General features: G+C 42.1%; 1 protein-coding gene and 1 long non-coding RNA gene across 2 annotated transcripts in view; both read right to left on the bottom strand.

Annotated features, from left to right (window-relative positions):
• The window catches only part of CENPW (centromere protein W), a 12,649-nt gene extending 4,433 nt beyond the window's left edge, over positions 1-8,216 (bottom strand). Inside the window, exon 1 of the mRNA XM_038395836.2 lies at positions 7,878-8,216. Coding sequence (XP_038251764.1) covers positions 7,878-7,967 — 90 coding nt within the window. The 5' untranslated portion in view covers positions 7,968-8,216. The remainder of the gene's footprint in view (positions 1-7,877) is intronic.
• Positions 8,217-31,669: 23,453 nt separating this feature from the next.
• Positions 31,670-52,548, bottom strand: LOC122459348. Its single transcript, XR_006279965.1, has 3 exons — positions 52,538-52,548; positions 49,679-49,681; positions 31,670-31,833 (listed from the first exon to the last, which is right to left on the bottom strand). It is a non-coding gene; the product is annotated as an uncharacterized LOC122459348 (long non-coding RNA).
• Positions 52,549-72,089: the final 19,541 nt, after the last annotated feature.

The raw sequence follows: 72,089 nt of genomic DNA, 5'->3' as shown, positions 1-72,089 counted from the left end.
GGTTTTATTCTAAGTGACTAGTTTAAAACTGATATAGGATGATAGATGGTCAATAGTATTTTAAAAGTTAAAAGTTTGCCAGAAGCTGGGAATGGGCGACGGGGGATGATGGATTACTTGGTTACCTGTTCTGTTCATTCCATCTGGGGCACCTGGCATTGGCCACTGTTGGAAAACAGGATACTGGGCTAGATGGACCTTTGTTCTGACCAAGTATGGCCATTTCTTATGTTCTAATGGTTGAATTTTAAAATAAGCATTTTACCCTAACAGGTTTCATTTACAAGTGAAAAGATTAGAGAAAAATCTTTTATTTATGTGATTTATATAAAAATCTACAAGATAAAAATTTTATTCTCAATCAGAAAGTTTAGAAAAGACCACTGGAATATGCTATTAAGTTATATTTCATTCATATCGTGTCATCATAAAACATGTAAAAACAATTTCTTGCTTATTTCTCTCAATATCTGTTCTGCAAAGCTAGAAAATTATATAACAAGAAAAAATACAATTCAGAGTTTATTTACTGGAAATACTTTGGTAATAGATGTACAATACACACAGAAGATCTACTGTTGAGAACAAGCATATTTTTAATGGTAGCATACCACATGGATGAAATTTTTTAATCTGCTGAACTACAGAAGTATTAATATGCAACAGATATGTCCAAATCATGCCAATTTTTACATAAATATATGTACTATATAAAAAGCAGACATTCTTGCAGGTTTGCCTGGCAAACTATCAAAGCCATTTTTAATCTGATTAAAAATTTTAAACTACTCATGCAGAGACTATTTGAAACATTCAAACTATAGTGGCACTAAAATAATGTTCAGCATAAGAACCTGGATTATTGAACATATCAACATGTGGATTAGAGTTTTGGAAAATGGTAATTACACAAATTTTCCACATTTTAAATTCTTAAAGTAATTGAAAAATGAATTCGTTCTGCTGACATTTATACTCTACTATTGCATCAAAAGGTAAAAATCTTCATTTGAAAGTCAGCTTTAAAGAGTGTTTTTCTCTCTGACCAGCTGTGTTCTTATTATTCTATTTTTAATAGCACTGTTTTCCAAGGTTTGAGAAGTTTTCCCCTGCAATCATGAATTTAAAAGATACATACCAGTGTAAGTAAAATCAGAGTGCTCCTCAAGAAAACAGATAATAAATATTTCAAAAATAATTTAAAGGGACAAGACCAAGGCAGGTGGAATGGAAAAAAGAAAAAAAAGTGATCCCCCCAATAAAACTGATGGAAATGTCCAAGCAGGTGAGTGAGTTATTGCTAAGTACCTAAGCGTAAACATTTCATCCAGTCACTGAATGATTGTATATTATACTAGTACATCTCAAGCGGAAAAAGTACTATACAAGACAAAATTCTACACTACTCATTGCAACAATGACCCTGCATTATAATGCTGAACTCCCATTAATCAGAAAAATATCTGTAGGCATGAAACTGCTAAAATAGCAGCATTAAAGAGTAAACTCCTCCATTTTACCCCAAGGAAAAAGTATAGAAAGAATCAGTACAAACTTCTTCACATTGTTCTGCTGGTGTGCCTTAAGCTGGCTGAGGATACATCTGAAATGAAAGATCTCTTTCTTAAGATTCAGCACCAATACTGCAAACAAAGAGGGCAGGATGATATCTGAGGTGGTTTTTATAATTTAGATACATGTCTGTGGTTCTAAAATAAAACAGTCAAATAGGGTGCTGTTCTTCTCCCATTACCTCAAACTGGAGGAAAGCCTGTAGTTCCACAACTTGAGACCTTACAAAAGATCCAAGCCCTCTCGGACAGCTGAAAAACTGACTGCCATATGCTTTTACTATACTTCTGGCATGTGGTGAGTGTAGAAGGTAGATGATGCAGGAGAGAAGAGTCCGCTCCTCACCTAAACTAGCCAACAGAAGATGCCAAACCCAGGGGTGTATTAAGCTCTGCCTCTCTCTCAGATAGGCATCCAACGCTAGGCACCTACCTCTGGTTGGCAATCTGACTTACATGACTATGCCATTTTTGCAAGAAGCTGGGGGAGTGAGAGAACAAGAGAGGCTCTCCTTCATAACTTTTAGCACAGAGATACTCAGCTGGGATGCGGGAGACACCCTCTCCTCCCGAGGAGGAGAAGGGATTTGAGCAGGGATCTGCCACCTCTCAGGCGAGTGCCTGTAACCACTGGACTATAGAATATGCTCATGTGGCGCTCCCTCACTCTCTCCTACTGAAGCTGTTCTACTGCGTATAAATAATTTTTAAAAAAAGTCATTGGAGCAGGGTGACTGGATCCTGGGTCCTCCCACCTCCAAAATGAGTGCTCTAACCATTATGTTACACAGTCACTCTTGAGCTCTTTCTCTTTCCAAATCTTTCATTATTTAGTCACAGAGTAACAGCAGTGGCTGGCTAGGCTATAGGGGATGCAGCCATCCCCCCACTTCTCTTTGTTTTATCATTTTCTGCGCCACCCTGTCACCCATATGTACAGCCAGGTTCAGCAGATGAAGCCTGCATCCAGCAGCACCAAAGCCAGGAAGAGGGCGGGCATGTGTGTCCTGGGGGAGGGCCCCACCTGCATGCTGGACTCTCAGAAGGTGGAGCTAGATTCCTCAGTTGTGGCAGGGGGCACTAGATCTTGAGCAGCGCTTCCTGAGAAGGCCGACATTTGAAAATCGCCAGTTGCAGGAGACTTCATCAAGTGAGGAGGCTTGGGAGCCATGTCTAAAGCTAGGGGGCAGAAGAGCTCTGGCTTCCAGAGAGCCTCAGCAAGGAAATGGGACATACCTATCCTAGTAGAGATTCTGGGGATTTCCCAAGAAGAGGAGACGGGGCTGGCATGGAGAGCGAAGTCCCCATGCTGGGGATCAGGATGAAGTTCACTGGGATGGGATGAGATGAGATGAGAGTCCCAGGAGAGATCCTGAGGGAACTGGGTTGGGAGAGTCTCAGGGGAAGTCAGGGATCCTGAGGTAATGGGGTCAAGGTGGGGAGAGGAGGGAATAATAAAGAGAGTCCCAGGAGAGAGAGGAGAAATCCTGAGTCCCTGCATCCAGCTGCACCCAGAAGGGTCTGAGTGTCACAGGTAGGGTTGCCAATTTTCTAATGACACAAGACCGAACACCCTAGCCCCACCCCTTCCCCAAAACCATGCACCCTGCCCCACCCCTTCTCCAAGGTCCTGCACCTGCTCACTGCATTCCCCCTCCCTCAGTGGCTCGCTCTCCCCCACCCTCACTCACTTTCACTGGGCTGGGGCAGGGGGTTGGAGTGTGGAAGGGGATGAGGGCTCTGGGATGGAACTGCGGGTTGAGGCAAGGGGTTGGGGTACGGGGGGGGGTGAGGGCTCTGGCTGGGGGCAGAGGGGTTTTGGGTGTGGGAGGGGGCTGTGGAATCCATCTGGGGGTGCAGGCTCTGGGGTGGGGCTGGGTATGAGAGGTTTGTGGTGCAGGATGGGGCTCCAGGGTTGGGGAAGGTTCAGGGCTAGGGCAGGGGGTTGGGTCACAGGCTTACCTCCAGCAGCTCCCAGTCAGTGGTGCAGTGGGGGGCCTAAGGCAGGCTTCCTGCCTGTCCTGGCACCGCAGACCGCGCTGCACCCTGGAAGCAGCCATCAGGTCCAGCTGCTAGGCAGAGGTGTGGCAGGTGGCTCTGTGCACACTGCTCTTGTCCGCAGGCACCGCCCCCGCAGCTCCCATTGCCTACATTTTCCGGCCAATGGGAGTGCGGAGCCAGTGCTTGGGGCAGGGCAGCACACAGAGCCTTGTGTGCTCCCCCCCCACCTAGGGGCCAGACCCAATGGCCACTTCCAGGGCACAGCGTGGAGCCAAGACAGGTAGGGACTAGTCTGCCTGAGCGCCACAGCACCGCCGACCAGACTTTTAACAGCCCGGTCAGCGATGCTGATCGGAGATGCCAGGGTCCCTTTACAACCAGGTATTCCAGTTGAACACCAGACACCTGGTCACCCTAGTCATGGGGGGTGAGGCCCCATCTGTGTGCATAAACACATGCCAGATGATGCTGTGGCAGGCTCTTCCCAATCTACAAGCTGGAAGAGCCAATGGGCTGGAGCAGGCAGCCAAGCCCAGCCCCACAGGGCAGGAGCCGCTGCTGAAGGGTGATTGCAGAGTGGGCTCAGCCGCTGCAACCCCACCCCAAGAATGTATTCGCCAGACACCTGTGGCAAAAGCATCAACAGGAGAGAGAGAGGGAGCTCCCTCTCAGAATATCCCATAGCTCAATGGTTAGGACCCTCCCCTGAGAATGACAGACCCCTGTTCAAATCCCTTCTTCCCACCAGGTGGACTTGACCTGGGAATCCCCCATATCCCAGATGAGTACCCTAATCACCACGCTAAAAGTTATGATGCAAGTCTTCCTCCTCTTCCTCTCATGCCCAGACATTTTGTGCAAGCTCACCTACAGGGGGTCTGATCCAGTAGCCAAGTTCTCAGCAGACTTACCAGATCAGGCCCCACAGGCAAGTTACACAGAGAAACAACTATCTTTCTTCAGTTCCTGCATCACTATGGGGCTTAGGTGTCTGGAAGCCTGGCATGGGGCTGCAGTGTGTGGGAAGGCAGGCAGAAACACAGGCACCATGGGAACTTTTACTGTAAAAATTTAGAGACTAACAAATTTATTAGAGCATAAGCTTTCGTGAGCTACAGCTCACTTCGTAGTGAGCTGTAGCTCACGAAAGCTTATGCTCTAATAAATTTGTTAGTCTCTAAGGTGCCACAAGTACTCCTTTTCTTTTTGCGAATACAGACTAACACGGCTGCTACTCTGAAACCTGTAAAAATTTAGGCATCTATGGGTGAGGTGGCAGCTGTGCAGGGTGTTGTGAATTCCAGTAGGGCCTGATACTGAGATTTAGACACCTGAAGTGGGAGTTAGGTACTTAAGTTCTTTTGTCTTTAGTCTAGTTTAGAAACTACCTAACAGTTCTTTTCATATCTGGAATGTGCAACCTACCCTCCCTAAATTATGCTGTCATTTTGGGAAAAGACAAGCCACAAATACTGACTGAGATAGAAAAGGCAGAACACAATTTTCAAATCTTGTTAGGAAAAAGTCAGTTATACCATGTGCTCTTTGTACCAGAGTCCAATTTACATCCAGGCATATCAACTGTTTGTGTTTTTACTTGTCAATTCATAGAAGTTGCTATTGCTAGAAAGTATTAGCAGTAGCCAAAAGTTGTCAAGAGTATCACATACGGATGATCATCATCCTGAGACATTCCTTCTAAAACATAGGAGAAACAGATTGCTCCTCCTTACAACAGCAAATATGTTCACTGACTACAAGTATTTTTAACAACATTTTTGCAGGAATGATTAGTTTAATATCACATTCTGAGCACTGAGTCTGCCCTATATTGTTTTAAGCAAGTGACTTGAAGGCAGGTTCCTTAAAATATAAGGTTACGGGCTATAGCTATTTCTACATGATTATTTCCGTTTTTATTTGGTACTGTATATCTAAATCTAGCTTCAGATACACCAAATCCCACCCTCAGAAATGCTGCCAAATGCCATGTTTAACATATAAAACAGATTTTGAACTTAAGTGAAACATTTTGTGCATGTATATAATTTTCACTACTGCATTCAGACACTTTGTTCTCCTTCAATTATATATGTGGAAGTAAACAAAAATCTTCATTCTACACCTCTAAAATAAGTAATTCATTTACGAACAAAAAGGTGAAAAGCACTTCCAAATCTGGATCAAAGTACTCAACTCTCATCCCAAACACTAGACCCAGATACTTCTGTGCATGAGGGCAGCTTTGTGCTACTGGCCCGAGCTCCCACGAAGTCTGATTAACCAGCCAAGGTAGGAGGATCCTTAGGTGGCAAACACTTCCTATGCTACCATCCCATCTCTACAGCCAGAACAAGTAGCGTGGCCAAAATATCCATACATCCCAGCCTCAGCATAACTCTATTAACCCCCGTTTTCTGAAAATTCAGCTGTAGATGTCTGACTTCTATCCAGTTGTTTGACTCCACCTAGTATTTCCAAAATGTACTTGTTCTACATAGAGAACAAAAGAACCCAGGAAATCCTGGTGCCTAGTACGCTTCAAATTACTAGATGGAATGCATTCCATCCCTCAGTTTGAGGCCTAAGTTATTCAGGTCTCTTTACAGGAAAATGCACAATTTAAGATACATACATGCAGTGCATCTCTGTTATTAACCAACATTCAGTTAACTGACAGTCAACCACAAGTCCACCACAGCATTACACTCATTTATCCCAAGTCCCCATTTCCAAAATATAGCATCTATACACAAACAACTCTCCAAACACCAGTTATACATGTTATTTATTCAAAAGTTGGCCAAATAGCCATCAGTTAGTAACCATATGGTTAACTCACCTTTGCTGTAATACATATGGAAAAGTGCAATATAAGAACTAGGCAGGTGGGAAACTGCAATTACTGCTTCTGATTGGCTAAAAATTGCCTATATCCTCTTAGTGTCACCCTATTTCCCTCAAAGACCAGCCTGCTTAGCCTTTCATTAATCTGTTATTTCTTTTAGATTGTACACTCTTTGGAGGCAGGGTCTGTCATTTACTATATATACACAGTACCTGTAACAAAGGTGGCTGGATCTGATCAGCCTGTAGAAGCAACTACAAAATAAAACAGGCTTGGCAGAATATGATTTTTATTTATAATTTTGATGGATAATATCAATATTTATTTTGACAGGTTTCAGAGTAGCAGCCGTGTTAGTCTGCATCTGCAAAAAGAAAAGGAGTACTTGTGGCATCTTAGAGACTAACAAATTTATTTGAGCATAAGTTTTTGTGAGCTACAGCTCACTTCATTGGATGCACTTTTGAAGTATTTTTTCAATTTATATGTTCATAGTTGCAGGAAATTATTAGGATCTCAGACAGTTTAACGACAGTAGACACTAAGGCCAGGTCACCCTACAGACTTATATCAGTATAACTGTTACTCAGGGGTGTGAAAAATCCCTAGCCCTGAGCAACATAGTTATACCAATCTAACCTTATGCATAGATGATAGTATTATGTCAGCAGGAGAGCTTCTCTCACAACATTGCTCGTGTGGAGACTGATTAACTAGGCCGACAGGAGAAGCTCTCCCATCAGCATAGGAGCATCTTTACTTAAGCACTACAGCGGCACAACTGTAGCCAATGCAGCATTTTAAGTATAGACCTGCCCTGAGTTTAAAAAAATTAAAGTATTATCGCCATTAAAACACAAGTTCTCACATGTTAAACGATGCAAAGTATATCTCCTTAAATCAAATAAAATTGTCAAGTAGCACTTTTCCTACTTTGCCCATTTGCAAATATCGATTATTAGTCACAGAAATATTTTTTCATTGGGTTCTGTGTGCTACAGTGAAATCAACCATTTACCAATAAAATCGAATCTTTTCAAGCCTAAATATTAACAATATGATGGTCAATCTGGTGTCCCTGATGCGTGTAGTACCTTGTAATGCACTTCTACTGACCTCACCTCCCAGTGCCCAGAAGCTACCTAGACCCACACACACAAGCGGGGCGGGGGCAGCTCAACTCTCTAGTGAGCCAAAACTGCACAGCAACTAGGGACCAGTCACATCCCCGGGGCCCCAAGGCGGCGCAGCCCCACATCCCCTCGCACCAGGGTGACCTACCCACCGCGTGTCTCCCCCCGCCTCCCCCCCGGGCAGCTGGTTCCGTACCCCCGTCGCAGCCTGATATTTGGAAGCTGCAGAGCCGCTGTCGCAGGAGGAGGGGAGCTTGTCTGCCAGGGGCTGGAGTTCGCGCCTGCGCAGATCCCTCGGCCCCCCCCCCGCCCCGTTCCCCTCACCAGCAGGTCGGCGTTGGCCGCCAGACGAAGTCGGGGCTTGTGTCTCTTTATCAGCTTCCGCAGGGTGCTGCGGGGCGCCGCTCGCTTCATCCTCCCCGCCAGCGCCGTGCAGGCTACAGCCCCCCGGGGAGCCGAGAGCGCAGCGCAGCGCGCGGCGGGGCCGGTCGTTCACGCGCGGGTCCAACCGCCCTTTCCGGTCCCCGCCAGCCTCGGGACCGTTCGAATCCGCCGCTCAACCGCCGCGCAGCCGCACCAAGACTCCCGCTGACGCGCCCGCCTGCAACAGGGAAGACGAAGGCTCCTCCCCTTTGCCTGTGAGCGTTAAGGCGAAGCGCGCGCCGCTGGGCTGCGGGAAGTAACGCGTGCGCTGTCCCCTCCCCCCCCCATCCTCCTCTTCTTCCTTCCCGCAGCCATAGCCAAGGCGCGCTGTGGCGGGGAGAGCGGGAGATTGCACCTGCTCTGTCATTGGGGCAGTAGAGTTCTTCTCCCAGGCTTCAGAGTAGCAGCCGTGTTAGTCTGTGTTCGCAAAAAGAAAAGGAGGACTTGTGGCACCTTAGAGACTAACCAATTTATTAGAGCATAAGCTTTCGTGAGCTATATCAATCTCCCCCCCCTGTTTTTTCCACCAGATGCATCCGATGAAGTGAGCTGTAGCTCACGAAAGCTTATGCTCTAATAAATTGGTTAGTCTCTAAGGTGCCACAAGTCCTCCTTTTCTCCCAGGCTGCACATCATTCAATCGCAGCCATTAAAATAAAGCCAAATCTGACAACTTCGGCCAGGAGTTGCAACAGAGAGCACCCAACAGGGCCAGGGCCTGCACTGCCCAATTTCTGCCCCCAGCTTTGCCAGTCAGTTACTAGTGATTTGTTGCAGCCTGGAGCTCACCTACCCAGTGGCTCTCAACCTTTCCCTGACTACTGTACTGCTTTCAGGAATCTGATTTGTTCTATCTACCCCAAGTTACACCTCACTTAAGGACTACTTGCTTACAAAATCAGACATAAAAATACAAACGTGTCACAGCACAGCATTGCTGAAAAAAATGCTTACTTTCTCATTTGTATCATATAAACCAAATGGAATATAAATATTATACTTACATTTCAGTGCATAGTATATAGAGCCGTATAAAAAAAAGTCATTGTATGAAAGTTTAGTTTGTACTAACTTCACTAGTGCATTTTATGTAGCCTGTTGTAAAACTAGGCAAATATCTAGATGAGTTAAATTACCCCTTGTTACCCCAAAATTTGGACCGCAGGTACTCCAAGAGCGATTTGCTTATGCTTATGCAATTTATTCTGTCCAAATGTGTAATAAGGTTGTGACTTGCGCTAAAGGAATTGCCAGGGTGTTACCAGGGGGCTTGCTAACCCCGAAAGGACACGGATACAGCCTTCCGCTCAAGGATTGATACACACAAGCAGAACTTGTTCAAAAACAAAAGAATATTTATTTAAAAGAAATTAGTTACAAAATATCTCATAAAGTAAGAAAGAAATACATAGAGCATAGTAAAACACAATAGAATTACATTTAAAAATCATATAATAAAATGGTGCACCAAAATAAAAGATACATAATACACAAAAGATACAGACCATAGAGCAGTTACAATGTAATAGCCATATAGAGACCCTGAATACACAAAGGCCTTAGTTTTAACATTACAATTAGGGCTGTCGATTAATCAGTTAACTCACACGATTAACTCAAAAAAATTAATTGCAATTAATCACACTGGTAAACAATAGAATACCAATTGAAATTTATTAAATATTTTGGATGTTTTTCTACATTTTCAAATATATTGCTTTCAAGTACAACACAGAATATAAAGTGTACAGTGCTCACTTTATATTAGTTTTTATTACAAATATTTGCACTGTAAAAATGATAAACAAAAGAAATAGCATTTTTCAATTCACCTCATACAAGTAGTGTAGTGCAATCTCTATCATGAAAGCGTAACTTACAAATGTAGATTTTTTTTTGTTACATAACTACACTCAGAAACAAAACAAATGTAAAACTATTGCACCAGCTAGATAAACCAGCATTAGGGCTGCTTTGAATGGCCAGAGCAGAGCTAGGGCCATGGTATGTGATTCTGAAGTTGAAACTCATTTCATAGTACAGCAAGAGATATAGCACAGTGTAGCTCACTATTTCTCAATCTTTTCAGGTTGGCGACCCCTTATTTGCAATCACAAAATTTTGTGACCCTTTTGTATTTGCTGTAAGAGTAAAAGGTGTAGCAGTGATAAGTTTATATAATTTATGTGTATGTGTGTGTACTGAGAGGATGACAGAATATTTGTCTTTGAACAGTAAGGTCTGGTCTACACTGTGGGGGGATCAATCTAAGTTACATAACTTCAGCTACGTGAATAACGAAGTTGACATACTTAGATCTACTCATCTCGGTATCTTCACTGCAGTGAGTCAACTGCTGATGCTCCCCCATTAACTCCGCCTGCACCTCTCGCTCCAGTGGAGTACTGCAGTCAACAGGAGAGCGCTCGGTGGTCGATTTATCGCATCTAGACTAGACATGATAAATCGACCCCTTCTGGATCAATCGCTGCCTGTCGATCCAGCGGGTAATGTAGACAAGCCCTTAGAGTGAGGGGAACAAGGTAGTGGGAAGACAGTCACCTGCATGAACACAAATGGGATAGAGTTACTACAACTGCAACTGTTTCCACTCCCTCACAAACTTTCAGGTTTGGGCCATGCCAAACCTGGATTTTTTTTTTTTTTTGCTTTAGAACTATAATATCATTTTCAACACCTCTGATGCCTTTCATGACTCTCCCTGGGGTACTGACTCACCAGTTGAGAAATATTAGAGTGCAGGATTGGGAGTCTGGATTCTAATCCCAGCTCTACCACTGCTTTGCAGTACAACTAAAACCATGTCACTTAATCTCTTTAACTCGGTTTTTCCATCTGTAAAATGGGAGTAAGAATGTTTACCTGCTTTACAAAGATATTGTGTGGCGTAATTAATAAAAGTAAGTATGTTGCTTTGAAAATATAATATGAATGATAGCATATTAAGACTCTATTCTACTCAAGTAAACATTTATTTTAAATAGGTAGCCAAGTAAGGACTAGCATCCTAAACTGAAGCTTATGGTGACAATATATTATGTTATTTTAGTATTATTTCTTATGTTTTAAAACACAGTGTTTAGTGATGTAAATGACAAAATGAAGACAGGTTCTGTACTGAAAGCATTTAATCTAGAGACCCAGCTGAGGAACCCTTATATTAGTAAACATTTATGCAAGTAGTCCATTTAAATTTATAGAACTGTTTGATGAGTTAAGTGTTCACTAATGTGAGTAAGGGTTCCACAACCAGACTTGAAACAAAAACAAACACCTTAGAGACAGAACACACTGGGAAACCCAAAGAAAGTACATTTAGGGGGGGGTTCAGTTATTGTTCGTTTTAAAAACATGAAGGGGAAGTTCCTCACCAGTGGTAAATCTGTGTAGCTCTTGATTCTATGAAGATATGCTGAGGATCAATCCCAAATATTATAATTTCAGTCAACAGTTAAACTTCTGTAGACAAAGAAAAACAGTTTTGTTATGTATTAACAAACAATTACAACTCCAAATTATGTTTGTGCAATTTTTGCTTCCCCCCACCACACCCAATTTTATTAAAACCGAGAGGCATATTATACATTTGTCATGCTTGTTCACAAATGTCCCATTAAGTGTGCCTGATTCTCCACTTCTTTACATTTTGTGTAGTCTTTTACACCTGTGCAAAGTAGATGTAAGAGAGGGGATATAGATTTCTGGTATGGAAGGTTTTTACACCTACTTTGCACAGGTGTAAATGACCAAACACAGCAAAGAACCAGGTCAAATGAAAATATGCGCTTGCTTAAACACTTCTAGATCTATTTCTTAAAACAAAACCAATGTAAAAAGTGGCATACTCCATCAGTACTGAAAGTCATACCAATGTCAAGGGAGTCAGTCAAACCAGAAAACACTTGTTTACAACCTGCAACACCATTCTTGCATTCAGATGCTATGGTTAAGGGGGCCACATAAGTACTTAGATAAATAAGTTCTAACTACCAGCATAGATCAGTATCATGAGCTTATTTTAATATTAGTCAATTTCCTTTTCACGTATTGAAAAATTCTACAGATCCTCCTACAAGATACCAGGATATGCATCCATTGTATTAAAATATGTCTACATGCCTCAATGTTTCAGCATATGCTGTGATGTGAATTGAAGTGCCATATCTGAGAGGAAGAGTGAGCTTGTGATTTGCCAGATCTGCATTCTTTGTCTGGTATTTGAAAATCAGACTCTGTTCTTTCAGCCTTGATGATCATTCCTTATCAGTCATCATCAATGATGTAGATCCTGGAATCAGAGTTTAACAGATTAATTTTGTTGATGATGCATGAGGTAGGATAAAACAGCTTACTTTTCTGCAGCCTAGTAGTTGCAATTACTGGCTCAGCAGTGCTGACAGTAATGAACATTTGCTTTTGTCAGTAAACTAAGTAGCTATGACTCAGAAGGCACTTAGGGTCTGTACTACAATCTGCACAGACAAACTCCCACTGGCATCAATAGTACTTCAGCATGCCAATTGGGGTTTAGATTCACAACTAGCATAAATCAGCATAGCTCCAGGCAGCTGCATCAATTTACACCAGCTGATGATTTAGCTCTAAAAGTAGTATATGGCCCATAGGAAACAGATACAAGTAAACAGAAAAAACCCCACACTTTTCTGATTACAATTACATGTGTCAAATTTTAAGTTATGCAATGACCTGCATAAATGACCAATAATGAAATAATGAAAACAATGATTGTATGGTTAAACATGCTCTTTGTTACAGACACATCCAGATGGGCAATGTTGATGTAATATAAAAATTGAAATGAATGCTACATATTTTCCTTTGTCTAATTAATTTTATGATATTTTAATGGATGTGTTTTTTATTTTAATTATAGAACATAACATGTTATATGTCTGACTCTGGGCCAAATCATTCTCCTATACTGAAAAACTTAGAGCTGATTAGTGTACTTCAAGAAGGAGTTGAAAATTAAGTAGATATAATATCTTAAGGTTTTTTAATGGTATAGATTCTGTTCTAGTGAAGGAATTTGTACATGGATTTCAATAGCTAAAACTTGCCATTGAGTACATATGTTTCTCTGTCAATGAAGGTTCCTGTCATTTAAATATGTTCCTTTCTTGAGTGAGAATTTTAATATATTTCATCTGAAAACTGATGTCTAGGCACAAGAGTAGGTAATGTAAAAAGAAATCATATTCGTGTTTGCCATACATTTAAGAATATGTCCATTATGGTATCATTATTTTGTCACTTTTGCACCTTATAATATTGATCTCTTCCAAACTGATTAATACAATTCTGTGACTAAAATGAGATGGTCAGGTGCTAATATTCATGTATTGCAAACCAGAAAACATTTTTTATTTTCATCATATTTTGAGAAGGGGATGAATTTAAAAACTGAATTACCTACTTGTCTAACAAATTAGGTGCTGGAATGAGCTGTAATCTTAGGAAAGCAAGTTTGTAAAAACACTGGCCTGAGTAACAAGGAACCCTTTCTGTTCGGTACCTCTTTAAATAAGTCAAGCCTGTCTCCAATTATTCAACTTATTTTCCTACCCTGCCCTATGTATCTGTTAACCTGTTTCCTGTGTTTATGGCTTCTGAATACACCAACACTGGTGTTTTGGTTCTTTCATCATGACCTTTATAAACTCTTTACTTTAAAGAAAACCTTACTGCGGAAAAGCTGAAAAATTTCATCTTATATGCATGGTATTTTTTAATTAATTTTCACATTTCATAGATTCTTGCTAAGCCAAGTGTGTATCTACTTTTTTTGGTCAGATGATGAATGTAAGATAGTTACTGGTGCTAATCCAGTTTCAAGTGTTGATGAAAGACTTTGAAACTATCCTGGATATTCATGCCAAAGTCTTAAGGCTTAAGGTTTTATCAGTGATGAAAAGATATCTCTAAACAGAACAGAACAATCCAGCAAAAGTAAACACTGCTATGATGTAGATGATAGGTTTGATCATAATGGTTATAAGTAATCAGCATGGCTCTCCACCTCTTGCATCCATATTTCTTTCTCCAGTGGCTTGTATGCAGGGCAATTGATGTGTAGCTGGGAACCTTATCTAGAGCAGGAGAAAAAAAAAACACCAAACAACCAAGAGAAAGTCAGACATCGTTCATCCATCTATGGACCTAAAACTAATCTGATGCATTAAAGAGAGAAAAAAAGGTTATTGGTGACAGGCCAGATGAATGGTGCAAGTAAATTCCCCAAAGCTGCCACCAGTTCTAATGCAGCAGATATTAGAAGCCCCAAAGGAGGGGTGGTTGTCATCACATTCTGTCACTTCATAGAACCAACCAGCTATGAGAAGTGGCTTTTTTGCCTTCAAAACATTCACTGTGTCTGTTTGCAGGCACCTTGTGTAGGGCAAGGCACAAATGAAAAGGGAGGGGAGAGGAGGGAGTTGAGAAGCTTGTGGTATTTTCTAGTTTGCAAGGGTTATAACTTAGGGTCTAGTCCTGCAAGTTTCTATAGACAGCTGACCCTCAGAGACTGCACAGAGCCCCTTTAAAAGACTATGAGGCTCTACCCAAGCACAGGGGTCCATTTGTATGTTGCTACTGGCAGACCCAGACTGTAAGAAAGCAAGGGATATTGAAATGTAAGTTAGAGTTCAATGGTCACTTATTTTTAGAGATGTTCCCTATACACTGTGAGTGGTGTGACAAAGTTCCTGCTCTACTTTGGTGGGTCTTATGCTTATTGGCGGATTTGCTCCCCTTGGAGCTTCATGGCAACCCTCAGCTTAGCCATTTTTCTGAATTCACAGTCCAGGTCGACTCCTCCTGTGTCGGACCAGGAGTTGGGAGGATTTGGCAGGAGCCCAGGCCTGGCAGGAGCCCACCCTCTACTCCGGGTTCCAGCCCAGGGCCCTGTGGAATGCAGCTGTCTAGAGTGCCTCCTGGAACAGCTGTGCGACAGCTACAGCTCCCTAGGCTACTTCCCCATAGCCTCCTCCCAATACCTTCTTTATCCTCACTATAGGACCTTCCTTCTGGTGTCTGATAATGCTTGTACTCCTCAGTCCACATTCTCGCTCCCAACCCCTCACACGCACACCACAAATTGAAATGAGCTCCTTTTTAAAAACCCAGATGCCCTGATTAGCCTGCCTTAATTGATTCTAGCAGCTTCTTGATTGGCTGCAGGTGTTCTAATCAACCTGTCTTAATTGTCTCCAGAAGGTCCCTGATTGTTCTGAAACCTTCCCTGTTCCCTTACCCAGGGAAAAGGGACCTGGTTAATTGGGGACTCATAGCTCTCCTGTAGCTATCTAGCCTGGAGAAAGAAAGAAGGAAAGAACAGCAGCTGTAGCTGCTAGGCCCTGGGCTCTCCCTACTGCTGTTCTTACTCCAGCTGCTCCCCTGGTTAGGCCAGATACTACCTCCCTTCTCTGCTACCTGGTTGCTGGCCAGCTGTTGGACCCCCCTACCTTGTGTGCTGCTAGTGCTCTAAGTACAGCCCCTGGGGGGGGGGAGTGAGGGACTGCAGCACCAGCTGTTGCTGCTGCGGACACCATCAACACCACCACCACCTGAGAGAGGTCCTTCCTTCCTGCCTGCCTGCCTGCCTGAACCACCACCTGGAGTCCCTGGAGCCGCTACTGCTGCAGAGTCTGCTGCCTGGAGCTGCTGAAGCCCCGAGGAGAAGAAGAGGACCATGTACCACTGGGGGAGCACCTAGAGACTTTGCAGACCACCGTGGCGGGGGCCTTAAGACTGAGTAACTTTCAAACTGTGCTCTTGTGGTGGGGGTCTTGACTGTGTTTCCAGAGACACAGGGGGTGTAGCGTGGAGCTGCCCCCCCAATCCATCTGTGTCCCCCCTAACCCCCACCACTACTACTACCACCGCTGCCCCCTCCACCACTCCCACTGGCTGTATACCATCTGCCTCAGCTCCTGCCTCTGGACTCAGCTGCTTGCTTGGCTTGCCATGCCCTGATTCCACCCTTTGGCCCAAAAACAGCAACCAGCCTAAACAGACTTTGTGCAAGGGCATGTGGGCGCACGTACCTCCCCTCCCCCTGGACTACCTACCTCACAGCTTTGCCCTTGCAACCTGCCCCATTTGCCCTTTGCAGCTTTTTCCCCCCCTTATGCCCCAGCCCCCCCCTTATTAGCTTCAGTTTGTTTGCCTGTCCCACCCATTTCCTTCTGCAGCCTTTGTTTGCCCTATCCCAGCCTCCAAAGCTAGCCCCTTGGTTTCCCTGCCCTAACTCCAGCCTGTTTAGCCCCTTGCTCCGTGTGCCCATGCCCCCTCCCATGTGCTTGTGCCACCTCCCATTTTAATTTCAACCCTCTTCACTGCACCCCCCAATGTTGTATCCCCCCTCCCCTAGTGCAGCTAGAGGAGCCGGAATTCCACCCTGTGTCGGCGACTGACCCCTAACCCCTGATTGCCCCCCCATCCAGGCCACCCCTTTTGGCGCCCTCCTCCCCTGCCTGCAGCCTAGTGGGGAGGAGTTGTCGACCTGCTTCCCCTCTCCCCTCCTCCTTCTGGTGTCTCCCCTTCCCTCCCCGCTCATGATGGCGGGGGACGAGACGGATGGGGCCCCTCCAACAGCCCGAGCTGCCCCTCCCCCGCCTGCCCCTCCATCACCCCCCTCAAGCCTCTACCTCCGCTGCTGCTGCCGAACCATCTGCCACCGCCCCCGCTGGGATGCCACCAGCGACGGGCACTGGGATGACCTCCACTGCTGCCACTTCCTTCCCCCCGCTCAGATTTGGGGGGAGCCCCCTCAGCCGGCGGGAAGGGCCAGGGTAAGAAGGGGAAGGGCCCCGCTAAAAAGACCAGGCCCTCCATGGCAGGGGCTGCCCCAATGCCGCCCTGTTACCCGCCCTCTCTACCCTGGGGAAACTCATCTCTGTCATCAGCCCTCTCCCGTTGGGCTGCAAAGACCCCGCCCTCCGTCACGTCCTCTCGTTCTACCGGCAAGTGCAGCTTCAACTGCTGCCGGCTGAGAGTGACGGAGAGGCGCTGGAGGGGTCTTTCCTAGTCCCTTACCAGGGGGCCCATTTCCTATCCCCTACCGGGTGCACTACTCCATGGGGGAGGCCCGGTGCTACCTCTGCCGGGCGATGGGGCATGTCCGGAGGGACTGCCCCTTGGCTCAGCAAGGAGGGGCATCCGGGACCCCCGAACCCCGGCAGGGCACCGGCCCCGTCATCGCCGGCTCCCCTAGCTGCCCGGCGCCCAAAACCACCCCTCCTTTCCAGTCTACCATTGCTCCCACTCGGGCCCAAGGGGCACCTCCCCCACTATGCCCAGAGGAGTGGGAGAACCCTGCCCCTGCTGCTTGCAATCGGGCGGCACCTGTGGAGGAGGGTGCGGCAGGAACACAGCTGGGCATGGGAGAGGGCCCACCCCAAGGGGAATCTTCCCTCCCTTGTGCTGCCCCACCATTGCCTCCCCCCCCGAGTCCCTGAACCATCACCTCTGCCCCCTGACATGATCCCTGCTAGCCAGCCCCCGGAATATCCTATGGAGGGCTGGGCCCTAGTCCAGGGGAAGCGGGGCAAGCGGAAGGCTTGAGCTCCGCTCCTCCCATCTGACGCGGAGGCCCCCCAGCAGACCAGGAAGGGGGGCACCGATGCCAAGCCTTCCGCTCTACGCACGGGTGTGTTCCATCCATCGGTGCCGGCTGGGGAAGATGTGGCAGCACTGGAAGGCCGTATCTCCACTCCACAGGAGTCCCTCCCCTCCGAGGCCCCCGAGGGAGCCTCCCCGCCCTGGCACCATCTGAAACCTCAGTGTGCCCCGAGGCGACCGTTGCATCAGGTGCCGGCGGGGAGCATCTCGGGGTGGCGGAAAATGATTTCCCGTCCATATATGAGGAGATCGAGGCCCTGGGTCTGACCCCGGTCACCCAGGGGGAGAATGACCCTATGCCAGCGGGCCTCGATCTGGGCGACTTCACTCCAGCCTCCCTCTCCCCATGTTCCCTCCCCCTAACCGTTGCTTCCACTCCCACCTCCGAGAAGCCCTGGACTCCTCCATCAACCCAACTGCAGATGGCACCCCGCTGAGGGCCGCCGAGCCTGTTGAGGCAATGTCCAGTGCCACGTGGCCAGGACCCAAGCCACAGGGGCACCCCTCATTGGTGAGGAGCATTCAACCTCCTTCCCGGGAGGGGGCCCTACAGAAGAGAGTCCACCTCCTGATGTCATGGCTGCCAAATGCACCATAGAGCCTGCACCCGGCATCACTGAGAGCCCTCTCCCCACCCAGAATCTCGCCTCTAACCCTGCCCCTGCCCCTGTCCCTATCCCATCCACCTCCCGAGATGTTATTGCCACCCCTGGGGCTGTCTACTTCCCTTTTCCAATAGATGACCCCCAGGGAGCGGCCTTTGTGTTTTCCCCATCCCAACCCACTCAGGGGCTGCTATCCTCCCTCTGCTGCCCCCTATCTCCCCAGGGTTCGAGTCAGGCCTAGTGGTGCCAACCCATCAGGAGCCCTATTGGGGGTCCACGCCCTGTCTGCCCGTCTCGGTGGGCCATGGGGCTGGACCAAGGGCCCCGTCGGGAAGTAACCAGGAGACCGTAACCCCCCCCCCCCATGCACTGTGAGAGGAGTTGCGGGAGTTTTTAGAAGACATCCGTGGCTCCCGCAACAAAGTACAGCTTGCTCTCCAGTGATGGGGAGGACTTTCATCAAATCCTCCGGGCCACAAGGGCCCTCACGGGGGAGGATAAAAGGACCAGGAAGCGGGGCACCGCAGCCTACCAGCGGGTCCGCCTCTTCCATGACTCCTTACTCACCTATGGGGTAGGTCACGGACTGCTGTGCGGCCCGTCGGGAGCTGCGAGTGTCCCTGCCGGCTAGGATCCCCCCCAGCCCTCCTCATGGCACCTCTTACCATCGCAACATTGAACACCCGCGGCTGTAGGATGGGTCTCTGCAGGTCCCAGGTGCTCTCCTTCCTTTGGGAGGGGAGGTACTCTGTGGTTTTCCTGCAGGAGACCCATACGGATCCGACCGCTGAAGACAGCTGGCGGCTGGACAGGAGGTACAGGGTCTACTTTAGCCATCTCACAGTTCGTATGGCTGGAGTGGTGACTTTGTTCTCCCCCGACCAAGGCGCGAGGTGCTGGGGGTCGCCGAGGCTGTGCCGGGCCGCTTGCTGCACCTCCGGGTCCGCATGGAGGGGCTCGTAGTCAACCTCGTCAACATCTATGCCCCGGCAGCGAGCCCGGAACAGCTGCAATTCTATCAGCAGCCGTCCGCCTTGTTCGTGGATCCTCAGGAGTGCCTGATCCTGGGAGGGGACTTTAACATCACCCTTGAGGAGCGGGACCGCTCGGGGACCGAGCAGAGCCCGGCCGCCGCCGCCGTCCTCCAGGAGATAGTCGAACACCACTCCCTGGTGGACGTCTGGCGCGACCACCACCCGGATGACACTTCCACGTTCACCTTTGTCCGGGTGGAGGCCCATCGGTTGACCCACTCCTGGTTGGACCGCATTTATTTATCACGCTTCCATCTTTCATGAGCCCACTCCTCCAGCATCTGGCCAGCCCCATTTTCTGACCATCATTTAGCCACCGTGACAGCCTCCCTCTGTGCGGAGAGGCCGGGGCCGGCCTATTGGCATTTCAACAACAGCTTGCTGGAGGATGCGGGCTTTGTGGCGTCCTTCTGGGAGTTCTGGCTGGCCTGGCGAAGGCAGCGGCGTGTCTTCCCCTCGGCGCGGCGGTGGTGGGACCTAGGAAAGGTGCGCACCCGGCTCTTCTGCCATCACTACACCCAGGGCGCCAGCCGATGGAGGGATGCGGCGATAGAGCAGTTGGAACGGGAGGTCTTAGAGCTGGAGAGGCGACTGGCCGCCAGCTCCGAGAATCCACCCCTCTGCGGAGCGTGCCGGGATAATCGGGAGGAGCTCCGGGCCCTCAAGGACCATCGGGCCCGGGGTGCCTTTTTTGATCCTGAATCCTTTTTAATTGGACCCCCTCACCCCTGGACCCAACCGACCCTCTTAGCCCTTCACCGTGAGCTGGCTGCACGAGATGCAGCCGGTCTGCTTCCAAATCACGCCAAGGAAACATCTATACACGCTCATGCTCCACACCCTCCACGCCCTCATCCTCATGTCCCGCCCCGATAAAAAATGGAGGGCCAGTGGGCCAGCCTATATTCCACCTTGGTCCCGAGGCCTGCCAGGGATATCAGTTAGCAGTTTCTTCATGGAGCCGTGAGCATGGGAGTATTCTTGGCGTGGTTCACCTCTATCCCAGACACCTGCCCCTTTTGCAGCATGAGGGAAACCTTGGCACACACGTATCTGGAGTGTGTGAGGCTGCAGCCCCTATTCGAGCGCCTCACCAATATTTTCTTATGTTTTTAGTTGCACTTTTCCCCTCACCTTCTTATTTATGCACTCTCTATCCATGGCCCCACAAAGTCACGTGATCTCCTGGTCAACCTCCTGGTCAAACTGGCCCTAGCTAAAATGGCCATCTATAAAACCAGAGTGAGGAGGTTGGCTTATGGAGTGTCCTGTGACTGTGGGGCCTATTTCCGATCCTCGGTCCATTCACTTATCCGGGCAGAATTCCTCTGGGCGGCGTCCTCTGACTCCCTTGACGCCTTTGAGGAGTAGTGGGCGCTGTCCAGCGTTCTCTGCTCAGTGTCCCTGTCCGGTTCCCTTCGTTTGACCCTTTGACCACACTCCTGTCCCTGTTATTTCATTAGTTGTTCCCTGGATTTATTCGGTATCTAGGTCCTGTGGATCCCCCTTTTAGGCTGGGGGGGGGGGATCTTTTAGCAGTGGATGGGCTTCGCCCGCCCACTTTCCAGATCCCAATAGGATTACTCTCCTATAGCCATCTGGCCTGACCCTGTCATAGTGGCTATTGATAAAATGTGTAGTGTGAGGTATTGTATCACTTGTTTGCACTATTCTTGAAGTAATTTGATGAAAGGCCACATTGTAACTTGGATTCATTGGTCTATTTCTATTTAAATCCATAAGGGAGAACTAATCATCTGGGGTGTCAGCTCAGTGTAAGTCACTGGAACCGAGCAAATAATGCCAAATGGTGTTCATGAATGTTTGCTTACATTTTTAATTAATTTGCTTTGGCCATGTTCACATTACTTTTGTGTTCACTTTCTGAGATTATTTGAGTGAGTTTTACTGGCACAAATAGTCACAAGGATCTGACACCCTTTTTCCCCCAGCCACATCCCCTACACCAAATTCCAGAAGGAAGTAGCAATGAAGCCAAAAGGTTATTATGCCACTTGGATTCCCATATGCCAGGAGGGTCTTCTGGCAGTTGGTTAAACTGGCTTAACAGCACAGCTGCGCAAAAGCAGCCAGAGAGGGAGCCAGGGTCTTCTCCCATTTGTCTTTGGTGAACAGTCATGCAGCTCATATTTTGAATTTTAGCTATTGGACATTAGCACCAATACTCATAGGAAACTTTGCAAGCAATCCATAGGATAAAATTTGTTCTGATAAAACTGAAGAAAAGCAAACAAAGAAATATTCGCAAAAAGAAAAGGTGTACTTGTGGCACGGTGCCACAAGTACTCCTTTTCTTTTTGAGAATACAGACTAACACGGCTACTACTCTGACAGAAATATTTGTTTAATTGCAGGTTTTTCACAGAGACAAGGTGGGTGACCACCTTTTATTGGACCAACTTCTGTTGAATAGAGACAATGGATTTATGGGTTATTACAACAATCTGTAACTCACTAACAATGCCCAGTCCCAGCTTCTTCTCCCCTCCCTTTACTTTTCTCCTCTTCCTATGACTGGTGGGTTGTTAACAGGTCACTTCGCCTTGAATGGTCCCTTGAAATGTGTGTTAACTATTTATGCTAAACAATCTGTTCCACTCTGTCATTTGACAGTGATGCGCTTAGTTTCCGAGACCTGAAAAAGAACTCTGTGTAAGCTCAAAAGCTTGTCTGTCTCACCAACAGAAGTTGGTCCAATAAAAAGTATTACCTCTCCTGCCTGGTCTCTCTAATATCCTGGGATTAACACAGCTATAACAACATTGCATAGGGATTTTTCATTGTCATTCCCCAAACAGAAAAACATGCTACATTCAGCAAGAAAGTTATTTGTAATAAATAATTTGTTCAACTTTAGTTAATAATCAGTTATTTTGTAATTGTCCAACAGAAACCAATTTAAAAAAATGCTACTTTGTCTTTTATTCCTCTTCTATAAAAATAAATTCTAAGTCCTAATTTGCAATGTATTGCTGTTAGTCTTTTCCTTATGTAAAATCTTCCAGTCCTTCATGCATCCAAGAAAAAAATCATTTCACATGGGAACTACAGTGGCTCATAGCAGCATTAACTAAAGGTGTTTTAATTGTGATGATAGAGAACATATACACAGAAATATGTCACTCAAAAATACTCAGATTGTATTTGTATTCAAAGGGACAGCTGGACAATATAATGTGTACTTGTAGAGCACAAGTTTATTATGCTCTTGCTGGCCTGTGGGCACCCTTACTTGAGCAATCAGCTATATACTTTACCTGTTTGTCAAAACACATCCCATGGCAGTCAGCATGACCTCTGTCTTATCCAGATTAATCTTAAATTAAATGACTTCCATCTACCAGACATTGAGAGACTACCAGACGTTGAGAGAGTATGGAAGAGGCTATATCAGAGTGAGATGAAGCAGAGCTGTAGAGCTTAGTGTCATTAGCATATTGACGGTACTCCAGCCACTATCACCTCTAATATCGCCCAGCAGTTCCATACAACAAGAGAATCAAGAGAACTGAGTCCTCTAGGATGTCACATCTAAAAGATCTTGAGGAGGAGGCACAATCAACGAACTCCATTCTTTGGGGCTGCTCTGAAAGCAATGAGCAATTCTAGTCACCTCTGTCAGAGTCTGCAGTCACATCAACAGCATCTCATAAGTGGAATCAAAGGCTGCGGAAAGATGTTTGGCCTTTGTCTAGTCCCCTGAAGTGGTCATCAGCTATAATTAATGTCTCTCCCTAGCCATTCTGAGGTCTGGAACTTGACTGGAGTCCAAAAATTAGAAAATATCAGATCAACAAAGCTCAGAATGACACGTATAAGATCTGGCTGTGGAATGAATTTCTAGAGACTAATCTAGAGTCTGACCTCCTTTAGGTCACCTGCAAGACCTTTTTTGATAAACCTTTTCCACCACAACCAGAACATGTACAACAATGACCACTTCTCCCTTCCCAAAATCTATCCCAATCAGATATAACTTAAGAAGGAAGAAGAGCCAAAAGTTCTACAAAGCCCACTAGGGACCTTACTATGACAATCTAATTAACATGGCTGGTGATCAGATGCTGTGATCAAATAGTGATGGACATCAGTACAAGATCCAAAGGAAAATGGATAGACAGATGTTGTTGTACCTGGACCTTTGCCACCCTCTCAACAATATTTCCCAGAAAGAGGAAATAAGAGACTGGGCAATAGTTTCCAAGCAGAGACCTACTGGAGTTGAGTTTTTTCCCAGTAATGTCAGAACTACCACCTGGCCTTACTCCTAAGAAACATTAACATTTATCTGCAATAAAGAACCTATTCGTTCCCCATTGGCTTTCCTTAGTCAGGTTATTCCCTGTCGAATGTATTCCTCAGATTCCCTGGGGAATAGAGGGCCAGATGAAAAAATTTTTGACCTCTGATGCTCCTGGCTGCTGTTTCTCTTCTCCAATAGGCAGGGGAGGGGAGGAAGGAGTAGGTGCTTTGACCACTGTGAGCAAGAACTTGATGTAAAATGACCTCTCTCTGCCCCCTGCTGCTCTTTGCCACTGCTGCTTCTTCACCTCTTTTGTTCTGATGCCAGGGAGAATGGGTCTTCTAACCCTTGAACCAGAATCCCAATAGAAATTGGGCCTGTTACTGATGGATGCTTCTCCTCTACTTCCCAAGAGAATGCCAGGAGGTGGTCATCTGGCCACTGAGGAAATGTGTGGCATGAAAAATGGGCTCTCCCTGCCTGTTATCTCACACTTGAAGTGTGAACTAGTTAGTGTAGAGTATCTTCCATGAACATTTGTTGAAAGAATATATGAGCTAATTTAATATATTTACATATACTGAGCCAAACACATCCAGGAATACAGTTAGACCATTTAAAATGCATACAGTAGAATCCATGGTATATCCATCTAAGTGGGATGATTGCCTATGAACTACTTTACCCTAATCCTTTTTTATGCTCCTGCTGATGGATTATGGCACACTGAATTCAAAGGAGTCCAACAAAATGACAAACTTGGTTAGGCTTCAGATGGAATTTTGCAAGAATGAATTGATTGTTGATTACTTAAATCCCATCCTACAGGGTAAAAGCTGAGTTACAGTGTTGTCTTTGTGTGGCGCATGATAGAAGAAACAAGGATGCCAACTGTGGAGCTGCAAGATTCTGGGTATCTGATATCATAACTTCCAAATGCTCAGAAGACATCTAAAATATAATGAAAGTGCCCTTTAATGTCATGGTTACACAGAATATAGTGTGTGTATGAAACAAGAACACTTTTATTAAGGTTATATAGAACACAACATTAATTTAGGAAAACACAGCAACAATGAATCAACAGTGTGTGAATAATAAGTAAAACCCCCCAACTACCCCCTGCCCGAAAAATCTCTGGCAGTTGCCCTTCACATCAGTTTCCCCGCTTGCCCAAGGGAATGTCCAGTTTATAAATGTCCCCACAATATGCCGCTTCTCCCTTCCCTCTGCTGCACTACACTCACGGTTTGTTGTCAGAAGCTAGCAAAGTCCCAGAGTCCATGTTTTATGTCTTGAAGTATAAGGATTACTAACCTTGGTCATTACTTTCCAGCTAGTGTTACTGCAAGTACTGTTCTTAGTATAAATTCTTTTAATACCTTATTGTAAACTATAAATTGCTGTAAATTATATCCTACAGCAAGGAGCTTCATAGGTTTATTGTACATTGAATTGAAAAATTCCTTTGCAGTTTAGAATTTTTTGCCCTATAGGAATGGTAACATCTACATTTTCAAATTTCATTAAATGTCAATAGCAATTTGCCTAGTTAAAGACATTCTGTATACTATATTGAATGTTGAAGAATACCAACAAGTATTACTTAAATAAGTGTAACTGTCAACACACTTATGTAAATATATAGCTACTACCTCAGTAAATGAAATAAAATATCTTTATTTTTCTATGGAACAATCACTTTCCATTTTAAAGAGGCATATACATATCTGAGACAATTTGGAAATAAATAAATTTAAACTAGGGCTGTCAAGTAATTAAAAAAATTAATCGTGATTAATTTCACTGTTAATAATAGAATACCATTTATTTAAATATTTTAGATGTTTTCTACATTTTCAAATATATTGATTTCAATTACCACAGAATACAAAGTGTACAGTGCTCACTTTATATTTATTTTTATTACAAATATTTGCACTGAAAAAAACAAAAATAATATTTTTCAATTCACCTCATACAAGTACTGTACTGCAATCTCTTTATCATGAAAGTTGAACTTACAAATGTAGAATTATGTAAAAAAACCCCCTGCATTCAAAAATAAAACAATGTAAAATTTTAGAGCCTACAAGTCATCTCAGTCCTATTTCTTGTTCGGCCAATTGTTTACATTTGCAGGAGATAATGCTGCCTGCTTCTTGTTCACAATGTCACCTGAAAGTGAGAACAGGTGTTCTCATGGCACTGTTGTAGCCGGCATCGCAAGATATTTACATGCCAGATGCGCTAAAGATTCATATGTCCTTTCATACTTCAACTACCATACTAGAGGATATGTATCCATGCTGATGACAGGTTCTGCTTGATAACAATCCAAAGTTGAGCGGACCAACCCATGTTTATTTTCATCATCTGAGTCAGATGCCACCAGCAGAGGGTTGATTTTCTTTTTTGGTGGTTTGGGTTCTGTACTTTCCGGATCAAAGTGTTACTCTTTTAAGACCTCTGAAAGCATGTTCCACACCTCATCCCTCTAAGATTTTGGAAGTCACTTCAGATTCTTAAACCTTGGATCAAGTGCTGTAGATATCTTTAGAAATCTCACATTGGTGCCTTCTTTGTGTTTTGTCAAATCTGCAGTGAAGTGTTCTTGAAATGAACAACATGTGCTGAGTCATCATCCAAGACTGCTATAACATGAAATATATGGCAGACTGCAGGTAAAACAGAGCAGGAGACATACAATTCTCCCCCAAGGAGTTCAGTCACAAATTTAATTAATGCATTATTCTTTTAACAAGCATCATCAGCATGGAATCGTCCTCTGGAATGGTGGCTGAAGCATGAAGGGGCATATGAATGTTTAGCATATCTGGCATGTAAATACCTTGCAGTGCTGACTACAAAAGTGCCATGCTAACGCCTGTTCTCACTTTCGGGTAATGTAACAATGTAACAAAAAAATAACAAAAAAAACAAAATGTAACAAAATGAAAAAAAAAATCCACATTTGTAAGTTTCATTTCACAATAAAGAGATTGCACTACAGTACTTGTATGAGGTGAATTGAAAAATACTGTTCTTTTGTTTTCATTTTTACAGTGCAAATATTTGTAATAAAAAATAATATAAAGTGAGCAGTGTAAACTTTTTATTCTGTGTTGTAATTGAAATCAATATATTTGAAATGTAGAAAAACATCCAAAAATATTTTAAAATTTCAATTGGTATTCTGTTGTTTAACAATGCGATTAAGACTGCGATGAATCACGATTCACTTTTTTAATCGCGATTAATATTTTTGAGTTAATCACATGAGTTAACTGCGATTAATTGACAGCCCTAATTTAAACATGTATCCATTAACCTTTTGCATGTGTTTCATAACATGTCAACTGTTTACAGAAGTATTTTGTTTCAGCAAGGGCTTTGCTTCCTTCTAACACATCTTCCTCTCTTTTATTTGATCTTTCAGCAACATCATTGGGCTTGATTTTCCACTCTGTTACTCTGGGTGTACACCTGAGAAACCCCATCAGTACAGTAAGACTGTTGTTACAGAGTGGAAAAAATCAGGCCCACAGACTGATATTTCTTTTAAATAAATGTGCTGCCGTCTAAGGGCCAGATTCATTCAGCTCAGCTGCTTTGCTTTGCTAAAGAAGTGTAAAGCAGATGTAAAGCAAGCTTAACTCTCCAGTTAAGCTGAATTTATGGCATCTTTACATTACCAGAGCAACACAAAGCAGCTGGTGAGTATCAGTGATTCTGGCCCTAAAAGTTCCCTTTTAGGACTTTATTCAGCATTCCACATCCAGGCAGAATTTTGTCAGTGTTGCTCAAAATCCTTAAAGATTAAACATTAGCATACTGTAGCACACTTCCCGAATGTATAAAATTCTTGAGATAAATATCACTTTGTAAGATTATTTGATCAGATGAATCCAATTTGGATACTAAGTGAAACCCTGGCCCCACTGAAGTCAATGGCAAAACTCTCACTGATTTCAATGGGGCTAGGATTTCACCCTAAGTTATTTTTCTTTACAGTATTTTTCTATATTGACTTGATTTTTGGCATATGAAACAAAAACAATCACTACAAGATGTTACAGTAATTCTGTTTGTGTTCCATGTATGGATAAAAGTATGAATAGATTCCAAGGCCAGAAGCATCATCTAATCTGACCTCCAGTAAGATAGGCCATACAACTCCCCCCAAATAATTCCTAGAGCACATCTTTTAGCATATTTGTCCTTTCCTTTAATCTAGACAAGTGCTATCCTATAGCCTTACAATAGTTTGTGCTTATAATTAGAAACCACTTTCAGACTGAATATATTAATTCTCAATGTACAGTTCACAACTTTGACTTGTTTTTATGAGTCTTAGCTACAGAGAAAGAATTAATCTGACATAGTTTTTTCTGTCCATTTATGCACCAGGCCTTAGTAGTCCCTATCAGCAGAAACTGCTTACTTATTAAGAAGAGTAAGAATATCTTGTTTTGTCTCAAAGAGGTATATTATGGTTACATAGAAACAGAAGAGTTTTCAGTAGATGGCTATACAACTGCAGATACTTTATTCTACCTCCAACTCCACTGAGGGAGTCCAAGAAAATGAAAAACAGTTCAGATGAAGGGAGAAAGAGAATGGCAATAATATACAGATATGATTTCAAAGTAAAATGTGAACTGCCATGGTATCTTTTTTTATTCTTCTCTTTATAAAGCTTATTTTTCCTCTCTTGTCCTAACAACTGAGGAGAAAATATGAGTTTACTGATAAATATGTTTTCTGGGAACTTTAGGTCATCCTATTTTAGGAACAGATATACTTGAAATAATCACCAGTAGGCAAAATTTACACCAGTGCAAGTCTGGAATGAATTCCATTGACTTCAGTGAAATTGTGGCAGTGTACCTGGAATCATATTCTGGTCCAATGACGTTACAATGGGTTTAAACCACTGTGAGAGGAGAATTTTCCCCCTTGCCATGTCTAGATTTAGTTTAATGTTATTTAAAACAAAAACACATCTGGTAATTAAGTCAATTATTTTGACTGAACCATTTGAAACACAAGATAGTGACCCATCCAAACAAGTAGAAAATTAAAGCATTTTCAAAAATGGTTTAACTCAGAGGTGAAATGGCATAACTGTGTTAATTAAACCATTTTCATAACTGTGTAAATGTGTCTACACTAAGCTCTGGGAACCAATGGGGCTATGCACCACAATAAAGTTGAGCATGTGCATAAGTGTTTTCAGAATCGGATCCTAAGGCATAGATTCATGGGAGAAGATAGTGTGGTAGTATTAACATGTGATTATTGTGCCTGCCATCGCATTATGGGAATAATCCTGAGAGGCATTTTAAAAGTATATCAAACAAATATATATACCTGCATTATCAGGATAGCTATATACAAAAAATATTCATAAGTAAAGATCTGAATCTGAATTTCCCCAAAGGCTCTTAAGTAAATTAAGTTGTCATGGGATAGCTCAGTGGTTTGAGCATTGGCCTGCTAAACCAAGGGTTGTGAGTTCAATCCTTGAGGGGGCCATTTAGGGATCCGGGGCAAAAATTGGGGATTGGTCCTGCTTTGAGCAGGGGGTTGGACTAGATGACCTCCTGAGGTCCCTTCCAATCCTGAGATTCTATGACTCATGACAGATCCTTTCATGGATTGAGAACTGGTTAAAAGACAGTGAACAAAGGGTAGGAATAAATGGTAAATTTTCAGAATGGAGAGGGGTAACTAGTGGTATTCCCCAAGGGTCAGCCCTAGGACCAATCCTATTCAACTTATTCATAAATGATCAGGAGACAGGGGTAAACAGTGAGGTGGCAAAGTTTGCAGATGATACCAAACTGCTCAAGATAGGTAAGACCAAAGCAGACTGTGAAGAACTTCAAAAAGATCTCACAAAACTAAGTTATTGGGCAACAAAATGGCAAATGAAATGTAATGTGGATAAATGTAAAGTAATGCACATTGGACAAAATAACCCCAACTATACATGTAATATGATGGGGGCTAATTTAGCTACAACTAATCAGGATAGTTCTCCAAAGACACCCACGCAGCGTGCAGCAGCAGTCAAAAAAGCAAACAGGATGTTAGGAATCATTAAAAAGAGGATAGAGAATAAGACGGAGAATATCTTATTGCCCTTATATAAATCCATGGTATGCCCACATCTTGAATACTGCATACAGATGTGATCTCTTCATCTCAAAAAAGATATACTGGGGCATTAAAAAAGGTTCAGAGAAGGGCAACTAAAATGATTAGGGGTTTGGAACCGGTCCCGTATGAGGAGAGATTAATGAGGCTAGGACTTTTCAGCTTGGAAAAGTGGAGACTAAGAGGGGATATGATAGAGGGATATATAATCATGAGTGGTGTGAAGAAAGTGAATAAGGAAAAGTTAATGACTTGTTCCCATAATATAAGAACTAGGGGCCACCAAATGAAATTAATGGAAAGCAGGTTTAAAACAAATAAAAGGAAGTTCTTCTTCTCACAGCGCACAGTCAACCTATGGAACTCCTTGCCTGAGGACTATAGCAGGGTTTAAAAGAGAACTGGATAAATTCATGGAGGTTAAGTCCATTAATGGCTATTAGCCAGGATGGATAAGGAATGGTGTCCCTAGCCTGTTTGTCAGAGGGTGGAGATGGACGGCAGGAGAGAGATCACTTGATCATTACCTGTTAGGTTCACTCCCTCTGGGGCACCTGGCATTGGCCACTGTCAGTGGACAGGATACTGGGCTAGAAGGACCTTTGGTCTGACCCAGTATGGCCATCTTATATTCTTATGTCAAGAGTGTCTGGATCTAGTTTTCTGATTTGGGTTCCTTTATAATGGATTTCAGACTGGCAGCCGTGTTAGTCCGTATTCGCAAAAAGAAAAGGAGTACTTGTGGCACCTTAGAGACTAACAAATTTATTTGAGCATAAGCTTTCGTGAGCTACAGCTCACTTCATCGAAAGCATCCAATGAAGTGAGCTGTAGCTCACGAAAACTTATGCTCAAATAAATTTGTTAGTCTCTAAGGTGCCACAAGTACTCCTTTTCTTATTATAATAGAGGCACTGGTTGCAGCTCCATAGTTCAGATTGATTTGAATTTGGCATTTAAAGCAGGAATCCATTCTGTGTTGTATATGAATACTGATGGGACCAAACCCAAAAAATTTGGATCTGGAATCTTTTCATCAATTGAAGAGGTTTAGGTCTGGGGGTTTTTTTTCTAGCCCACTTCTAATACATGCGTGTCTACAATATATGAACTGATATTCCAGATATACAGTTGAATGAATTCACACTGAATTTGAAATCAGATATGTGTAACTGGATTATACACGTATTTAGATGTATACATGACTTCATTTATTTTAATTAATTTATTGCAAAACCAGTTTGTGTAAGCATAAGTGCTAATACCAGGAGTATTGCACTTCCAGCATCAGTGGTCCATTGCCTCCTCAGCTGAGTAAATAAACCTATAGACAACTGAACAGCTCTAGAATGCAAGAGCAGCTCCAGCTCAGTATAAAGAAGCTGCTTTAAGCAACTTGAACACATAGAACTATTTATGGGTTTCCAGCTCTAAATGCAGGTTTAATACTACTCCATCGTATTCTCCCTGCAGGTCTGGCATTGTAATCTCTGCCTGTCTAGCTGCTAACTCTTCAAAGAGTAAAATAAATAAATGAAAAAAGTAAAACAAAGGTGAAATGTGTTGCTGGCCCAATGTGGAAGGAACAAAACTTGGACATGGTACTGCAAAAAAAGCTACAAGAAGTCATTACTAATAAGTCATGCTTCTGTTTTTCAGGATTTATTGTTTCCTTTTTCAGGGTTTATTTTTTATCAATTTTTTAGTTTTATGTAGATGTCCAAAAATCAGGGTTTGGGAGAACTCTCTTTGAAATTAGGAATATTATAAAGATTACTCATCAAAGTAGTATATACTGCAATGAGTAATTTCTTTGTAATGTCCCACTAATGTGTTTTAATATTGTACTATGTCAAACAACACTATACTAAAGCCTACTAGGGAACCTTCAGAGTCAACCAGCAGAGTCTACGTGGACCAATTAAGGTGCAACATCTACTCCTGGGGGAATTCTGCACTAAAAAATTAAAAATTCTGCATACAATATTTTAAAATTCTGCAAAATTCTGCATCTGTTGTTTGTCAAAATAACACAATATAATCACTCCAGTTTCAATTATTTTGGTAATTTATTTCAAAATACCTATCAACAAGTATGTCAACAATACAGACAAGATCCAAAAAGATTCCTCCAGGACTAGAGCACTAAAGAAACCCCAACGACAACCTAGCTCCAGTTTGGGGCTGCTGAAGGGGGCTGTGGGAGGGCCTCCAGAGCCCAGACACCTGCATTCCCTTCCCTGCAGAGTCCAGCCATAGAGGGTACAAGAATGTACCCTCCCAGCCTAGAAACCCACACCCTTCCCCCCCCAAAGCCCAGCCATGGGGTACCCCCCAGACACCAGCACCCTCTCCCCAAAGAGCCCAGCCATGGTGCAGCCCCTGGTCCAGACACCAGCACCCCCTTTCCCCACAGAGCCCAGCTGTGGGGTATCCCCCAGACACCAGCACCCACCTCCCCACAGAGCCCAGCCATGCAGCAGACAGCAGCATTCCGAGCCTTTGCTCTCCACAACTTCTTTACTGTCTCACCTGGGGACATGGTGTGGTGTGGCCCTGCATAGGCGCTGACTTCCCGTCTGCCCGGTGGGTGCTCGACCCTGCACACTGCTGCCCCTAGCCCCACCCCACCTCTTCTCTGCCTCCTCCCCTGAGCACGCCATGTCCCCGCTCCTTCCCCTACCTCCTGGAAAGTCCTAAGCACCACCAAACAGCTGTTAGGCAGCAGGGTGGCGGGGAGCACTGGGAGGGAGAAGGAGGCGAAGAGGCGGGAGCTTGGCTGCCTTTCTCACCCTTTGCCAGAGCTGGCTGGGTCCCTGGGAGAATGAAGATCAAAGAGCGAACAGCCTCTGGTCCCTAGTGGCAACCAGAAATTCTGCAGGAGAAACAGGGAATTCTGCAAAATTCTTCATTGCGTAGTGGCACAGAATTCCCCCAAGAGTAAACATCTTGGTACCCTTAGGGCATGTCTACTCTGCAATGTAAGCCCATGCTTGCACCAACCCAGACTTGGACCAGGGTCCCAGGACCCTACAGGGCTAGAAGGTCCAAGCTCAAACCAAGCTGGCACCCAGGGTCCAAGCCCTATTGCTTTGCAGTGTAGCCACAGCCCTGCCTCATTCAGGTCCTGGGAGTCATCTGGAATTATCCCACAATTCCACAGGACAACTTCCTTAGCGCGCTCTATCCCAACAATCTGCAAACCACTCTACTGAAAATGGAAGCTACCTATCCCTCTGCATATGGCAGCAGCTCAGGTCAGCATTAACTTATTCTCTTCTGATCACTGATCTGCAAGAACATTGTCAGAAAGCCTCCTGGGTTTGCAATGGAGAGCGAACCGATCAAGCCTTTTGCAAAGCAAGCTTCTTCCTGGTCATGTGCAGGGTGGGCAGTGAAGTTTTCTCACAGTGCACCATGTTCCTAGAGCTATAGTGACAACATTTTGAGACTCTAGGGACTCTAGAACATGGTTATTTTGACTTGGGTCTGTGCGCTGTAGTATTGACCCCAGAGCCCTAGGTTCAAGCATGGGTCACAAAATTCTTAACCTAGGGTTAAATTCAATGTAAATGCTCAAGCCCAAAGTTCCTAACACGGATCAGCTGATTCAAGAAGTCCCACTAACCTGGGTTTACATTGCAATGTAGACATACCCTTAGAAATCACATCATCCATTACTCCCCATTTAAACAAACCCTTAGGTATAAGCAAGCATTTCCGGTGTTTACTGGAAAAATATTATTTTTAATTTTATTTTATTATTTAAAATTTGATGTGTTTTATTGGTGTCTATCAGTTAAAACCCACAATCAAAAGCCTTACAAATAAGTGGTGTATGGAAATTTTTCCATTTCATCTCTGCAGATACTGTACATCTCAGTAATAGTGGCTGAAAATTGGCCGAGGAAGATAGGGTTGTTGCTTGTTTCACCAGAGTAACATAAAGTACCCAGAGTGTACACCCCAGTTTCCCCCTCCTTCCTGTCCTCTGAATTCTGCTGGCATCTTGCACTTCCATACATTCCCCTGCAAACAAAAATACCAGCCAGTTTCCACCTTCCTCCAGCACCCCCTACATTTCCCGGCAGGTATGCACATGCAAACAGGTCTTCCCCTCTGTCCGTTGGGTAGATCTGATGCAATGTGTAACTTTTTAAAGGAAATATTTAGGATTAATGGTCATTTTGGCCATTATTTTTTCATAACCAAAATTTCTTTTGTGAGCTAAGGCTGGTGCATAAAATCTTTTCCTTCAGAGAAACTCATGAAGGATTGCCCTCTTTCTAAAGGGTTGCCATCTACTATTGTTGTCAGACTGGACTGAAGGAGAAACTTGCAGTTATAATGAATAATGGCAAAAATAACCATTAGTCCTAAAAAAACCCCTCTTCATATGTAACTTATGCACAAGATTTCAGTGAATTTTAATAATGGAGAGTTTGAAGAGTTGATTTTATTCTGATATAAGATGAGTCAGACTTAAAAGGAAATGTCTGACACCAGGTGCAAAATTTCTTAAAGAACCCATTTTTAATCAATTCTAACTCCTAAACTTATTAATGGATTTACTTGTAAATTCTCAGAAAATGCTTTCTATACTCAAAGAGTACTTTTCAGGGGGGAAATGCTGTGTTTTTTAAAAATCACAGCCTTAAGCACAAAGCTCAGCACAGCCTTAATTATGGAGCCACAACTCACGCCTCAGTAATACTCCCCGAAGTACTGATTGTTAAGCAGATACTTCCTCAGAGGATGTGATTCAATATGATGGCCTGCTCAGAAGTAGGTCAGGTATTCTAAATCCGCACCTTGGCCTCCTTGTGTTCGGGTACTATCAAAGTTCATATCTGGAATTCAGACAATCTCCCTCCTTAATAACAGAAAGTATATGTTATTCAAGTTGAGAAGTTTGAGATAAAATAGGCAAAGTAGTCATTATAGGCAATTGGTTCTCCTCTATTATTTATCTGAGACAGTCACGTGGCAAGTCGGTGTGATTAAATCTTTAAATGTAGCACTACCCTTTATCAGGTGCCTACAACTCTTGGTTGAATAAATGAAAATACATATGGAATACATATGAAAGCAACACCACAAGCTGTCCAGAATCAGTTCAATGTTTGGCAGGGGAAGTATGTGCTGGGAATATTACTCAGCTCTTATTTCAAGGGCAAAACTGAAATCATACCCGAGTAGGGTGCAAACACCTAGTGCTGGAAAGACATTTTTGTAAACAAGCCACTACAAACTGTACTATTCTCCACTTCCTTCATTACTTCCATGTACAGTCCAAGTACATATCAATAAAAGAAGACTTCTGAGTGAAATTCAGGAACACATTATAAATATATAAAATCACCTTTAAAAGGAGATGAGGAACCAAATACCAGCTGCTCCAGGAGAAGAACAGCACTTGTCAGTTTATGGGAACCATATCACTGATAAATCACATTAGACTTTTGTTCCACTGCCAAGAGACCTGTGCCAGCCGTCGAGGCAGGGGCAAAATTTTCCCCAAGTTGTCTAACAACTTGATTTGCATTGTGAAAGTCCATGCAAAGGCAGGGGTTTGAATGTGCAAGATTTTACACAACATGCTGTGCAAGCTTGGAGGTCAGGCTGAGGCCCTTGGGAAGTCATAGCCTACCAATATATATGTTGTGATGGTGAAGAACCCAGATTTTGATGCTATCACAATGGTAGTCACAATGGCATATCCCCAAATCAAATTTCCCTTTATTTTCAGAATTATAATTTCAATTGCTGTGAAGTTTAATGTAAGTCATTGGGCATCACTTGCATAGTATTTGAAATTTGGGCAGTGTATGCAACAGTAACACCTATGTAGCATACACCTAGTGCTCTTTTACACTACATATTTATGACTTCATTAAGCTGACCCTTTCTGAAAGTTTGCCTCCTTGTAGCAAGGTTTTTCCATATAAAAACCTAGGGGGTAATTGTGACCTCCATTATGGCTAGCCATATAGGACTGAGAACCCAATCTCTGAAAATCAGACCCCTTTAATGGTGTTTCAAGTTGGGCTCCTCATCCCTTGAGAAAAACTTGACCTACATCTGCCACTGGCCTACAACTGAATATTTCTGTTCCTACACCTCAGGTCAATGTAAATTTGGGTGCAGTTTTCCTATATGGAGGGTATGAGGAATTTCTCTGGCAGGTTAATTCTTAAAAGCAGGAGTAGCTGTGAACCTGTGAAAAGTGTTCAAAATAGTCACAAAGACGACGGTATACAAAATAATAAATTGTACAGCAGAGGGAAACTGATCACTTCTGTTTACGCTCTCATAATGCAAGAATATGAAGGGTAACACATTTTAAACTGATCAAAGAAAATACTCTTTACTGGTTGAACTTGCATTAAGGCTGATGGCTTCGCTTATATTTTTAAATATTAGCCACTATAGGGCTAATGGGACTAAATTGGATAGGATTTATATATAAGGGGCATAAACTCTCACGTTTCAGGGCATAAACCAACCACTACTTTACAGGGATTCAGAAGAAACTTCCCCGGGAGGTAGATTATGTCTTCCTCTGAAGCAACTGATACTGCTGGGATATTGAATTAGATGGAACACATCTGATGCACTATGATAATTCCTATGTTTCTAGTGGCTTAGTGAGTGTGTAAGGCAGTCAAAATTTAACAGGTAAAAGCCAGGTATGTAAATAATGACATGTAGAGGGGGGATTGCAAATATATGGGACCCCTCCCCCGACACCACTTTGAAGCAGGCTTCTTTCCACATACCCTTCACTTTGAGCATTGTCTGCAACTTTTCCATTGCTCTGCCAACAGTGCAGTTTTACCAATGAAAGCCATGTCGGGAGTGCAAGTGTCGACTGGCCACCAACATTTTAACCATCCTATTATCTAGCCCTTCTAAGAGCAAGGATAAAGAACCACAGTGGTTAAAACATCTATGGCCAGTCTTCACCAGCACTCCCACCATTGTTATCACTGGTAGAGTTCCACCAGTGTCAGCACAACTTCCTCTTACTCTGGACTGTGTCTCATAGACAAGATCTAGCTCTACATGTTTAAGTATAGACTGTGTCTAACCGGCAAGATCTGACTCTAAATGTTGTGCACAGAGCCCAAATTAGAGAACAGAATATTGATTCTAAAAGCAAACATGGAATGCAGTAGGATTGGACTTCCTGAACATAAGGGTTTTCACTGTGCTTTGGACATCACTAGTTTATAGTAATGATAAGCGAAACAAAGGCTTATTTTTGTTTATTTTTCACTTTTACCATCAAAAAATCTTGGAAGAGAATTAGCATTATGACCAAATTGAAGTTTATGATCTGTGACTTTTAATTAGGTGAATGTTTCAATTGTTCCTATAACAACTGTAATGAGTCATGATTGTCTAATAAAAAGAAACAGAATCATGTAGATGGGATATGGTATGAGAGGTACTGTATAAACAACAACAAAAAAGGTAACACCAGCAAACAGAGTGAATGCTAGCTTTTGAATGAGTGATAAAGGATGCAAGTGGAAAGGATATGTTGAATCCCCAATGATTAAAGTGGCATTATATCATAGTATTATATTAAAGATCTACATTTTTTTAATGGTGCAGAGCTCATAGTTCTAGAATTGGAACTGGTACTCAATCACCAAATTTTTCTTAGTAACCTGGCAGAAATCCTGCTGCTCACATATGTACTGTAAGAGTATCACACTCATGAAACAAATTTAAACAGTAGCTAGTCTCGGGAGGTGTTATTTATCACAAGAAGGGAACAAAGCATTATCTTCAGGGTTTATATATCAATGGAATAGATGTTTTTTGTTAACCTGAAACATTTGGGGCATAAATAATTTAAACAAATGTGTTTGATAAACCTCCAAAATTAAGGACTATGATACTGAGAGATCTGGACCGTAGACAAGAATTTCAAAAGTGACCAGTGATTTTGGGTACCTCAATATCTGCATTCCAATTTGAGACACCTTAAAAGGGTCTAATTTTGAGAAAACGTTGACAGCCTGCCCTCAGAGAATCAGATCCCTTTAAGATGCCTTATATGTTGGGCACCCCAAAATCACTAATCACTTTTTAAAATCTTGGCCATGCATAAATTTATTTTTCAAAAATGACTTCCTACATGAGTGCACAAATACGCACCTAGTGCCAGATTTTCAAAGATATTCAGGTGCCTAAAGATGCAGATAGGTGCCAAGTTGAATTTTCAGATGCACCTAGGTGCCTAATTCCCATTGACTGATCTAACACCCATTTACATCAATGGGATTCTTTCCAATTAATTTAAAGGGAGATGGATCAGGGCTTTAATCATTCAGTTCTCCACTTGGACATCTCAGCATCCACCCCTGCCACTTAAGCAGTGGAGGGAGATGAAAATTGCAACAATATTACAATAGCAACAATTTTGTGGGGAAAAAATGATCAAAATGAAAGAGGTGGGTTACATTTTGACCTTGAGGAAGTAAGATGCCAATTTACAGTTTACTTGTCTCAGATAAATGAGTGCTAAGCTGTTAGATGCCTAATACCCTATCTGCCTCTTTAGGCATGTAAGTCCAACATTTAGGTACCACTGACATTCTCAAAATGACTGCTCAGCTGCCGTCTAACCCTCTAGGCACTACGTTTCTGATAGACATGTGCAAAGCTGCCTAAGTCCTGATGCTCTCCCACAGCTAAAGAGCTGCTTGGAATTCTAGCAGAAGTACAAGATGAAACCCCAGTGATATTCTCAAATTAGACATCCCCCGCCTACTTCACCAGTGGGGTCTGGTCCCATGGGCATGCTCTAAGCACGACTACAGGAACAGGCCTCATGCAATAGACAACTGAAGGGTTGGGGGTACCTCAGAGTACTCAGTATCCCAGTGGTTAGGGCACTCATCTGGGATGTCAGCGAGACCAAAGCTTAAATCCCTGCTCTAAAATCAAGCAGAGTAGTGATTTGAACCTGAGTCTCCCATAACCACAGGACTATTGCATATTTTGATCTCTCTCTCTATCTCTCTCTCGTATTTTTTTGTAAGAAAGGGCTGACCTGGCTTAAGGGCCTAATTCCAGGAGAGTATTAATAGCGGTGAACATCAAGCAGAGGGAGGCTTCTATCTCTGGCCTGTCAGTCTGGGGCCTAAGGCTCAGATTAATAGAGTTAGGCACCTAACCACCTCTGTCAGTGCTTAATTTGTAATGAAAGAGATGCTGGGGCTCAAGCAATTTTTTTATATTCATAACTGATGCTGCAAGCTCAGAAGAGCCGGGGCTATGAACTGGCAAACCCTGGCACAAATTAAGCACTGACCTCTGAATCTAAATCCTATCCCTTTCCTCTGCATTTCACTCCTGGCTAGCTTGTGCCTAAAACCGTGCTCAGAATTCAAGGAGTTAGTAGGGCTCCTAGGAGTTAGGTGTCACAACACCTAAGTACCTTTGTGAATCAGATTTCAGTCCATAAAGCCAAAGTGCCATTCCCACCTGTGCCATTGACTAACTTTAACAATACTTTTCACTTCCATATAAACTTTTACAAACTTTTTAGCTAGGCCTTACAGCATCCCTATGAAGTTGGTAAAAATTATTATCTCCATTATACAGATGGGGTAACTTTGAATCAGAAGTTAAGGCCAAAATTTAAATGTTGTTGTCTAAACTTGGGCACCAAAAGACATCATAAATGAGTGATCTGTGGTGTGCAGCACCTCTGTAAAATTATGCTACTTCTTTAGGTGACTATATATGGACTTAGGCCTCCAGCTTTAGGCATTCAAATTTGAAAATTTTGCTTTACCCTCTGTGTCTGAGTTTCAATAGCTGTAAAATAGGGATAATACTACATGTATTTATGGACATATTAAACTCCATGCATTTTTAACTGTGTCTATGACAAATGTCATTGCTCTCATTTTTCAATTTTTTTCCCCTAGTGATTTTACACAGCTCTAATAGAGGGTTGGATTTCTTGGCTAACAAGCTTCAAGACAGCATACTAGTGCATGACCTTTCTTTTTATAAAGCTAGAGAGTTTTTCTATCACTTGCATAGGCCAGCATTTCTGAAACCAGGTGTTAATTTTCAGGGGAATAGGAGATTTCAAGTCAGGTGCCAAGGACTTATCTAGCAGCCAGCACTAAATGCTGAATAAGCTTAGGTATAAAATGCATACCATCTGCTTCCAGGAGTCCTAAGCCAGAAAGTGCGAGGCTAGTTCCTTTTGTGTCCAGAAGCCTCTTATTTGTTGGACATTGTGAAATGAGTCTAGCTTTATATCACCTAGGCTCAACAACAAGTCGTATGGAATGATCTTCAAAGAACAGTAAATAATTATATATTGGGAATCCAAGTGGACTGCTCAAGTGGATGCAGTTTGAAATGAGTGTGAAAGTTTGACATTTTGAGAACAAGGTCCTTCCTCAGCCCTCTAGTGGCCCAATTTTCAGAGCTGTTGATTTTCAAAGTCAATGGAAACTGCAGGTGGTCAGCACCTCTGAAAAATCAAACCACAAATCTCTAGGAGTAACTATCTTCACAGTCAATTAAATTATTATAGAGGCACACAGTAAAGCTCTTAAGGCCTGATCCAAGCCCAGTGAAGTCAAGAACCATGCCCTTAGAGCAGTGGTTCTCAACCTATTTACCTTTGTGGGCTCTTTCTGTGTTATGTGGCTGCATCTACTCAATATATATATTACCTGTATGGCCACAAGGATGTCACATGGATCGCAGCTGTGTGCTGATTGGGCTGCAAGCAGCCCACGACCTGCAGGTTGAGAATCACTAGTCTAGTGGTCCACTGTGGGGACCCACATCCTCAAAGGTATTTAGGTGCCTATCTGCCTCTTTAGGAGCTAAATAGTCCACCATTTAAGCACCACCGACGTTTTCAAAACTGTTGATAGTTGCCACCTAACCCTGCAGGCACCCAAGTCCCATAGGGCCTTAAGTTTTCACCAATCAGCATTCACAAAGCCACCTAAGCCCTGAAGCCACACCACAGCTAACAAACAGCTCGAAGTCCTAGCTCAAGTCAAAGTCTTGGAAGTTCCAAAGCAGGATTCTCAAATTAGGCAGGGAAATGCCAATCTCATTCGTGGGGCCTGATCCTGTAGGCCTGCTCTAAGTACACCTGAGACCTGTCAAATGCTGCAGCATAGCACCTACATAATGAGAGAGGTATCAAGCATAAGCAGGAGACAGAGAAAGCAAAAGACTGTTTCAGCTGCTATGGCATGAGCTACCTAAGCAGCTGACCTGGCTTAGATGCGTAATTCCTAGAGAGGGTTTATGGCTAAGAATCTTGAGTGGAGGTAGGTGCCTATCTCTGGCCCACCAGCCATACACATCACATCACCGTTTAGATGCCTATGCCCCACTCCTTTTCCTACCCCTCTTCTTGGCATTTCACTCCTGGCTAGCTTAGGCAGAACCCCAGTCAACTTGCTGGCTTCTGAGAATCCCTTCTTTAGGCACCGGCAACTAACTCGGGGTTGAGGATTCCACTAGACTACATAGGGATTAGGTGTGGCAATGGTCAGCAAAGCAACCCCTAAGTACTTTTGAAGAGCTGGACCTATGTTATTTGGGTCTTTGAGGACATTTAGTGTATTCTACATAATAAAATGCTTTATCTGAGAACATTGATAAAACAGTAATTTGCAAATGGATACATTTTATTTGGAGTTGTTCACAGACATAAGGGAAGAGCCAGAAATAATGTGGGCCAGTCTGGATAGATGCCCCAGGAAGTCCAAATGACAGAAATACTTCCATTCCAAGTAGGTGAGAAGTTACTGTTCTGTGATTTGTGAGAAGTTGAAATCATTTCACTATCTTCTTGAGCCATTTCACATACATAGTTCTACAGAACAATCTGTACAGTCTCTTTCTTACTGAACCTATAGAGTTAACTGCCCATAGCTAACTGCCTAGTGATAATGCTAAACAAGTGGCCTGTTCAGAGATCCATTAATGTCTTACCCATTTATTTTTGTTTGTGTATATTAAATTGAAGGTTGCTAAATTATGCACAAAGCTAAGCCATGGAACCGTGTGTTTGTTACTGTCATAATTGTCCCCCTTCCACTCACCTGTTAAGGCATCCCCCTATTTAGACTGTAAGCTCTTTTGAGAAGGGACTCTCTTGTGTGCATCTGAAGAGAACCCCACATGATGGGCTCCTGATTAGGACCTGTAGGCACTCCTATAAATAGATAGATAAATATAACATTATATATATATATATATATATATATATATATAAAATAACATCAATAATAATGGTGTATCTTTCTGAATGGCTGACTGAGATAGGGAGCTGGATGAGCAGTGGTTGACTGAAGATCAATGCAAACAAGTCAGGAGTGGTACTGGTTTTGAGGATATGAGATGTATGCTGCCTTCTCTCATTATTGATATTCAGGAGAGTCACAATTTAGGGGATGTGTTTGGATCCTTAATTGCACCTGAATTCTTATGTGGCTTCAGTAGCCAAGGTGCCTTTTAAATCTGTCTAGCAATATGATTGTAGCCATTTCTCTTGAATATAGACACCATAAGACTTGGTCCTAGATGTTTAGTCAGTGGAAGTTTTGAATTAACAATTACAGACAATGAGAGAACTTGATATTAAACCCTTCCATTATAATTTCAGTAAAGGGTAATAATTTAAAGCAAGTCACTCATACTATGGTAATGGACAGCAGTATAAAACCCTAAGATAGAATTTAATGTATGGTAAGAGCCTAACTTTAGTCACCCCTATTTTTAACAACTTAGCCTAAAACTTCACTTAACTCTGAACATGTGAATGCCTGCTAATCCACAGACAGGGCAGAAATTTTGTTATCCTCATTATTGCTATCCTTGAGGGTGAAGCATCTACTAATGATAATTTACAAAACTGTAATGCACTGACATCCCACCAGCCACAGCAAATGGCACAGCAATATCCTATTGCACTATATTCTATTTTGATTCTTGTAATGCAACCACTATTGTCAAATCCAAGCAACACCCATTCTATTCCAAAAATATGTCGCCTCATGTTGAAGCTGAAGAATCTTCATATAAAAAGTAGGATTACTCTTCACACTGCAAAACCACTAAAAGGGAAAATATTCAGCAAGTTCAACCAGAGCCAATGGTCTTTCCAATTACCTCTTTGTCTGGGTCATTACATATAATATATATTTATTAGGGTTCTCCTGCTTGCCTGTAGCATTATGAAAAGCTGCTGCTGAGTGCCTGAACAATACCAGGAACCATGGCTGTGTGTTTCAGTGTTTGGTGTAGACCCCAAATTTCACAAGAGCGCTTTATAATATGTGAAATATTTTAAAGCTCTACAATATTTTTGCACTGGTGGGTACAAAGATGAAAGGCTCTATCCAAGCATAGAAAGAAGTGGCAGGTGTTTTATCACTTGCATTTCTTTAGTATTAACAACTGGAGGGATACACTGTGGAAATTGGTTTCTTTTACTGAAACTCAATGTAGGTAAAAAGAAAAGGAGTACTTGTGGCACCTTAGAGACTAACAAATTTATTAGAGCATAAGCTTTCGTGAGCTACAGCTCACTTCATCGGATGCATCGATGAAGTGAGCTGTAGCTCACGAAAGCTTATGCTCTAATAAATTTGTTAGTCTCTAAGGTGCCACAAGTACTCCTTTTCTTTTTGCGAATACAGACTAACACGGCTGCTACTCTGAAATCAATGTAGGTAGTTACTTGTAGTACCCAGCTTCTTTGTGGCCCAGATTCAGCATGTGTTTAATTTTAGGCACGTGGGTTGTAGGGTACACTTTTGAGTACTTTGCTGAATTGGGGCCTATATGAGGTCATATACGTTTACTGGGTCAGATGACTGGTCTAACAAAGTGGTCTTTTTTGCATTGGTGATGAGAAAGCAATCACATGAACCATATAGAAGCACCCACAATAAATGTATCACATTTGGCCCTGGGCAACTGAGCGTAAAGTCCTGCTCCATGCCAAGGTAGCAAATTAATTTGCCTCCATACCTCAGCCCCAATAGACAGCCAAAGGCGCTTGAACTGGTTTATAAACAGGCAAGCTTCAAGCATATGGGGGAATACACGATTATTGCTGGATATGTGTATTGTAGTAACACCCAGAGAGAGTCAGTATCAGATCCCATTTGCTAGGTGCTGAGGAAATAGGTTAAAAGGTGCACTCCCTGCCCCAAGGAGCTTACAGTGTACATAAGCATTAGACCCCATGTCCAAGTAATCAAAGAGCATCCAGTAGGCCATAATGAAATATTCATCCAAGATAAATCAAAATGAAAATATTGAATGAAAAATCAAGTACATCGCTGTTCTCTTTCTCTGACCTCCAGATGTTGTTCCAGACTTTGGCCTGTCTAGCTTATAAATTAATAAGTCACTTAGGAAGCACAGTAAATCCAAGTACTAACAGAGTGTCAGCAAAATGATCCCATTCTCTTGTAATGGTTTGGTGTAAATTAACACTTTTCATAATCAATATCTTCTGCATAACTTGTCTGAATTTTGCAATAATTCATGAAAGTATCTCCTGTGTTTTCATTTTGTCTTGATGCCAAGACTTCACTAATCCTTTTCTCAAAGTGAAGTCTTTTGGACCTTATTGCTTTTAAACAAGCCAACAAGGCTGATGTTTTTGGTGGTAGTGGTGGTTTTTGCTTTGTTTGAACCTATACAGTCCATAAAATTCTTATGTTCACACTGCTGTATAGAAAAGTAACAGCAAGATTTTCATTCAGGTTTCCTCTGAAATTTGATTACATGTCTCAATTCATATTACACAGTTTACTCACATGCTGTTGTCCGAAAATGCTCTCCCACATGAAGACACATTTCTATTGTCTCTTGTGTTTAAACAATGGTAACACACAGACTGCACTGATAAGAGGATAATAAGGGGGACATATGATTCATCTGTTGGGGGCGGGGGGTTAATTGGCTACAATTAATAAAAAAGGTAGAGGTCAAAGCTGAAGGAGAAGTCAGTTGTTTTGGTCACATTAGAATGAATGGGAAGTGATCAGTGAGTTTCTAAGTTGGCAAATTTCAGAGTAGCAGCCGTGTTAGTCTGTATTCGCAAAAAGAAAAGGAGTACTTGTGGCACCTTAGAGACTAACAAATTTATTAGAGCATAAGCTTTCGTGAGCTACAGCTCACTTCATCGGATGCATTTGGTGGAAAAAACAGAGCTCTGTTCTAAGGTGCCACAAGTACTCCTTTTCTTTTTTGCTCTGTTTTTTCCACCAAATGCATCCGATGAAGTGAGCTGTAGCTCACAAAAGCTTATGCTCTAATAAATTTGTTAGTCTCTAAGGTGCCACAAGTACTCCTTTTCTTTTTAAGTTGGCAAAGTTCTTGCCCCACCCTGGCTCCTAGTTTCGCTGTTTTCTTTAGATAATATGATCACTATACTAATATTGTTATAAAATCTGATATAGTATGAATTTATTTTTGAGGAGGTGGAGTCCATTGCAATGGAGTGAAATAACAGAGAAAGAATGAGGATGAAAACTGAGCTAGAAGATTTAAACCAGGGTATATATAGACAAAATTCTTTTCTGTTCTATTCATCTTGGTATTCTGATAAACTACCCAGCAGGATGAAGTTCAGGAGACTTGATATAATGTGCATGCAAAGTCTTTGTTGTGATAAGGTGAACTCCCTCACTCTAGCCTTTTCTCCCACACTTGTTGTTTTAATACAGCTGAAAGCTCAACTCCCTCGCTTAACTCCAGTTCTTCTTAATGAGGGAACTGTAACACTATCCAGTCATCTCATCGCACAGCTATCAGAATTTCATTGCTCTGCACAGTTTGATTTATGGCAGGATGGTTAAAACGCACCCAAGCACTGGAAACCCCCCACGGAGCTGAGCCGATTGGACCTTAGCATGGAAGTGTGTGTTTTGTTTTCGTTTTTTTAAAAAACTGGTCAGAGGGCCAGGAGTGTTGTTTGTGAAAACTCCCACACAGACACAGTGATTAGAATTTTGGCATCTACAAGATAATGTACGCCTAATATAGTTAAAGAAGCATCAATGATAGAACAGTTGCACCCCAGTAAAAAGAAATCTGTTGCAAAATACAATCTGAGCACATGTAGCAGACGTTTTACCTACTGGGGCAAAGAAGGTCTCCTAGAGAGTACTAAGAGATTATCTTTGACAGTATGGGCTCTAAATCCATGAAAAATCAGTATGGTTGCTTAGGGTCAGTAAGCAAAATCTTAATCATCTTGGGAGACCTAAAGAGGGAGGCGGGTCATTATTTATGTGGAACAGCACTTGAACCAACATTTCTTCAGTCTGCAAAACAAGCCTCCTTGAAGAAACACATGCACATTATCTAACAGATCCAAGTACTGCAAGAGAGGTTGCACCAACAGGCATCAACAGGAGCTTAGCTGACATTTACTGAGGCTAAAGTTGCACCTTCTAAACAGTTTTCATATGTGTTTTGATTTTTACTGAACACTTTAAGCTACACTTAAACTGAAGAACGGGCACAAGAGAAAGATCCATTGACCATGAAATTATTGTATTAGTTTATGAGAAGACTGTAAATTTGTAGGAATAAAAGTGTCCTCCTGGTATATGGGGAAAAAAATCACTCTTACTTCAGTTTACAAGACCATTTGAGGGTAGAAGCAATTATGTCTCGAGTGCCTATATACAGGTTTACATACGTGTTTGTGTGGCAATCAGCATCGCTTGGATAGCACTAGGTTGCCATTGACTATAGTGGCAGTACATCCATGAAATAACACCAGTATAAATGACTTAGGCAGCCTTAATTATCCTGAAAGCATTAATTCTTTTTAACAGCAACAGCGCTTGAACCAACCAAAATGAATATTCTTTACTCACTGGTTGGGCCATTTTAAAAATCATGAGGACTGAGTGAAGAATATGTGTAGGAATCCAAGCCCATCTGAATCTGCCTTGTTAACGTTGCTGAACTAAACCCAAACACTGAGATTTGTTCAGCAGTCTCCTTTTACAAGTGTCTATCACAATGTCGTAGAAGTACATTATGACATAAACAGAGCAAGCTGTCTAGAGAGCCATCTTCTGTAGGCTTACCTGTTTACCCATAAATGAATTTCCCACCTATGTAACTGCATTGATGCAGTAATGTTGCAAACTCATGATTTTATCAAGAATTTCATTTTTGCTGTTTTTCTTAAATCCCCATCTCCTAGAGTCATGATATTACATGAGAATCTCAGCGTTCATTTTTTGTAAAAGTAAGCTTCTAGACCTCATGCTTGCAGAGAAAATTTTGAAAATGTTGACTATTAAAGGCTCAGAAACAAGGCTAATAAAAGACCCAAAATATATTATTGGACTGAAACCTCATTGTGCCAGGCTCTGTACAAACTCAGAACAAAAAGATGACCTCTGCCCCAAAGAGTATAAAATCTAAGTATAGGACAAGCAACAACAGGTGGGCACGGACAGTGGAGTAAAAGGAAACAGTGAGACAATACTGGTCAGCATGATAGACAGTGAGTGATCTCAGGATACTAGCTGCTGAACAGTCGTCGATTCATAGATACTAAGGTCAGAAGGGACCACTCTGATCATCTAGTCCGACCTCCTGCACAGCGCAGGCCACAGAATGTCACCCACCCACTCCTATGAAAAACCTCACCCATGTCTGAGCTATTGAAGTCCTCAAATCATGGTTCAAAACTTCAAGGAGCAGAGAAGCCTCCCTCCAGTCAACCATGCCCCATGCTACAGAGGAAGGCAAAAAAACCTCCAGGGCCTCTCCAATCTGCCCTGGAGGAAAACTCCCTCCCGACCCCAAACATGGCAATCAGCCAAACCCTGAGCACATGGGCAAGATTCACCAGCCAGATACCCAGGAAAGAGTTTTCTATAGTAAATCAGTTCCCATCCATCTAATATCCCATCTCAGGGGATTTGGCCTATTTACCCTGAATATTTAAAGATCAATTACTTACCAAAATCCCATTATCCCATCATACCATCTCCTCCATAAACTTATCGAGTAGAATCTTAAAACCAGATACATCTTTTGCCCCCACTGCTTCCCTTGGAAGGTTATTCCAAAACTTCACTCCTCTGATGGTTAAAAACCTTCGTCTGATTTCAAGTCTAAACTTCCTGGTGGCCAGTTTATACCCATTTGTTCTTGTGTCCACATTGGTGCTGAGCTTAAATAATTCCTCTCCCTCTCCTGTATTTATCCCTCTGATATATTTATAGAGAGCAATCATATCTCCCCTCAACCTTCTTTTAGTTAGGCTAAACAAGCCCAGCTCCTTAAGTCTCCTTTCATAAGACAAGTTTTCCATTCCTCGGATCATCCTAGTAGCCCTTCTCTGTACCTGCTCCAGTTTGAATTCATCCTTTTTAAACATGGGAGACCAGAACTGCACACAGTATTCTAGGTGAGGTCTCACCAGTGCCTTGTATAACGGTACTAAAACCTCCTTATCCCTACTGGAAATGCCTCTCCTGATGCATCCCAAAACCGCATTAGCTTTTTTCACAGCCATATCACATTGGCAGCTCATAGTCATCCTATGATCAACCAATACTCCAAGGTCCTTCTCCTCTTCCGTTACTTCTAATTGATGCGTCCCCAACTTATAGCTAAAATTCTTGTTATTAATCCTTAAATGCATAACCTTACACTTCTCACTATTAAATTTCATCCTATTACTATTACTCCAGTTTACAAGGTCATCCAGATCCTCCTGTATAATATCCCGATCCTTCTCCGAATTGGCAATACCTCCCAGCTTTGTATCATCTGCAAACTTTATTAGCACACTCCCACTTTTTGTGCCAAGGTCAGTAACAAAAAGATTAAATAAGATTGGTCCCAAAACCGATCCCTGAGGAACTCCACTGGTAACCTCCCTCCAACCTGACAGTTCGCCTTTCAGTAGGACCCGTTGCAGTCTCCCCTTTAACCAATTCCTTATCCACCTTCTGATGTTCATATTGATCCCCATCTTCTCCAATTTAACTAATAATTCCCCATGTGGCACGGTATCAAATGCCTTACTGAAATCTAGGTAAATTAGATCCACTGCATTTCCTTTATCTAAAAAATCTGTTACTTTTTCAAAAAAGGAGATTAGGTTGGTTTGGCACGATCTACCTTTTGTAAAACCATGTTGTATTTTGTCCCATTTACCATTGACTTCAATGTCCTTAACTAATTTCTCCTTCAAGATTTTTTCCAGGACCTTGCATACTACAGAGGTCAAACTAACTGGCCTGTAGTTACCCGGATCACTTTTTTTTCCTTTCTTAAAAATAGGAACTATATTAGCAATTCTCCAATCATTCGGTACTATTCCTGAGTTTACAGATTCATTAAAAATTCTTGCTAATGGGCTTGCAATTTCAGGTGCCAATTCCTTTAATATTCTTGGATGAAGATTATCTGGGCCCCCCGATTTAGTCCCATTAAGCTGTTTCAGTTTCGCTTCTACCTCTGATATGGTAATATCTACCTCTATATCCTCCTTCCCCTTTGTCATGCTACCATTATCCCCAAGATCCTCTTTAGCCTTATTAAAGACTGAGGCAAAGTATTTGTTTAGATATTGGGCCATGCCTAGATTATCTTTAACCTCCACTCCATCCTCAGTGTTAAGCGGCCCCACTTCTTCCTTCTTAGTTTTCTTCTTATTTATATGGCTATAGAACCTTTTACTATTGGTTTTAATTCCCTTTGCAAGGTCCAACTCTACTCGACTTTTAGCCTCTCTCACTTTATCCCTACATCTTCTGACCTCAATTAGGTAGCTTTCCTTGCTGATCCCTCCCATCTTCCACTCCCTGTATGCTTTCTGCTTCTTCATAATCACCTCTCTAAGATGCTTGCTCATCCAGCTTGGTCTACAACTCCTTCCTATGAATTTTTTCCCCTTTCTTGGGATACAGGCTTCCGATAGCTTCTGCAGTTTTGATTTAAAGTAATCCCAGGCCTCCTCTACCTTTAGATCCATAAGTTCTTCAGTCCAATCCACTTCCCTAACTAATTTCCTTAATTTTTGAAAGTCAGCCCTTTTGAAATCAAAAACCCTAGTTGCAGATTTATTTTTGTTAATCCTTCCATTTAGTTTGAACTGAATTAGCTCATGATCACTTGAGCCAAGATTGTCCCCTACAACCATTTCTTCTATGAGGTCCTCGCTACTCACCAAAATTAAATCTAAAATGGCATCCCCTCTAGTCGGTTCAGCAACTACTTGATGAAGGAATCTATCAGCTATCGCATCTAGGAAAATCTGAGCCCTATTATTATTACTAGCACTGGTCCTCCAGTCTATATCTGGGAAGTTAAAGTCTCCCATGATCACGCAGTTTCCATTAGTATTTACTTGATTAAAGACATTAAAAAGGGCTCTATCCATATCCAAATTAGATCCCGGAGGTCTATAGCACACCCCGAGCACTATCGTAGGAGAGGCTTTACTAGTTTTCTTCCCCAATGTAATTTTTGCCCAGAGGGACTCTGTCTTATCCATTGCATCGCTTCTTATTTCTTTACATTCTAACTCATCATTGATATACAATGCTACTCCACCCCCTTTACCTTTGTTTCTGTCTTTCCTAAACAGCACATACCCTTCAATACCTGTAGTCCAGTCATGACTACTATTCCACCATGTTTCTGTTATCCCTATAATATCTGGTTTCACTTCCTGCACCAGTAGCTCTAGTTCCTCCATTTTGTTACCTAGACTCCTCGCATTGGTGTACAAACATCTTAATTTTTGCTGTTTGGCCTCGCTCACATTTTGTACCCTATTAGGCACAGTCATTCTACAGCCAGTATAACCTATTAGACTAGTATCCACACCGCCCTCGCTCCTGATATACATTCTCCTAGTTTTTTGTAGGCATCATAGCAAAAGAGTTTTAAACTAACCTCATGATTTTTGGAGGCCTGACTCATGATTTTTGAATGCTGGCGGTTGACAATATTGATGTAGGTACTCTGGCCCAAATCTCTAATACAGCTGTGCTGTACTGGTGCAAAGCAAGGTTACCCCAGTGCAGATTAATCCAGTAACATACTCAAGAAAGCTGCACTGGTGAAAAACCTGGGTTGTGTAGCATGTCTATATTAGGAGAAATTCCTTAATACAGATAGCGTCCAAGACCCATTACTTTCCAGAAAAGGGTTATCAAAATTTGTAAACAGCCAAACGCAAATCTCAAGCTATTTCCACTTCTAAACATATGTAAAATATTTCAGTAATAATGATCCCACACCTGAAAATATGTAGTTACACAGTGTTTTGAGCAATGACTGTAATATTTTCTTAAATAAAGGTAGTGCCCACTAGGACAGTTTCTTTGATTTTTGTACTCTTATTCTTTATGAGAAATGAAGCACAAAATGCAGTTACCACTTTAAGATAATTGCCTGTGAAGACTTTTCTAATACTTGGGCCACCAAAAATGTGTACCAGCAATACAGGGATATCCAAGCCATATTGTAATCTTATATGCCAACTATGCAGGGGTGCCTAAGATTTCTAATATGTCTCTGAGAGGAGACATAGCACTACTTTAAGCAAATACTCAGATAGCTATACACATGCAGAAGACTATGCAGCCCAGGGTTAGTGCACTCAGCCAGTCTGGTGGTATGAGAGTACATTAATTAAAAATGCAGCGCATAGCATTTGCTGATCCCTTTTTTCCCTCTGAAGGCCTCCTTTGAGAAAAAAGATGAAGTCTAAAGAAGAAAGAGAATTGAAATTCCAGATGACTACTGTTTACAACTTTTACTTTCAAGACACAAGTCAGAGGGATTATTTTTACCCATCATCAGAGCAGTGCTTGTTTTAGCTATGACTGTAGAGACTGTGTCAGTGTGTCATCCTAATTAAACAATTGCCATCTGTTCATCAGGATTTGCTGATTTTTGAGGGCTCAAATTTATACTGGTCTTCGTGTAGACTCATAAACATCTTCCCTATGTGAACTAAGATACAATGAAACAAAGGTTTCAGAGTAGCAGCCGTATTCGCAAAAAGAAAAGGAGTACTTGTGGCACCTTAGAGACTAACAAATTTATTAGAGCGAGTGAGCTGTAGCTCACGAAAGCTTATGCTCTAATAAATTTGTTAGTCTCTAAGGTGCCACAAGTACTCCTTTTCTTTTTAATGAAACAAAGGTAAACTTAAAAGGGAAAAAGTACTGATGACAGTCATTGCTTCTCTCCTCCCTCCCCACCCTTTTTTTTTTGAGCTTGGGGGAAGGCTTGCTTTGAGCTCCATTCTCTTTCTTATAATGCCTCAGATACTTTAAAAGAAATAAATCACCTCTTCATACATGTAGGGATCTCCCACTGATAATTATAGGAATTGCACACATGTATAAATAGACCCCTAGGTACTGTTTCATCTCCCTGCCTTCTCACAGTTGGTCAGATTCAGCTATGTTGTATTAACTGGCTTATGGTCACTCAATTTGGCCTCTTGCCTAAGAACACACCAAGGTCGGTGTTAATGACCACTCCGCTGTTTTTAAGCAACCACCTGCTGCAAACATTCTAGATGACATAACAATTATTAAAACTCAACACTTTAAATATATATATATATATTAGGTCAACACTCAGCCTAATAAAAGTGCAAATTAGAATAAAATAAAACAGTTCTAAAATCTCCTTATGAGCTGCCAGAAAGGTTTTTACTGGTGGTCACAATAGTCAAAATCTTGAAGGTTCCAGCCTAGAACAAACTGAAAACCACTATTTTTAATTCTGCAAAGAAATTCCAACAAATTTTTTTTTCAGTGAGAACATTTTTTCATCTGTCATCACCAACCTTAACCCCAAAAGAACTAATTTTAAAGAACAGCTCAAACAAGATGCTTACATGACAAACATATTTCACCTTTATCTTTCTTTCCCCACCCCTTTGCTTTGTATTGTCACTTATTTTTGTTAGGTATTGTGCAGATTGCAAGTTCCTTGGTGTTTTTATTATAGCAGTGGAGAAGAGGAAGATTTGCCCCACTCCTGGTCGGAAGGACTGTGATTTCCCTAGAAGGGGAGGAACTTAGTGACATGGCTGAGGGCCAAGCCACGGACTAGAAGCTGCAGCTCCAAGTCCATGGCTTGGCCCTCCTGTCAGCTGTCTGGATGACATCTCCAACACCCTGTGTCACTAGCTAGTGGCTGGTAGGGGAACCTAGGACCACCCTTTACACTGGGTTCCAGCCCCGGGACCCTATAATGAGCAGCCAAGGCCCGTATCATCTTAGCCCTTGCTGCTGTTTCCCTGGGCTTCTTCCTACATAACTGGCTCCCACCTTCTCTTGGTTCACCAGCCTCTCAACTTCCTCCTCTCAGGGAGTAACTGCAGCCACCCTTCCTGCAACCCTCAGCTCCTGGGTTTTATGCAGGCCACTCCTGTTCCTCCCAGCTGAGCCTGCTTCTCATTTGTGGCCTCCTTATAGCCTACATTTCTCCCCTACTTAGGCTTGTCTGGCCTAATTTACCTTTCAGGGGCCAGTGTGAGGAATACACCCCATCACAAGGAGATTGTATCAGATTGAGATATATAGGACAGTGCTCGCAAAGTGCTTTGAAAACGCAATGTGGTATGTAAATGCTAAGTATTATCACCCTCATCTTGTATTACGTTGTCTCAAGAAACACAATATGGCCTGACCTAACACCATGTTGTTCTATGGGTCATATATCTGACTAGGATAGACAACATCTGAGGGCCAGCAGATTTTCTTTTAACTAGCTTGAATACCTGTGAATAACAAGTCACAAAATAATGACGACCTCTTAAACTGTATTACACTGTTTAAGAAATGTTAGCAAAAAGAAAAGGAGTACTTGTGGCACCTTAGAGACTAACAAATTTATTAGAGCATAAGCTTTCGTGAGCTACAGCTCACTTCATCGGATGCATCTGATGAAGTGAGCTGTAGCTCACAAGAGCTTATGCTCTAATAAATTTGTTAGTCTCTAAGGTGCCACAAGTACTCCTTTTCTTTTTGCGAATACAGACTAACACGGCTGCTACTCTGAAACCTAAGAAATGTTGCTAATACTGCCACTGAGCCAGACCACAGTGATAAGATCTAGTATGAGAAGAAGCAGTTAGGTCCCCCTTCAGCCAATTTGTTCTTATAAATTGTTTACTACTATATATTTAAACAACTTTTGAGATAGGCATTTTTTTAAAAACCTCTCTTAGTCTGAAACAAAGTGAACAGTCTTAACCCAAGTTTATTTACAAGCTAATGGGATATGGTCCAAGTTCCAGAATTTGGGCTCTGACAGATTTTTATAGTGATTTGGTATTTGCTGTTTTTCCTGCTGCGTATCAGTTTTTAGGGGCAGGGAGCAAATTGGATGCACACTAGAATAAAGTCAAAAGGGGCAGTAGGGCTCAAGTCTCTCTGGTGTTTATGGTTGACATTACACACGCTGTAGAAAAATAATGGTTCTCCTTATGCCAGATATTTTCAGGCCACCCAATTTGACTATTTCAAGTCTTTTTAAATCATTTACCTTATTACAGTTTGAAGGGCCAGGGGGAACAGTGTAGCTGAAGTCAAAGGAGGAACACCCATCTACACCAGTTAAGTATCTGGCCAGTGGATTTCTTTAAGCATCATGTATCTTTCAAAACCAGCCCTGGATCTACAGTGGCTACCCTTTCCCTTATTTTAAAGGACCTGCTCTTGATAGATTCTTTGATTCCAAGAGGCAGGACTGATGTGTAGGAAAAGACAGTTAAGGATGCTAGCATTGTAGTACACACCAATGTGATGTTATCCCCTGCACATAAAAACACTGATATGATCAACAATACATTGCTCCAGAACTAATAATAAGATATCTAAAAACATGCCCAAGCCCCCACAGCTTGATTTTTCTCCATCCAAAACAAAAGTTGTTGGGTGTGGGTGAACTTTAATCTTAGGCCCTGACCCTGCCAATTCCACACAGAAAGCCCCTTACATCAGTGCAAGGCCCAAGGAATTCAGATCCACATGGGCACAGGCCTGTGAGGAACGGCTTGCAAGTTCACAACTTTACATCTTGCCAAAGAACAAAAGGACAGTCACATTCTGAATCTGTTACATTACATCAATGAAAAGTGATTAGTTTCAGAGTTGAGGTCCATAAACAAAATTTAAAATCAGATGGCCTGTAAAGTTTAAATTATTGAAAAGTTGGTGCCATAGATTAAATAGTTTTTATTGGTTTCAGAGTAGCAGCCGTGTTAGTCTGTATTCGCAAAAAGAAAAGGAGTACTTGTGGCACCTTAGAGACTAACAAATTTATTAGAGCATAAGCTTTCGTGAGCTACAGCTCACTTAGCTCTCAGAAGGCCCAGGAACAAGAGGAAGAAAGCATTTGTGATGGCGAGCTATCCCTAGATGCTCTAAAAGAAAATTAACTTAGAGGATGGAAATAATGGCTTGTGATGGGATGTTAGATGGGGTGGGATCTGAGTTACTCCAGCGAATTCTTTCCTGGGTATCTGGCTGGTGAGTCTTGCCCACATGCTCAGGGTTCAGCTGATCGCCATATTTGGGGTCAGGAAGGAATTTTCCTCCAGGGCAGATTGGCAGAGGCCCTGGGGGTTTTTCGCCTTCCCCTGCAGCATGGGGCATGGGTCACTTGCTGGAGGATTCTCTGCATCTTGAAGTCTTTAAACCATGATTTGAGGACTTCAGTAGCTCTAACATAGGTGAGAGGTTTATTGCAGAAGTGGGTGGGTGAGATTCTGTGGCCTGCATTGTGCAGGAGGTCAGACTAGATGATCATAATGGTCGCTTCTGACCTTAAAGTCTATGAGTCTTGAAAAATCACATAAGAGGACATAATGGGCACATCATTGGACTACCTATTTTGCTCTTATGATGAACAGTGAGTTATCAGCTGTGGGGATTAAATAATGAGCATGACCTGATATTTGTGGAGTGTGCATACAGAGCAAACTAATGAATATGATTAGTTCCAAAAGGAGTCTAAATTCTGATTATTCCAACATCTGATTTAAGGGGCAGGGAAATTAAAATATCCTCACACCAGAAATAGCAATGTCTAGCTTTCTCTTTAGCATTGCAAAATTAGAACACCTTTTCCCAGTTAAAATGGCTTTCACTCATCAGAGCATAGAAATAGCATTCTTGTACCCAGCAAAACTCCATGCAAACTACTGTAACTATTGTAGTGATTCTCCCCCCAGTGTTACTATCAGCTGAAACAATATTGCCTTTTGAATCTACAGACTGATGAGGATGAAACCTGAGATATGTCTAAAAGGAGAAGCAGCAAGAAATGCTACATTGGCTAGGATTGGAGTGATCAGAACACTTTGTTTTATATATCAAGAGTGGAATTCATTTTAGTTATTATATACAAAAACAGTAAGAATTTAGACTTTTCTTCTTCCTCTGGAGCACAGGAACTTTAAAAATAGTAGCATGTTTAATAGATCTTGTGAACATTTTTGAGCAAATGAATATTTTACATTCTGGAGAGCACCATCTATCCTATGTACTGAATGAAGAAGAGGTTGCATGGTCACGCAATTAAAGATTGTGATGATGTAATAAAAGACTGAATCAAAATGAATACACACAAGAAAGTTGAATTAAGGATGCACAGATTACTTTTGCAGGAAAACTATGCAGGCAACTCTCTGACCGTAGGACTGTCCCCTGCCAAATATGAAGTCCATGCTCCTAATCATAGAGGAGGTATGAGGAACTACAGCCCTTTAAAAAGGAAAGCTGGTTAACATTACTAAAACTATTAGATTGTATTCATAAAAAAAACTGAAATGATTTTGCGGAAACTTTCCCAAAAATATTCAACTTGAGACAAAGTCCAAGGATGGAAAGTTTCAGCCTGAATGGTTAAAATTTGTCACAATTATAAGCAATTGAAAACGGGGTTATAACAGGAAATGTTAGGAAACCTTAGTAATAGGGACTACTACCATAATTCCTCAAAATGTTCCAAAATATACAAATGAGGACAGAAGAGAATGAACAATAATCCCCTTGTGTTGAAAAGTTGAAACCAAGAAATGTTACCTGTTTGGTTTTTTTCATGAAAATTCTGGGTGTGTTCCCAGAAGAAGATCCACTTTTTTGCCCCATCATTGCCCTTTCTTGTCCGCACTCCTCAGCTTAGAGAAACAACCCAGGGTGATGACCTGTAAAAAGTAAAGGAAATGATCTTTAAGAGATGCCACTTCCATTCAGTCTGACAGTTGCAGATGGGCTAAGGGATACTATTTTGTTCTTGATCAGTCACCTGCTGTATCACAGGCCTTGCTCTTATCTGCCAGGCCAGAAGAACAAAGGGTCGACACTGCAAAAATATCCTTGAGGTTAGAGCAGTTTCAAAGGATTTGGGTCTTACAATTCCCTGTCTCAGGCTGGCTTTGGTAGATTTACACAAGAATTGAATCTGGCCCAGTTTGTCATGGTTGGATAACAACCTACCTATGGCAAGGAACATAGCATTGCAGAAAATGACATGATGGTACAATCAAACAAATGTTGGTGGGCCAGCATGATATTCTGCACTGTTTTGGAGAAAACTTTTATTACATTGCTGTTCTCCTGTTCTCAGTGCGTATTTTGGGAGGAAACCTCCTGCTGCAGAAGTGGAGCCCTGCTGAAAGCCAGTGATGCAGCCTTCTCACTTGAGGGGATCTGGCTAAGGCCTGGTCTACACGACAAACTTCTGTCAACAAAAGTTATGCCAATAATCAAAAAGTGCTATAATTATATTGCTAGTGCATGTTCACACTATGCTCTCTCTGTTGGCAGATTGCATCCACATTTAGTGCTCTATCATCGACATGAGAGCAATACACTGCAGGTAGCTATCCCACTATGCTGCTCACCATCTTCTGCAGCTTGGACTTGTGGGAAGGTGGAGTGGATTGCAGCACATCATGGGTGCAGGCTCAACATCTCATGATGCAGTTTTTTCTGTCCCAGCATTTCATGGGCTTCCCACTGTGCTTAGTGACGGTCCAAATCCCACTGAGGAATCATCACAGACCAGTGAAGGCAACTATGAACAATATTATAAATTCTGCCACCATTTTTCTCAGGCAAGGGTCATTGAAACCAATATCTCACTCTTGAGGGGAAGCAAGGATGCAAGGGTATGCGGGTTCAGACCCGGTCCCTATGCTGCTCTCCTGTGTGCCACTTTGGTCCCTGGACAAGTGATAGCTGAGTGGCACGGGAACATTTTCTACAATGGGGTAAGGAACAAAGCAGCTCTGCCAAGGAACCTTCAGCAGATGATTGGTGAGTACCTCCAGGAAAGTTTCCTAGAGAGCTCTCTGGAGGATTCCCATGAAATCTCAGGATATTAAAAAAAACTGTTCCACCACACTGCTTAGCTGCACAGGAGACTGAAAAGCACATGCAAATACAGCTAGTCTTGTATATTTCTATACCTTCGCCCACTTCTACAATACACAGAACAAAGAACAGCTCTACTTCATATAACGAAGCAGCATCAACTCAAAAAGATCACTTACCAGGACTCTCCTCTTCTACATTATGCACACCAGAGACAGAAACAGACTGCTGGGACTGGCTAGATTCCTCCAGAGTGGAAAAGATGTCCTGACTTGCCATGCCACCAGACAACCTTTCCATTGCTCCATCTCATCCTCTCACTCAAGCCACAAGAAACCTGCCCTTAGGTATTGAAGTCCCTACAGCTGCAACACAGCTGGACTGGACAGCCTCCTCTCCCCATCTACTCAGCAGATCCAACAACTCAGCTCTAGTCCAAGCGGGAAAGCGTCTGCTGCATGGAATTGCCATGGTCAGCTGGGAAGATATGATGTGAGCTCCCAGGACAAGCAAACAGGAAGAGGAATTTCAAAAATTCCCAGACCTCTAAAGTGGGAGGGGCATAGCATTCAAACTGTTGACCAGAGCAGTCAGGATGGGCATTGTGGGACACCTCCTGGAGGCCATTTACAGTGACAAAACCAAGCACAGTGTCTACACTGAAACTTTGTTGATCTAACTGTGGCACAAAAAGCTTTACACCTCTCTTTGAGATGGTTTTATTTTCTCAGGAAAACAGGAGAATTTTGTCAGTGGAAGGAACATTATAATGTGTATACCTCCACTGCTTTGTCAGCAAAAGTTGCCTTTTGCAGACAAAACTGTGCAGTGTAGACATGGCCAAAGAAACAAAATCCAGAGAAGATTTTGTGAATCCAGAATCTAACTATCTTTAGGAAATGCTGCAAAGATTTTCCACCATAGGAAGAATGGCATTCATAGTACTGACATCCACCTCCACCCATCCCCCACCCTTTAAAAATAACCCCTCCACAAATTTAAAAAAAAAAGTAAGGAAAACTGGCAGGAGATTGAGCCACTCAGAAGCAATTTTCCAGTCTGTTAAGATGAGGCATGGATGGACTCTGAAATGAATCCATCCATCCTTTTTCAGTTATAAAGGAAATGGCTTAAGAGTGGGCTGTAAAGCAAAGGAAATAGAGTGGGTTGATGTTCGGGACCTATGGCAGGGCTCTGATTGTCAGGGGCTCTAGAGAAAAACAGAGAGAAGTTAGTTTTAAAATTAATGTAGAAGTACATGGAGTGAGCTAGCCAATTCTGTTACACACAAAGCATCCTCTGCAAGGAGCTCAACACCCTTTCCTCCATTTGACTTCACGGGTTGATGGCTATGCACCTCCAGCCCCTTCCACCTCCTTTTGGGGGAATTACCACCATCATGGACAGTTATCTCATGCAGTCCTGATGCCAGCTACAATAACTGTGATTGATCTTGGCCACTGCATAGGGTCACAAGATAGGAAAAGTGGAAATAATCTGGTCCTAAAAGCTTCAGCATCTTGTACTATTCTTTTTACAATTGCAGACAATTTTTAAGGGTAACATTTTCAAAAGTGCCTAAGTGATTTAGAAATCTAAATTTGGCTTCTAAGTCACTTAGGTGTTTTGGAAAAATTTACCCTATTGTGATGACCATCATGTTGGTCAACATACTGGGGACTGAACAGAGACCTGCAAAGCTGAAAGCATAAGCACTATAGTTTGAACTAACAAGCCAAGTCTTCTGTGACCCTAAAAGCCTTTCAATGCCAACTGGCAGAGGGCCCACCATAATGTAATTCATACTAAACCTGAAACTCATTACCCTCAACACACTTGTCATATGTATCTAAAAGGTATCATGTAAGGTATCATATGTAAACTGGTGATAGACTGGTCCCAAAAATCATTATGTGATGTATGTACAGAATGTGTACAAAAAGTTATATATTGGTGCTGGAAATACAATCTGACAGTATGTTTGGAGGCAGCACGTTATGTTTGGAGGCAGCCTGCCCTAAACAAAGGAATGTGTATTTATCTGTCTGACTGACTTGATTATACGTAGAGGACAATGAAAGTACATTTATATACAAGGTAAACAAAGTCATCAAGCTAACAAGTGGTGAAGAAGACAATTTAGCAATCATCAGGAGGCAGAATCTTCACCCCAGGAAGTCTTCCTTGCTCTTGAAGCAGAGCCACTAGGCTTTAGGTAATATAAGGAAACCAAAACAGATATTTTAGTCATCCATCGCTGAGAGGCCATAAGCTAATCACCCTCTGAGCCTGTGAAAGTTGGATCCCCTAGTCAAGGGCTAGAGATGTTGGTAACTCGATGTAAGTAAGAAAACTACTCAGTCAAAGATTGGTTTCAGAGTAGCAGCCATGTTAGTCTGTATCCGCAAAAAGAAAAGGAGGACTTGTGGCACCTTAGAGACTAACACATTTATTTGAGCATAAGCTTTCATAAGCTACAGCTCACTTCTTTGGATGCATACAGTGAAAAATACAGGGGGACGATTTTATATACACAGAGAACATGAAACAATGGATGTTACCATACACACTGTAACGAGAGTGATCAGGTAAGGTGAGCTATTACCAGGAGGAGAGAGAGGAAAAAAAAAGCCTTTTGTAGTGGTAATCAAGGTAGGCCATTTCCAGCAGTTGACAAGAATGTCTGAGGAATCGTGGGGGGGAGGGGAAATAAACATGGGGAAATAGTTTTACTTTGTGTAATGACACATCCACTCCCAGTCTTTATTCAAGCCTAATTTAATGGTGTCCAGTTTGCAAATTAATTCCAATTCAGCAGTCTCTCGTTGGAGTCTGTTTTTGAAGTTTTTATGTTGAAGAATTGCCACTTTTAGGTCTGTAACCGAGTGACCAGAGAAATTGAAGTGTTCTCCGACTGGTTTTTGAATGTTATAATTCTTGACGTCTAATTTGTGTCCATTTATTCTTTTACGTAGAGACTGTCCAGTTTGGCCAATGTACATGGCAGAGGGGCATTGCTGGCACATGATGGCATATATCACATTGGTAGATGTGCAGGTGAACAAGCCTCTGATAGTGTGGCTGATGTTATTAGGCCCTATGATAGTGTCCCCTGAATAGATATGTGGACACAGTTGGCAACGGGCTTTGTTGTAAGGACAGGTTCCTGGGTTTGTGTTTTTGTTGTGTGGTGAGTGGTTGCTGGTGAGTATTTGCTGCAGGTTGGGGGGCTGTCTGTAAGCAAGGACTGGCCTGTTTCCCAAGATCTGTGAGAGTGATGGGTCATCCTTCAGGATAGGTTGTAGATCCTTGATGATGCACTGGAGAGGTATTAGTTGGGGGCTGAAGGTGATGACTAGTGGCGTTCTGTTATTTTCTTTCTTGGGCCTGTCCTGTAGTAGGTAACTTCTGGGTACCCTTCTGGCTCTGTCAATCTGGTTCTTCACTTCAGCAGGTGGATATTGTAGTTACTTCCTGGACTTCCTGGACACTAAGGTGTTAATAAGTGATGGTCACATAAACACCACCCTATACTGGAAACCTACTGACTGCTATACTTACCTACATGCCTCCAGCTTTCATCCAGACCACACCACACAAACCATTGTCTACAGCCAGCCTCTACAATACAACCGCATTTGCTCCAACCCCTCAGACAGAGACAAACACCTACAAGATCTCTATCAAGCATTCTCACAACTACAATATCCACCTGCTGAAGTGAAGAACCAGATTGACAGAGCCAGAAGAGTACTCAGAAGTTACCTACTACAGGACAGGCCCAAGAAAGAAAATAACAGAATGCCACTAGTCATCACCTTCAGCGCCCAACTAAAACCTCTCCAGTGCATCATCAAGGATCTACAACCTATCCTGAAGGACGACCCATCACTCTCACAGATCTTGGGAAACAGGCCAGTCCTTGCTTACAGACAGCCTCCCAACCTGCAGCAAATACTCACCAGCAACCACACACCACACAACAAAAACACAAACCCAGGAACCTATCCTTACAACAAAGGCTGTTGCCAACTGTGTCCACATATCTATTCAGGGGATACTATCATAGGGCCTAATCACATCAGCCACACTATCAGAGGCTTGTTCACCTGCACATCTACCAATGTGATATATGCCATCATGTGCCAGCAATGCCCCGCTGCCATGTACATTGGCCAAACCGGACAGTCTCTACGTAAAAGAATAAATGGACACAAATCAGACGTCAAGAATTATAACATTCAAAAACCAGTCGGAGAACACTTCAATTTCTCTGGTCACTCGGTTACAGACCTAAAAGTGGCAATTCTTCAACATAAAAACTTCAAAAACAGACTCCAATGAGAGACTGCTGAATTGGAATTAATTTGCAAACTGGACACCATTAAATTAGGCTTGAATAAAGACTGGGAGTGGATGTGTCATTACACAAAGTAAAACTATTTCCCCATGTTTATTTCCCCCTCCCCCCCACTGTTCCTCACACATTCTTGTCAACTACTGGAAATGGCCCACCTTGATTATCACTACAAAAGGTTTTTTTTTTTCTCTCTCCTCCTGGTAATAGCTCACCTTACCTGATCACTCTTGTTACAGTGTGTATGGTAACACCCATTGTTTCATGTTCTCTGTGTATATAAAATCTCCCCCCTGTATTTTCCACTGCATGCATCCAAAGAAGTAAGTTGTAGCTCACGAAAGCTTATGCTCAAATAAATTTGTTAGGTGCCACAAGTACTCCTTTTCTTTTTTCAGTCTAAGATTGTAACTTGCTAGGAAGTTGCCAATAGAAAGCGTGTTGGGTTTTGTTATGTTTTGCTTGTAACCACACCTGCCTCTTTTTTTCTTTGCTATCCCTTAAATTTCTGTTCTTTAGTAATACAAAACCATCTCAGTTCTGTGCATTAAAGTAAAGTGTGAGTCTTCAACTAACTTAGGCTGACGTGTGCTCTGCCTTTTTGGAGGCAGCGAACTTAATTTCTGTGAGTGTCACAGTGAGAGGGACTGGACACTGCAGGGAGACATCTCTGGGGGAAACTCAGGAACTGGGGTTCACTTATGTTATCTGCAAGGCAAGGTTTCGACTAGCAGATTCTCAAAGAGTTTACTGGCAGATAGGCTGGGGTGTCAGGGAGCTGGCACATAGCATAAAAACAGCAAAGCTCTCAACTGAGGCAGTGGGGTAAGAAAGTAGCTCACATTCTGGGTGTCCTGAGGAGAATGTCACAGCTTCCAAGTGGGTGACTGTAAAAATTCACATCCTCTGTGGAGCAATAGAGAGAGAGACCTATAATACACACTCACCAGTGAGTTATATTATACTATTTTGAATGCTAATATTATGCATTTTGCTGTACTACAAATATATATACATCAAATAGCAACAGGAAGACAGGCAAACCTGACAGGAAGTGCAAATACTCTACACGTATATTCGGCACTGGGAGTACCAAGCACACCTCCATCTCAGAGAGAACCCTGGTTTATTAGAAATCATTAAATGGTGTACTAAGACCAGCTGATATTAATAAGGCCACACAATCCCTGTTGTCGACAGCTCATTCGCATAATTCATGGCTGCCTCCAATTATCTGTGGGAGATTTTCAGGCCTGACTCACAGCCTGTGAAGGAGGTTCCACATGGGCAGGCGCTTAATGACCAGATTGGCTTATAAACACTAGCTAATCTTTCCCACATGGACACCTGAAGAGTATCACAAGTGACAGCTGTTTAAATTTCCAAGGAAATTAATGACTCCTAAGGAGGCAAAGCTTATCGGGGCTTTGACTAGTCCTGATAACGGACAGCCACCAAGGGGCAAACTGTTTATAATAGTCCATAAGTGCTTCTTTCTATGGGTTCATCTTGGAAACTTTTATTGACACAGTCTCTTTTATGAATGTTTGTGCTGGCAAAGAAGAGAACAGCTTTGTTCAATCTACCGGTGATATTAGGCTATAAAGGCCCCCAACGAGCATCTTGTATCTTCAGGTCACAGTCAGTTTAAGATGGTCAGTACCATGGGCAGGATACCATGTGTAACATATCAGTCATATCAGACAAATGCATTGTTTTCGTTCTGTATGAAGTGTACATGCTTATAGGACCCATTGGTGAGCCTGCCGAAATGTTAACTTGGGGGGAATGGATCAGTTGCTGCATTCACGATCTTGGGAACAGCGGAAAAAAGAATAATCAAAAGCAGATTTGCCATGAGACCATAAGCAATTTTTTAATAGACTGCATATGGGAAAAGTAAGCCCCCTCCCCATTTCCCTTTCTATACAGGGTCTGTACCTTTAAAACAGGACACAAAACCTTGGTGTCAGTTGCACAGGCATTCCACATTCCCCATGAAGTACTTGGCAGGAAATGTGCTCATTTCCAAGGGGATTTTTCAGAGTCTGGTTCTATTTCAAAGAAGGTATTGTGAAGAAAGAGAATTCATGCTGGTCAGTAAATGTGGGAAGTGGGAAGATTTTTGTTAAATTGGGGGGGGCTGAGGAGAAGAAAATTACTGCTCCAGCAAGCCACTTTGCTGAAGACACTTTCAATGCTGTAACTGCCTCAAAAAATAGGGTAGGAGGAGTACTTTTATGTTAAACTTCTCTAAAATATCTGTTTTACCCTCAAATGGGGAAACTGCAGAGGATCATAGAATGAATTTATATACAAGACTGCAAACAGACTGAACAACTTGAGAAGAGTTTAAACTTTCTATTGGACTGTAATCAACACAACATATCTATTCTGTTTATCCCTCCATTTACACTAAGCTCATTGCTGGTATCGAAGCAGGTCTGCATACTATGGGCCTGATTCTTCTCATACACTGATGCAAATCAGAACTAATTCCATTGAAGTCAATGGAGTTGCAACAGTACTAGGTTGGTGAAAGTGACAGGAGAATCAAACCCTGTTTATCTAGGTTCATAATAATATGGGTTTCAAACATACACTCTGCAATTGGCCCTGCTCTGGATGTGCAATGTCTATACAGTGGGCCAGTTCTTCACCTAATGCACAGAACTACACTGATGGAACTATGCTGATTTACATTAGCCGAAGGTCTGTCCCAGTCTTGGATGCCTACACTCTGTTGTCATTCATAATCAAAAACTATTTAGGGGTTTCTTTTCCTAACAAGATCTTTGGAGCCTCCAAACTCTGGAAAACTTTTACCCACACAGGCTGCTTCATTTGCTTTTTCTGGCTAGCATGTCATTTTTCCCCAAGAATAAACACAAAAAGTGAATAAATCGCTCATCTTATGATGAGATTAATAAATAATGGACAGTCCAAAGTACAACTTTCAGACAGAAGAAGATCTATGACCTCTCCACACATACACACGCGCTTCATTTCCTCTATTTTATTTAAGAATGTTATATTGTTGGGGTTATTTTTTCCTCAGATGCTAAACATCTGTCATAAATCATGTTTACCACAACCATAACAGTGCAACTACTATATTAGGTAATGAACTCCATTTGTTCAATATTTGGCATCTTTGCTAGTTATAATTCAACCTTATTTGTTGTCAAAGAAAACAAGAACAGCTAATCTAAGCAGTTCAGATATTGTTATCAGGTAAAAAGACTACTTTGGTTTAAATGACTATTTACTAAAATTTTCACTGGAAAACCTTCAAAATCAAATCCTTATATGACCTGGCAAGGACACAGCAGTCCTATTTGCTAGTCTGGTTTGTTTGTGTGTAGTTCTATATTTTAGTAAGGGTATTTCTGCTGCTGCACATAGCACATCAAGAATCAAACAGTACGGTATTATCACTGTATAACATCTCCTTCCTTCGTGAAGGATAAAGTAAATTTAAAGGGCATGAACATAGTATATGCAGGTGTGCTGTGGGCAAAATGCCAAATGATAAAAGCTAGGCAAGTGAGAAGCTGAAACAGTCTAAAAAGAAAAATCATGTTTGCAATACCCCAGCCTTCATTCTCTTGCTTTTCCCTCCTCCTTTTGTTATTCTTTCCCTCATCTGCTATGTCTTCTCTTAAACTAAGAGCCTGATTCTGCAAACAAGACTCCCTGGGAGGGATTCTGCCTCCTGCTATGCTGCCTGTACAAAGTAAAACTATTTCCCCATGTTTATTTCCTCCCCCTCTCCCCTTCCCCGTTCCTCAGACGTTCTTGTCAACTGCTGGAAATGGCCCACCTTGATCATCACTACAAAAGGTTCTCTTCCCCCTCCCACCCCCACCCCCACCCCCCCGCTCTCCTGCTGGTAATAGCTCACCTTACCTGATCACTCTGGTTACAGTGTGTATGGTAACACCTATTGTTTCATGTTCTCTGTGTATATAAAATCTCCCCACTGTATTTTCCACTACATGCATCCAATGAAGTGAGCTGTAGCTCACAAAAGCTTATGCTCAAATAAGTTTGTTAGTCTTTAAGGTGCCACAAGTACTCCTTTTCTTTTTGCGGATAAAGACTAACATGGCTGCTACTCTGAAACCTGTACAGGAGGCATGAACTTTCCTGGCTGACTAAAGGAAAAAACCCTCCTACACACGTATAGCATCGGACATCCATAGGGGCCGCTCTCAGTCTCCAGTGTGTGTGTGGGGGGGGGCATTTGGGGCATGTCAGAGGAAGCATAGCCACAACACATGGTGCTACAGCAATTCTGAGTAGCTCAGTGTTGCAGAGCTCTTCATAGGCAGTCCATATGAGACTGGGGCAGCTCCTTGATCGGACTGATTTCACTCGGGGCTGCACTGTCCCCTGACCAGCCTAGAATCCTGGAGGTGCAACAGAAACTTGGGCGGTATATGTGTGTGTTGCACCTTCAAAAGACATAGCACACATTGACTGACATTGACTGTAATGGTATTATTCTCCTGCCTAAGGTTAAGCACATATGTGTTTGCCAGATCCAGGCCTATCACTGTAGGTTCTTTGAGACAGAGACTGTTTATTACTGTATGTCTGTAGAGCACCTAGCAAAATGGTGTCCTCACCTGGCTGGGACCTTTAGGCTCTACTGAATTACAAATAATTAGGGCTGTAAAGCGATCAAAAAATTAATCTGGATTAATCACATGATTAATCACATTGTTAATGAATAATAGAATACTATTTATTTCAATATTTTTGGATGTTTTCTACATTTTAAAATATATTGATTTCAATTACCACACAGAATACAAAGTGTACAGTGCTCACTTTATATTATTGATTACAAATATTTGCACAGTAAAAAACAAAAGAAATAGTATTATTCAATTCATCTAATACAAATAATGTAGTGCAAACTCTTTATTATGAAAGTTGAACTTACAAATGTAGAATTATGTGCAAAATAAACTGCATTCAAAAATAAAACAATGTAAAATTTTAAAACCTACAAGTCCACTCAGTCCTACTTCAGCCAATCACTCAGAAAAACAAGTTTGTTTACATTTGCAGAAGATAATGCTGCCCACTTCTTGTTTACAATGTCACCTGAAAGTGACAACAGGTGTTTGCATGGCACTGTTGTAGCCAGCATCACAAGATATTTACATGCCAGATACGCTAAAGATTCATATGTCCGTTCATGCTTCAACCACCCTTCCAGAGGACGTGCATTCATGCTGATGACGGGTTCTGCTTGATAATGCAATGCGGACCAACGCATGTTCATTTTCATCATCTGTGTCAGATGCCACTAGCAGAAGGTGGTCCTTTATGGTGGTTCTGTTCTATAGTTTCTGCATCAGAGTGTTGCTCTTTTAAAACTTCTGAAAGCATGCTCCGCACCTCATCCCTCCAGGATTTTGGAAGGCACTTCAGAATCTTAAACCTTGGGTTGAGTGCTGTAGCAATCTTTAGAAATCTCTCATTGGTACCTTTGTGTTTTGTCAAATCTGCTGTGAAAGTGTTCTTAAAATGAACAACATGTGGTGGGTCATCATCCAAGATTGCTATAACATGAAATACATGGCAAAATGCAGGTAAAACAAAGCAGGAGACATAATTCTCCCCCAAAGAGTTCAGTCACAAATTTAATTAACACTTTTTTTTTTTTAACAAGCGTCATCAGCATGGAAGCATGTCCTCTGGAATGGTGGCCGAAGCATGCAGGGGCATATGAATGTTTAGCATATCTGGCATGTAAATACCTTGCAGTTCTGGCTACAACAGTGCCATGCATACACCAGTTCTCTCTTTCAGGTGATATTGTAAACGAGAAGCAGGCAGCATTATCTCCTGCAAATGTAAACAAACTTGTTTGTCAGAGTGATTGGCTGAACAAGTAGGACTGAGTGGACTGGTAGGTGCTAAAGTTTTACATTGTTCCGTTTTTTGAGTGCAATTGTAACAAAAAAAAAAATCTACATTTGTAAATTGCACTTTCGCGATAAAGAGATTGCACTACAGTACTTGTCTGCGGCAAATTGAAAAATACTATTTCTTTATCATTTTAGTGTAAAACTTTTATTAAAAATAATATAAAGTGAGCATTGTACACTTTGTATTCTGTGTTGTAATTGAAATAAACATATTTGAAAATGTAGACAAACATCCAAAAATATTTAACAAATTTCAATTGGTATTCTATTGTTTAACAGTGCAATTCAAAGTGCAATTAATGACTATTCATTTTTTGAGTTAATCGCGTGAGTTAACTGCGATTAAATCGACAGCCCTACAAATAATAGCAGTAGCAGGTGTCTGGGGCCCTGAAGATTGGCTTCCCATTGCAGGAGAATTCAGTGATGTGGAGGGAGTCTGGGTATATTTCTTAGTGCAACTTGTTTTATTTACCCCCATGCACCAGTGCTGGATCAAATGTAGTCACAATCAGCATGTAGGCAATCTCCTCTCTCAGAGAGCTCAGTTAAAATGATTTCAGGGAGCATCTCTGCCTCAGGAACTGACTCTGCCTTAAGCAATTAATGCAGAAAGCAAACTTCTTTGCACTTGCCAGAGCTCCCACAAAGGGTTTGTAAATTGTTTATACAAAAACCGACCAACAAGACAAGATTAAACATTTGCTTACAAAGAAAAAAAAGAAACTTGTAAGACTACGTGTAAGAGTGCATTCGATGAAGTGAGCTGTAGCTCATGAAAGCTTATGCTCAAATAAATTTGTTAGTCTCTAAGGTGCCACAAGTCCTCCTTTTCTTTTTGCGGATACAGACTAACATGGCTGCTACTCTGAAAAAAGTGCCATCTGGTGGCCCCTATCATTTAAAAATAGTTAACTGAATGGCTGGTTAAGTAGAGGACTGCCCTCCTGACATTGATTCCCTGCCAAAAAATGGAATGGCTGATACAAGACTCGATCAATAAAGAATCAAGGAGGATAATATAATTAATGCTAATCAACATGGGTTTATGGACACTAGATCTTGTGAAAGTAACTGGATATATGTTTGTTGTTGTTGTTGATGTAACATTCTTAGACTTCTGTAAGGTATTGACTTGGTACCACATGACATTTTGATTAAGAAAGTAGCATGACACACAACCAACATGGCACACATTAAATCAGGGGTCGGCAACCTTTCAGAAGTGGTGTGCCGAGTCTTCATTTATTCACTCTAATTTAAGGTTTTGCATGCCAGTAATACATTTTAACATTTTTAGAAGGTCTCTTTCTATAAGTCTATAATATATAACTAAACTATTGTTGTATGTAAAGTAAATAATGTTTAAGAAACTTCATTTAAAGTTAAATTAAAATGCAGAGCCCCCCGGACCGGTGGCTAGGACCCAGGCAGCGTGAGTGCCACTGAAAATCAGCTTGTGTGCACGCATGCCATAGATTGCCTACCCCTACATTAAATGGATTAAAAACTAGCTAATTGATAGGTTTCATAATTAACTGTAAACAAGAGGAGAGGAATTACCATCAAGCATGTTTTTAGTGGGGTCCCACAGAGATCAGTTCTTGGCCCTATATTATTTAACATTTTTGAATGACCTGAAAGAAAACAATCTCTGATAAATCTTGATACAAAGATTGGGGGGAGTGGTAAATAATGAAGAGGTCAGTTCTCTGAAACAGAGCATTCTGGATCACTTGGTAAGGTAAGCATAAGCAAATAGTATACGTTTCAATATGACCAAATGTAAGGTATACATCTAGGAACAAAGAAAGCAGGCCGTACTTACAGGATAGGGGACTCGACCCTGGGAAGCAGTGACTTTGAAAACGACTTGAGCAGCATGGTGGATAATCAGCTGAATATGAGCTTCCAGTGTGATGCCATGGCCAAAAGGGCTAATGTGATCCTTGGATACAGTAACAGGAGAATATTATATAGGAGTAGAGAGGTTATATCTGTACTTGGAATTGGTGCAACCACTACTGAAATATTGTGCCCAGTTCTATGGTTCTCAATTCAAGAAGGATTCTGATAAACTGGAGAAGGTTCAGAGAAGAGCCACAAGAATGATTAAATGATTGGAAATCATGCCATAGATTGAGCTCCTTAGTCCCTCACTATATTTATTAAAGAGAGGGTTAAGGGGTTACTTGATAAAAGTCTATAAGTAGGGAACATAAATTTGACAATAGAGGGCTCTTCAATCTAGGAGAGAAAGGCATAACAAGATCCAATGTCTGGAAGTTGAAGCTAGACGTTTTCAGATTAGAAATAAAGTCTACTTCTTTTTAACAGTTAGGATAATTAATGACTGTAGCAACTTACCAAGGGCTGTGGTGGATTCTCCACCACTGGAAATTTTTAAAATCAAAATTGGATGATTTCTAGAAGATATGCTCTAGTTCAGCCATGGTTATTGGAATTGAAGCAGGAATTAATTCAAGTCCTATGGCCTGTGTTATGCAGGAGGCCAGACTACATAATCATAATGGTTTCTTTTGGCCTTATCTATGAATAAGAACAACAACAACATAGTATGTGGTGCATGTGTACTAAAGCTGCATGAAAATGCAGAACATTTATATGCAACATTTCATCTAAAATTTTTGGTCATCTTGCTATTTTACAAGCCAGAAATTCTATTTTCTGTCTCCCCCCCCCATATGCTCAATTTCACATCAAATTTCATGTTTTTGGAGCAAATTGATTTTTGCCCCCCAAAATTTCCAAAGTAGACTATCACTCAAAAAAAATCCCAAGAAATATTATGGGGGCTTTGCCTAACTAGTTTTTTTTATTTTGGAAAAATGTTATGTTTTGTTTGGGGGTTTTAACCCACCTCTAAGCTACATACAGACAGAAATCTATGTACAGGGGCTGGGTGAATGGGATATAAGTGGGTTGAGCTGGAAGAAATAAGGATTTTATTTATGTTGGGCCAGGAGGTTAATTTTGTGCATGCAGATCCATTTGAAATGTTTAGATGATTTTATAAAAATTGTGAGCTGCCTACTATATAGCATTGGTGCTTTTGAGAAACACTATGGGTGGGATTTTCTAATGTGCCCAAAACTGGCTTAACTCTGCCCCCATTGAAGTCAATGGAGGTTTTACCATAGGTGCATGTGGGAGCTGAGTTAGGCCCATGCAGAGCTCTTTGAAGATCCCATGTGGTATGCCTGCTAGGGCACATTGCAAAACTCACCTGAATACCAAGGCATTTTCTTTCTACATAGCAGTAACTGAAGGAAAGTCTTGTGGTTCAAAACCCAAACAACAACTAAAACAACAGAAGAGTAGAAGATCTGTTTCCAGCTTTGGGCATGCACACTGGCCTGGTGTCCTTTAACTTAGAGCCCTCAGATACTATATTTTACAAATGCAGAGAGAGAGAGAGAGAGAGAGAGAGAGAAACATCCAGTTTAAGCATTAATTTTTGATAAGTTCAGGATGCATTTTATTATAGTAAGTATATAACTGAAAAGCCAGTGCCTGGGCTTTGGGGAGGGAGGGGCCGGGAGGCACATTTATTCCTGCAGCTCCCTCTGGACCAAATACTTACATAGTGGGAGTTTGACTGAGTAGTACCCATGCTATGGTCCTCCAAACAAATCTGCAAG

Source organism: Dermochelys coriacea, chromosome 3, assembly GCF_009764565.3.
Source record: "Dermochelys coriacea isolate rDerCor1 chromosome 3, rDerCor1.pri.v4, whole genome shotgun sequence".
Lineage (NCBI taxonomy): Eukaryota > Metazoa > Chordata > Testudines > Dermochelyidae > Dermochelys > Dermochelys coriacea.
This window is presented reverse-complemented; position numbering and strand designations above follow the sequence as displayed.